The sequence below is a fragment of the Talpa europaea genome, assembly GCF_964194135.1.
Source record: "Talpa europaea genome assembly, chromosome: 16".
NCBI classification, from domain to species: Eukaryota; Metazoa; Chordata; class Mammalia; order Eulipotyphla; family Talpidae; genus Talpa; species Talpa europaea.
Window position 1 is genome coordinate 37,499,196 of NC_140084.1, and position 67,963 is coordinate 37,567,158.

At 43.3% G+C, this 67,963-nt stretch overlaps 2 protein-coding genes across 2 annotated transcripts; one reads left to right on the forward strand and one right to left on the reverse strand.

Annotated features, from left to right (window-relative positions):
- Positions 1 to 15,386: 15,386 nt before the first annotated feature.
- On the forward strand, positions 15,387 to 28,571 carry PRSS54 (serine protease 54; the record flags this gene model as incomplete). The annotated part of the gene is made up of 7 exons (XM_084256861.1): positions 15,387 to 15,444; positions 16,950 to 17,125; positions 23,405 to 23,659; positions 24,258 to 24,389; positions 27,669 to 27,932; positions 28,074 to 28,197; positions 28,510 to 28,571. The coding sequence occupies 7 exons, from the start codon at positions 15,387 to 15,389 to the stop codon at positions 28,569 to 28,571; spliced, it is 1,071 nt and encodes a 356-aa protein (XP_084112987.1).
- A 33-nt stretch (positions 28,572 to 28,604) lies between these two features.
- CFAP263 (cilia and flagella associated protein 263) lies at positions 28,605 to 45,121 on the reverse strand (the record flags this gene model as incomplete). The annotated part of the gene is made up of 9 exons (XM_084256593.1): positions 44,949 to 45,121; positions 42,825 to 42,951; positions 41,548 to 41,703; positions 39,030 to 39,185; positions 38,194 to 38,274; positions 37,506 to 37,661; positions 36,762 to 36,869; positions 29,653 to 29,808; positions 28,605 to 28,733 (listed from the first exon to the last, which is right to left on the reverse strand). Exons 1-9 carry the CDS (start codon positions 45,035 to 45,037, stop codon positions 28,605 to 28,607), a joined length of 1,158 nt encoding a protein of 385 aa, XP_084112719.1. The 5' UTR covers positions 45,038 to 45,121.
- Positions 45,122 to 67,963: the final 22,842 nt, after the last annotated feature.

Below are 67,963 nucleotides of genomic sequence, written 5' to 3' on the forward strand. Positions count from 1 at the left end.
TGTTGTTACTTTCTGCACTGTAACGAGCATAGAATATCTCATCTCATTGTAGTTTTGATTTGCTTTCCCTAATGATTAGTGATGTTCATCTTTTCCTATGCTTGGAGGCTATTTGTATAGCATCTTTGGAGAGATGGCAACACAGCTCATTGCCCCTTTTTAAATTAGGTTATTACTTGATTTTTTTGTTGAGTTGCAGGAGTTCTTTATATATTCTGGATAGTAACCCCTTATCAGATACATGACTTGCTAACATTTTCTCCTATTGCCTTTCACTGCATTGTGTTAATTTCTTTTTTGAAAGGAAAGATATCCTTTGTGCTTTCATATTAAATATTTTATAATTAAAAAGGACAGGAGAAGGTTTGAGGGTCAGAAAGATGTGGGTTAAAGTCTTAGCTCAGGTTATTTATCTTCTGAGTCTGTCTTATAAAATAGAAATAATAAAACCTACTCAGCAGGATAAAAGAATGAATTTAATTGTAAGAATTAAAATAATATAGAGAGCACAGTACACTGCTCCTCTGTCCAATAAACAGTGATTACGATTTCAGTGATGATTCAGGAAGGATAAAGCTTTTTTGAATCACTCTGTATGCCCCTGTAAGCCTGAGGCATCCACTGCATATTCTTCTGCATATTCTTCTTCTTTCCCTCTCTTATTTCTTTCTGCTTCAGGCTCTGCTCTTAGATTATTCTTTCCTCATTCCCTTTATTTCAGGGCTCTCCACACAACCTACCATAATGTGGCAGACTGGAGAAAGACAGTAGGGAGTGGTGGGGCCTGTGGCAGTCTGAGAGCATGACTTGTGTGGCGGGGGCAGCCAACCCTGTGCTCCAACTTGCCATGCTGGAATGTGGGCCCAATATTACCATATATTCTGGTTTGGTTTTTTGTTTGTTTTGAGAGAAATTACAAATCTATATTTTTATAGGAAATCTTTGCATTTTTTTATTGTTGGAAATGATTCCATTTTTATTTATCGTTATAGGATCCAAATGAATCTCCAGTAGGCTAGATCTGCCCTAAAGAGTGCCAGTCAGTAATCTCTAATTGATGAAGAAGTTGCGTATGTGGTGGTGGGGAAGGGGAATAGGAAGGAGAACTCCTCTGGGTCTCTTTATCTTGTATACCATGTGTCTGTATCTGTGCCTGCATGTGTGTGTAGATGTGTGAGCCTGGATGTACAGAGGCACACGTGCATGGAACATATAGATGTGCATGTGTGTCTTTGTCGCTGCCCCTGCAGGTGGATGTGCAATGTATGCAGGTGTGTAGATGTGTATTTTACTGTCACCTCCAGTCCTGAACAATGAGAGGCTAGTTGGTCATCTTGGAACATTTGACTTCTTCCTTCCATTTCTTGGAGGTTGCTGGGGCACTGGCTATATGGGCCACATTTGTGCACGGGGTCACCACACCTGCTGTGGAGACCCAAAGCTGCATCAGAGACTACCCTGGTCTAGGAGGTCTCCAGAGCAAACATTTTAGGGAATTAGGATTATGTCCCTAGTTTCCTCCTGCCCTCTGAATCTTTAAAACCTGATACACACAAACTCATTACTGCTTTGGGCCTTTCTTTCCTTCTGAGCTGTGGGCAAGATTTTCTTTCTCACACAAGCTGCAAACTGGTGGTCACCGACAGGATCTGGCCATGGCTGCTCCCTTTAAACAGGGTCCAGCTTTCCAGTCATGCCAGTTCCCACTGCTCCTGATTTATCTCTGCAATACTGACAATGGAAAATGGTGCCTACCTTTAATTTTTTAATTTTTTTAAAGATTTATTTATTTATTTATTTATTTATACAAGAACCAGGGTACAGGCCAGATGCGCGGGAGGGTGAGAGAGGATTCACCAGAGACAGAGCAGGGAACAGAACAGGCAGACTGACGAAATACACTGCTGAGAGGAGCAGCGGGCAAGACAGGAGAGGTCTGCCTCGCCATGTGGGACCCTCGCGGGCCGGCCAGGATTGAACCAGCGCTGCAGAGGCCGTGGGCAGCTTCACAGCACTGCGCTCAACTGGCTGCCAGCAAGGCCCGGGTGCTTCCCTTTTATATGGAGGTGTCTCTGTTACAATGTGAATGACCAAATATATACATATTTACTATAAATCACAATATGGCAGTCCCACAAAACCCAAAATATTGACTATCTGGCCCTTTACAGTAAGATTTGCTGCATTGTAAACTATTTCCTTGCCTTCCTTCCAGCTAACTTCTTTGTCTTTCCCTTTCTTTCCTTCTGTGACTTTTTTCATTTCTCCCTCCTCCCTGGGTTTCCGTACAACTCCTCCCCTCCTCCAAGACACAAATATTTACTTTTTGCACTGTAGGAGTAGGGCTAGAAACTGCCTATAAGGCCAATGGCTACAGATAAAATGTTTTGAAACTCCAACATGGCCTCCCACCTGCCCATCCCTCCTTTAACTGAAGGCTTCACCCTTTTAACTGCGATCCATCCCATCATCTCATTTTTGGGGTAGTGGTGGTGGGAGGGGGTTATCCACAGTGAGGTAGTTTCCACCTCCTTACAATCTCTGGGGAGAACTCACACAAGGAAATGGGTGCACATCCCCCAACCCCTGTGTGTAACTCTTTAACCATCTCTTCCTTAAAACCAAAGACTGTTTTGTTTTGTTTTCACTGATAAGTATGCATTGTTCAGACTGCAGGAAGTTCACATTAGAAGATACTTTCATATTGTCTCAGGAAATCTAAAGATTTCAATCTAATGAATATTAAGTACAAAATGAAAAAGTACCCTTTGTTCAAGTGTCATTTTACTGTGCTACTTTGATGAAGCCACAAGTGATAACCTTACAAATTTTCCTCTTAAATAATCTAAAAATGTTTACTTTTGAAATTAATATTTGATTTTGTAGAACTTGCCATTGGTATGAGATGACCTTGTTTTATAGGATGAAGATTACTGGATAGAAATGTTTTTTCTCTGGAAGGGAAAATGAGTCTGCTGATTTTACTTCTGTGCCCCAGGGATGACAAATAGGGTTTTTGTTGCGGAACAACTATGATTGATTGGTAGTGACTGCCTGTTCTGAGAAGTGGTCTAAAGAAGAAATTGAGGATTAGGGGAACTCAGAGTGCAAAGTTAAATTAGTGATGCCTGCCATGGTCATGGAATATTGGATAATTGGATAATTGCAGTATAGGTACCAATTATTTACAATCCTAGTCAATCTCTTTACTTGCTTTTATCAAATGCCATGGAGAGTTTAAGAGGGATGATGAACAGTGATTCATTATTTCCAAATAATACAAAGAGGATCTCTTTAATTTGGATAATGACCAAGGAGGACTGAATGACTACATCTCCTTCAAACGTCTTTTGGACTTTTTTGAAGAACAATTTGATTTTGACAAAGTTTGTGTTTTTAACTAGTAAATCCCTATGTGCCTTTCATGTTCTGGTAGAAATTGCACTTGACATTGTAAATATAATTGTAGGTAAAAAATGATGAAGTCATGTGATGAGTTTACAAAATTGTATTTTTAATTCTCTTCATGCCATTTATAAAGCATCTGGTGAGTGAACAATATACCTTAGATCCTCTAACTGCTTTTAAGTTGGAAAAGGCAGCTTTCAGCTCTGAACAGCTGAAGTTCTATAGATGACACCAGGGATGTCTTGATCTGTGGAAGATAAATGACAATTAGGAACCTTGCATTAGGGGGTGAAAATCTTTAAGATCCTCAGAAATAATTATCAACTGGGGAACACCGATAAACCTGTAGAAATGTTACGATTCTAAACTTTTTTCTCTTGCCAAAAACCTCCTTATCTTTATTTTGAGCCTTTTTGTATTTTCTCAGGCAGATTGTAAGGACAGAAATAATTCATTTTCAAAACTCTCTTTGAAAAGGAGCAGTAGTAAAGAGAACATGTACATTTGCATTTTTTAAAGATTTATTTATTTATGCATACATGAGCTGGGGTACAGGCCAGAGATGTGGGGGGTGAGAGGATTCACCAGAGACAGATTGGGGAGCAGAAAGGCAGAATGACCGAAGTACACTGCTGAGGAGAGCAGCGGGCGAGTCAGGAGAGGTCTGCTGCGCCATGTGGGATGCTCCCTGGCTGGCCAGGAATCGAACTCGTGCTGCAGAGTCTGCAGATTGCTTCATAGTGCAGTGATTAACCCCTTGCGCCACCACTGTTTTTAAAAATTCTGATTATGAGATTGAGGTAATAGGGTAGTTGAAATGCTATTGAAACAGATGATGTATAAAGTGAAAGTTTCTCATAATCCCAGGCCTTTATTCCACCTCTCGAAAGCCAGTGTTAATCCTTTGGTATTATGTGTCCAACTTCCTCTAGTAACATCTAATCAATTGATTTTATAAATGTGCAATCATATATATATAATACTTCACCCCCAACATCTTTCAGCTCTATCTGAGTTATGTCATTCTGGCTAGCATCTGTGTGGTGTTTTATAGTACTGTCATTTATCTTGTCAATGCCCTATTGATGAATTTTGGATTACTCCCAACTTGTCACAAACGTAAACAGCACGGTGATGACATGACTGCTTGCCTTAAAGGGGCTCCTGTCACTTTGCAACACTACCAGTGTGTTGTCTGAACACCCCTCTCAGGTGTGGAGAGGCAGACAGTGGCCCAAGCTCTGGCCCAGGTTGGGGTCCAAGAGTGAGTGAATTGGCCTATCGCTTCATTTTATAACCTGGGTTAAATGAAACATTTGTACAGGAATGCTCATGCCAGGGACTTTAACATTTATTAATAATAATTTTATTTTGTTCAGGCTAAGTTGTAATAAAGCATGTTGATATATGTGACGGGATTAAGAAAAATCTATGGGGTTACCTTGCTGGGAAGGAAGAGGAATGTTAGGGGAAACAGCAAACAAATGGCTTCGATCCTCTCCTGTTCTACTCTAGTTCATGATCTGGGATTGTGGAAAGCCGAGAATGTTGTTCTATTTGTGGTTGTGATCTAACTATGTATACTTTAAATGGGATCCTTTTGCATGTGCAAAATATTTCACAATGCATTTTTTTTAAAGATTTATTTATTTATACAAGAACTGGGGTATAGGCCAGAGGCGCGGGAGGGTGAGAGAATTCACCAGAGACAGAGCGGGGAGCAGAACAGGCAGATGGATGGAAAGCACTGCTGAGGGGAGCAGTGGGCGAGACAGGAGAGGTCTGCCCTGCCATGTGGGCCTCTCCCTGGCCTGCTGGGAATGGAACCTGCGCTGCAGAGGCTGCAGACAGCTTCACAGCGCTGCGCTCAACCTGCTGTGCCACAAGGGAGGCCCTTCACAATGCATTTTTTTAAAAAATTACTCTGCAGACATTGGGACATTGACCAAAATGAAACTCAAGTCCATGCCACTGGGTTACTGTTTTTCAGTCACTGTCATGTTCTTAAATTGTTGAAGAGGCCCTGTTAGACAATAATCATGTGTCAGACATTGAATAAAAGTCCTTAGGCATAATAGATACTCCAAACACTAAACCAACAGGTCATTCTAGTTTTCTTTGGTCAGAAGCAATGGAAACTACCTCTGAGTCTTATGCAGAAAAGCAGCTTACTGGTGGGATCTGAGCTAGTTCACAGAAGAGCCAGGTCTTGGGGAGATGGGGTTGGGAGGGACCCTCATTTGAAGGCAGGGCCGTTCTTGGCCTGTCTCAGCAGCTCCAGCTGTTTTGATTCAAGCCCCTTGGTTCAAGACTCAGATTCCAGGGATGGGAGTAGCTGATGGGCCTGGCTAGGGTCATAACTCTACCCCTGGGCCTATGGGAATAGCAGGCCCTTGTGATGTTCCAGCCCAAACTCAGAAAAATGAGGGCCTGGCTAAAAGAAGTTCGGGGCAGTATAAAAATTGTAATGAGAAGTAGAAGTGTAAATATTGAAACTCAAGAATAGAGTGGCTCGTACTCAAGTGGTATTCACTTGTCTGGGATAAATGTAAGTTGCCAACAATCTATGTGAATAAATCTCAACACAGCAACCAAAAAATCCCAAAGTGAAATGTGAAACACCAGGATGACTACCTGGAAATTACATCTTGCTCTACAGGGAATCAGTTAGTGTAGCTTCTAAAGCCTCTCAAAGCCAAACAGTGCGGAGGACACACCCCCTGAGTTCTCTTTGCTCTCACAAACTTTAGGGGAGGCTTCTAAGGAAAGCAAGCTGAGGTCAGAGCTGTTAACAGCAGGAGAGGATGGGTTGCCTTAGGGCAGGTGCTTTCAGCAGCACAGCTGTTAAAACACAGTCTTCAATTAAGGGGGGGTGGGAATTGTATGGGAACTATAACCAAAATGAAAATGCATACATTGTGCAAAAATGAAAAATGATGTAAAAAATATGTAAAATTAGCAAAAATAAATTGAAGAAAAGGAAAAAAAAATACAGTCCTCAACTGGTGCAGGCAGGAAGCCAAGCCAAAGTCCCTGGTAGTGGTGCCCTCTGGTGATCAGAGGCAGAATCCAACTCTTGGGAAGAAAGTATCCTGTTTAGATCCACAGGATAGATAATCACAGATTAAGAACTAACTCAGAATCATTAGTGGTGGGAAGGCAAGCCACCATGTGTAAGAGTTAGGTGATAAAACAAAAACAAGTTTAGAGTTCCTCCACCCTCAAATAGCAAACCTTGGAATTGTCACAGTATGGATGGATGGACAGACTGATAGACAGTATGGATAAAGGACTCAGTGACAAAGATGAAGACCAACAGGGTACAGTCAGAACCAAAAAGGGGGACTTAGGGCCTCCCTGGTGGCGCAGCGGGTTGAGCACAGTGCTGTGAAGCTGTCCACAGCTCCTGCAGCGCAGGTTGGATTCCCTGCCGGCCAGGGAGATTCCCACATGGCACAGCAGACCTCTCCTGTCACGCCCACTGCTCCCCTCAGCAGTGCTTTTGGTCTGTCTGCCTGTTCTGCTCTCACTCTGTCTCTGGTGAATCCTCTCTTCCTCCATCACCTCTGGCCTATACCCCAGCTGTTGTATGAATAAAAATTAAATCTTTAAGAAAAAGAAAAAAGGGGGACTTAAAAAAAGGTGGGTCTTGTAGAAATAAGTATTTTTTTGTTGTCTTGGAAAAAACCTCCAGAGGGTGGTTGAATAGAAAATTAGAGAGAGATGAAGAAAGAATTAGTAAACAGGAAGGTATGTACACATTAATCACCCAGAATGCAGCACAGTGACAAAATAATAAAAATATGAAAGTGATAGTAAGCAATATAAAAGTTAGAGTGAGAAATTCTAACACAGGTCTGTTTGGAGTCCTAAAAATAAAGAATGGAGAGATGGAAAAGGTGGCAATATATGAAAAGATAGCTGAGATAGTGCCAGAATCTATAAGAAAATATAAGTGCACAAAGTCAAGAAGCCTAACATGTCCTACACAGAATGAATAAAGAGAAATCCATGCTTCAACTCACCTTAATGAAAGCATAGCATACCAAAGACAAGAGGCTCTTAAAAAGGGCCAGAAGGGATAGATAAAACCACAGCAACTAGGTTGCAGGTTATGAAAGGAATAGAATTCAGAAGACAGGGAAAGATCATCTTCAGAGAACTGAGAGAAAATAACACTAAACCTAGAATTGTGTGCTATCAAACCCATTTTTTCAAGAAATGAGTATAAAGAGAGACCTAGGCTAGTAAAATTGAAAACATTTACCATCGGGAAAAAGTTCTAAAGAGAATTCTAAAGCATGTTCTTCAGGGAAGAGATATATAGATATAAGATAGAAAAGGGAATGATGAGTGATTAACATAGTTCGTATTATTCAAATTCAAATGATTATTGTCTGAGTAAAATAATGTGAGTTAGTAAAATAACTGCAATATAAAACAAGAATAGCATGTAAATCATGGTGTGTGGGGGAAAAAGCAGTTAAAGCATTTTGTTTTTTTTTTTTTAAGATTTATCCATCTATACATACACGGGGATCGAACTCGTGCTGCAGAGGCTGTGGACTGCTTCATAGTGCGGTGCTCAACCCCTTGCGCCACCAGGGAGGACCAAGAAGTTAAAGCATTTTAAAGTTGCAGTATCATCCCAGGGTAGTTAGGATAATAGTTAATGTTAGAGGTGACTGTGCATTGTAAAATTTCAATGCTGTCCCCCATAAGAGTAAAAATAAGTTCAAATTCACCATCATAACAAGAGGTACCTTTCTTAAGTATTAATAGGCCAGCTAGACAAAAAACTTGGGAAATATTAAGAAGACTTGAACAGAATAATCAGCAAGATCAAGGTTAATTGGTGAGTCTTGACAATACATTTTCCTCAAGCGAACATGAAGAGTTAAACAATTTCTTGTCATATACTAGGTCACAAAGCAAGTCTCAGAGATGTTGAAGATTCAGTATCACATAGATCATAGTCTCCAGCCCATTGGGTTAGAAATGGGTATCAAAAGTTAAGTAAAAGAAGTTATATTTAGAAAATTAAAAAGCACGCCTCTAAAGTAGGTTCAAGAGCAAAAAATAATCATGATGGGGCCTCCCTGGTGGCGCAGGCAGTTGAGCGCAGCACTGTGGAGCTGTCCGCAGCCTCTGCAGTGCCGGTTCGATCCCCGCCAGCCTCGGAGCAACCCACATAGTGAGCAGACTTCTGTCGTGGCCGCTGCCCCCTCAGCAGTGTATTTTGTCAGTCTGCCTGTTCTGTTCCCCGCTCTGTCTCTAGTGAATCCTCTCACCCTCTCCAGCATCTGTCCTTTACTCCGATTCTTATGTGAGTAAAAGAAATCTTTAAAAAATAATAATAATGATGGAAATTTTAAAATATCTAGAATAAGGAAAATGCAATATATCAAAATTTAAGAGGTGCCAAGAAAGTGGAAATTAAAAGAAATGCATATTCCTAATGCTTATTTTAAAGAAAGAGGGCAAAAAATAATAGACTAAATGTCTGGGCCTAAGATTTAGAAAGAAGGCATAAGTTAAACCCAAAGAAGGTGGGAGACAACAGATAATAAATACATAAAAAAGCAGAAAATAATTAACAGGAAGACAAAGATATAAAGTAATAAACCAATACTGGAACTAGTAATAACAAAGATGCTAGTATTACTAGAAAACAAAGATTAAAATAAATTACCAAAAAACAAAAAGAAGATCACGAAGGACAAAAGTTTATCCTGAAAAGACAGATAAAATGAAACTCTGGAGAAAGAGAAAAACAGATGGAGGCATGAGTAAACAGTATTAGGAGTGAAAAGGGAATTGACCTTTACAATAGAGATTTTGAGAGAGTGAGCCCTATGGTCCTTATGTTCAATAAATTCGAAAATGAATATAAAAGGTAAAATTTCCTAGAAAACCATAATCTACCAATGCTGCCTCAAATGAGTCTCAAATTACAGGCTAATTTGAGGAGCATTAAAAAAAATTACCAGCTGTTAGTGTAAAAAAATAATAACAGTACAATACACAACAAAGCAAAAATGGACAATTATAAATCAGAGACATACGGCAAGGAAGGAGGAGGGAGAGGGATCAGAGGGAGGGAGGGAGGAGCACAGGGGACTGAGGTGATGGTGCACGGGTGCATTGGTGAAGGAAACTCTATGGGGACTACACCTGGGGGTGGAGGAAAGCAGACATTGTTTAAAAATGAACAATTGTGTAAAAATAAAAAAATTAATATAGGGCCTCCCTGGTGGCGCAGCGATTGAGTGCTGGGTTGCGAAGCTGCCCGCGGCCTCTGCGGCACCGGTTTGATCCCCAGCTGCTCCCCGGCCACTGGAGGAGGGTCCCGCATGGCGCGCAGACCTCTCCCGCCGCCCGCTGCTCCCCTCAGCAGTGTGCTTTGGTCCTTCTGCCTGCTCTGCTCCCCGCTCTGGCTCTGGTGAATTCTCTCACCCTCCCACGCTTCTGACTGTACCCAGTGCCTGTATGTATGTATCAATCAATCAATCAATCAATCAATAAATCTTAAAAAAATTAATATATAAAAAAGAAAATAAAAACTAGATAACTAAGTTATCCAACCCTATGTGAGCAAAAAATTACCAGCTGTTAGAAACCTCCTCATAAATAAACACCAGGCCTAGATAGTTTTCAAATGAGTTCTGTACATTTTCAGAGAACAGATCATTTCCAGCTCCTCAACCAATTCCACAAGCCATAAAACTGACCAGGACAGAACAAGAAAGGAAAATTAGAGGCTAGCCAAATTCACAAAAATAGACATCAAAAATCTTATACAAAACATTGGTGAATAGTAGTGTATAAAAAGATAAACTCCTGGCGCCTCCCTGGTGGCACAAGGGGTTAAGCGGCAGCATTATGAAGCAATCCACAGCCACCGCAGCACAAGTTCAATTCCCTGCCAGGGAGATGGCCCACATGGCAAAGAAGACCTTTCCTATCTCACCTGCTACTCCCCTCAGCAGTGTATTTCAGTGGATCTGCCTGTTCTGCTCCCCACTGTCTCTGGTGAATCCTCTCTCACCACCCCCCCCCCCCGCACTTCTGGCCTGCACGCCAGCTCTTGTATGCATAAATAAATAAATCTTAAAAAAAAAAAACATTAATCCCTAAAATTCAAGAGGGCTATGATTTGAGAAAATCTATAAGCTTCATTAGTCATATCAATAAAATGAAAGAAAAAACATAATTGAGGCCAAAACTTACTTGACAAAATGCAATCCTAGACTTTTATTAAAACAAAACCTAGAAATAAAAAGTGGTTAAACTAATTAAGTAAATATATTTAGCAATTTCTGTTGTACGTTATTCTACATGAAGAAGTGTTAGAAACCTTCCTTTTGACTAACAGAATGATGCCCACTATTACCTGTTTGATTCAACTTTGTACTGGAGGAATTAGCCAGGGACATGAGACAAGGAAAAAAAAAGTAAAATCTAACAGAACAACAGAAAAAGATGAAACTAAATTGTCATGATATGCAAATGTTACACAATTCTTTACATGGAAATGTCAAAAGAATCTTCAGATAAACTATTAGAATTAAGATGTTTTGTAAGAGATGGTTAAAAAAGCATAAGAGAAAATATCATTTAATTTCAACCAAAAAGTGTAACACACCTAGAAATAAATTTTATCAAGAGATGTACAAGACATTTTTTTAATTGAAAAATCTTAAGAGACCTAATCAAATTGAGAGATATTGTATGCTGCTAGAGAAGATTCAATAGTGTAAACATGTTAATTTTTCTACAACTTGATGTGGTGATACAATGCACTTCATTTTTTTTAAGATTTACTTATTTATGCATACAAGAACTGGGGTGTAGGCCAGAGGTGCAGGAGGTAGGGTGTGAGAAGATTCACCAGAGACAGGATGGGGAACAGAACAGGCAGATCTACTGAAATACACTGCTGAGGGGAGCAGCAAGTGTGACAGGAGAGGTCTGCTGCAGCATGTGGGTAGCTCCTTGGCTGGACAGGGATCAAACTCATTCTGCAGTGGCTGCGGATATCTTCATAGGTTGCATCTTAAAACCCCTTGCGCCCCCAGGGAGTCCCTATAATGCACTCTAATTCAAATTTTATTTGTGTGAGTGTGATTATGTATGATTGTGTGTGTGTATTCCAAGTTGATTCTAAAACATATGAACAGTGAAGACATTAATAAAGGAAAAGAATCAGGTGGGAATACCTGCCTTCCTAGATGTTAAGTCTTACACAAAGAAATAATACGTATGATTTCATAAGGAAATAGCACTGGATCGACAAAGTGACCAGTGTAACAGAAGCAAGATCTCAAACAGCCCTAAGCACATTTGAAACTTCTCTGTGTCTCAGATCACACTGGAGACCCATGGAGAAGTGTTGCTGCTACAACTGGATACCCGGATGTGCATCTACACCACACACAAAGACGATTCCAGACAGACTGCAGAACAAAACTTTAAAGTTTGAAAAACTGAGAAGCTGACTAGATCTCTGATGCCGAGCTTGGGAAGGGGTTCTTACACAAGACAAACAGCCCTACGTGTGTAAGGATAATACATTTGATTTTATTCAAATGAAGGCCTCTGCTTATTCCAAAACACCATAAAGAAATTGAAGACAGGGGCCCCGCTGGTGGCACAAGAGGTTAAGACACAGGACTGTGAAGCTATCTGCAGCCACTGCAACATTAGTTCGATCCCTGGCCAGGGAACAACCCACATGGTGCAGCAGACCTCTCCTGTCTCACCCACTACTCCCCTCAGCAGCGTATTTCAGGTAATCCACCTGTTCTGTTCCCAATCTGACTCTGGTGAATACTTTCACCCCCCACATCTCTGGCCTGCACCCCAGCTCTTGTGTGCATAAATAAATCTTTAAAAAAAAAAAGAAATAAAATTTAAAAAATGTTTCTTTTACATTGAATAGCTTCAAATCCAACATTTTCATTAGAGAAATTTATATTAATGGACACAGCTTTACGTGGTGCACCTGTTCATTCTCAGCCAATCTTCAAGATTGTTGATTGGGTAATGTAACTCTCAGTGAGTGGTGTTTAATGAGATGCATTTCATTTTGATAAAAATTGAAAACCTCTTGCCCACAATTTCTTTTTTTGGGAGTTAAGAATGTGGTAAATATGATAGTGTTTTAAGCCTTTTTTAGGAGGATGAAAACAGTCCATGTTTCTACATGAAAAACTTGCAAATCCACATAGATATCTGAAAATAAAATTGGCAAGGCATTTTTGTCATTTTCGAAGCAAGCTCAGTGGCCTCTTTGGTAAATAAATTATAGATTCCCTCCTAGAATGAGAGTATTAGAATGTTTTCTTGAATTTAAAATTCTTGATCATTTTTTCTAAAGTGAAGATATTTAAATGACAAAAACATGATTCAAAGTTATGCTCCTCATTGTACCCATCCTACCATAGTTAGGAGGCTTTCAATGAGCATTGACATTAATGAAGAGAAGAAGCATAAGCTAACGACAAAATTCCTATTCAAAATTATCTGTAGGATGTTGCAAATATCAAAGACCTACCGTGCAGGTGAGTAATAACAGTGACTTACTTGAGCTAGTAGACATTTTGCTTAACAATCCAGCAAACCAATGATGATGACGAGGAAGGAAACAACACTTGGAAAGTACTTGATTATTTTGTTATTGCTCTAATCTGACAAGACTTTTTGAAACAGAGTAGAGCTCTACCTTGACAGGTTTAAAAACCATATTCCAAAACTGCAATGAAACAGATAGGTTTTCGAGAGAGAAAAGCAACCAAGTAGACTAGAAATCCAATTCTGTCTCCCAGAAGAAATCTTCACCTTCCAGGTTTTGAGCACCAGCAAGCAGGCACCAGGGAGAATGCTTGACCCCTGCCAGGCTCTGAGTCATTCTTACTGAACTTCTGCTAGATCATTCCTGTGAGAACAGTTTCCGTTGGCCTACATGTGGCTTCTTTGCATGGAGGAATGTAAACAGGGATCTAGAGAAAGTGGGGGACTATGCACTGACCTCATCACCCCCACTCACTGACAGCAGCCCCTGACTTTGTCCAGTCGTCATTTCAGCCAATGTCCCCTAAACAGGCAGTATGTGGTCCAGGTTGAGATGCTCAGACTTGAAGGTGGTCATCACCCTGGAGTTGGAAGGAACTGGGTAAGAGTCCTCCCTGCAAATCTGTAGGTGTGTGGCTTCCCCACTCTGAACCACCAGGTCCTCATCTGGAAGGCTCGGGTAATCCCTTCATCTGAATTGTGAACAAGAAAATATCTGCAAAAGTTGGTTTGAGGCCAGCGATGCGGAACAGATTGCCAGATCTGCTCCATACCTCCCTCTGCCGAAGTCTTGCCCATTCTCTCCTCCCGGTAGAAGACAACCCCCTGCTCAGGGTTAAGGTGATGGACACACAGAGGGTAGGGGGCATTGCAAGGGGGAGAAGATAGCCAGGCTTCACTTTCTACCCATCCACCCTCCCCTTCATTTGTCATTCACTGATTCGTCCAATAAGTATCTCTCCTGCAGCCCGAGAAACCGCTGGTTCTGCAGTTATATTTTACCACAAAGCTGTCAATACTTTCCTCGAGTCTGGTATTTTTGCTGAAACCAAAGTTGCTTGCAGTGGCCAGAGCACAGATCCCATCTGGCCCAATGATTTAGCCGACTCACTTTCTTTGCTTGGACCTGTGAGCCCTGGGGCTAGAGAAAACTGGGCTGGGCCTCCAGGAAACCACACTGGGAGTGTAAGAATGCTGACAGGGTGGGAAAAACCCCACCCTGGCCGTGGGCTTCCTCCATGTAGTCTGACACCAGCGGGTGCTGGGGAGGTAGCCACCCAGCCTCACGGGGCAGGACTTCGTGGTCGTGTGAAAGGATGTCTTCTCAGCCAGACCCAGGCACAGCCAGGCTTCTAGAACAGCCCTGCCAAGATTAGAAAATAGGCAGTCTTTTCATCCTGGCTCCTCCTGAGTCCCCATGTCTAGACGTTTGCTTGGTGACACCATGGTAACCGTGATGCCACAATGGAACATTCTCCCGAAGGTGGTAGAAGATATCCCTCTTTTGAGCTCTGCTGTGTAAGGTCAGAGTGAGTTCATTTCTCCTTTTCCAGGAGCAGTTCATGGAACTCTAGAGAACCATCCTGACGATGAGAAGCACCCGGTATCAGGAGGGGAATGTGGTGACTGAGCACAGCACACGGGCTTCCTGAGGCGGCTGTGTACGGTCTGAGGCCAGGGTAGGTCTGCAGGGGCACAATTCACATAGACTGTGATCAGGCAGAATGAGCTGGAATTCCCACTGCCCGGTAGGCAGCTTCATGACCTTGGCAGGCTTCTCCATGTCTCTTAAGTGTCAGTTTCTAAATCTGTAAAATGGGGCTAATGACAGTGTCTACCTCATAGGGTTCGTGGACAGATGAAGTGAAGTGCCAGGGCCATTCCTAGGTGAAGAAACCATTCCCAGCTAAGAGAAACCCCTCATTTACTCAGCTGAGTTTAGAGGGGCTCAACCAGCTGCCCTTGCACTAACACCCCCCCACCACCCCCTACTTTTCTTTCAGCAGCATTTTATGGCTACTGAATTCAGGCAAGGGTTGAATTCCACAAGTCAAAAACCAACCCCTTTCTGAGAGCCAGCTCGCTGGGCAGCCCGGGGACCCTGGCTGGACGGAGGAGGACACTGACAAGCCTGGGCAGCCTCTGCTTCTCGGAACCTCTTCCCCATCACGAACTGACCACCAGTGCTCGCGGCTGGTCCTGGCCTCCTTCCTGCTCAGAACCCACAATAGGGACGTGATAAGTCTGTACCCCACGTCTTTGTTAGTGGAAACGAGAGAGGCCAGGCCTCTACGCGGGGGTGGCGGTGGGATGGAACCACCCCTTCGGGAGGAGAGGAAAGAGCCGTGGTTTGGATGCTCTGTTTCCACAGCTGCCCATGGTGTCTGCTGCGGTTCTCTCTGGGGATGGTAGAGATGAGAGGGATGCTCTTAGTGCTGCTCTGCGTCTCCCACTCTTCTGCCAGTGAGTGTGCCGCTTTCTTCCCCGATGACGTTAGCCCAGCTGGGACAGGGCAGGGGTATTGTCGCAGAAAAGCAAAGAGTCTTTAATGTCCAGCGAGGCACTCAGGGAGAGGACTCACGGTGCTTGGCTCTGGGCAATGAGAGTGGGCGGTGGGAACGGGCAAAGTGGCATGTGGTGTAGGGAACTGGGTTGTAGGGAACTGCGGCCCCAGCAGCCCAATGCCGGGCTGGTCCTGCAGTGAATACGATTAGAAAGTAAGACTTGGGCCCTCGGGCGGGGATCAGCAGGAGAGCGCCCTATGCGGTTGCGGGAAGCAGGTGGCACATGTCACCCAGCTGGGGGCTGGGAGTTTCAAGGCCCTTCCTACTCTGCTGTCATTGTAACACTCTCCATGAACCTATGAATAGGGAACTTTTTTTTAAAGATTTATTTATTTATGCATACAAGAACTGGGGTACAGGCCAGAGGTGTGGAGGGTGAGAGGACTCACCAGATACAGAGAGGGGAACAAAACAGGTGGATTGACTGAAATACACTGCTGAGGGGAGCAGCGGGCAAGACAGGAAAGGTCTGCTGCGTCATGTGGGTAGCTCCCTGGCTGCGGATAACTTCATAGGTTGCATCTTAACCCCTTGCACCACCAGGGAGGCCTTGAATAGGAAACTTTTTAAATAGCAGGGCACTAAAATCATCTTCGGCCAACTCAGGGCTTGCAGGGGGAAAGTTTTACTTAAAACTTTACTCAACATTTAACAGCCATTTGAAACAAAATCCACACTGCCCAAGACTGTCCAGTTAGAGGTGACCCACTCGAGGGTTCAGGAAGGCAAAAGGCCACGCAGGCCTGGGTAGAGCCAGAGACAGCCTCTGCCTGGCAAGTTCATTGAAACCTTTGAGAAGATGTCAGGGAGTGCTTGGTTGGCATAATGCAGTAATTACTGAGGGGGCTCAAAGGGGTTTTGCTTGTGGAGCTATGTCTTTCCACATTTACCATATTAGAGATGATTTGAAACACAGGGATATGCCTGCTCATATATGCTATTAGCCAACAGAGTGAGGACATCAGGTAGCTTCTGGAAAATTCCACTGTACACTCATGAGGGTGAAAAGCAAATACTGTCTTAGTATTTCTATGAAAATAGTGTGAACCTTGCAGACCCCGGAGGGGCCTTGAGGACTCTCAGACCACATTTTGAAAACCACAGGTATCTACCAAAAGTTTCAGGTACCGCCTACAGTGAACACTAGTGCCCAGCAGATGAGAGCGATGATCTGTATTTAGTATTTTTAGATTCAAAGATGCCACCAAGCGTCTTTTATGGGGAAGAAGACCCATTGGGATAAGAAAGAGACAGGGGTGGTAGAGCAAGTGATGAACCAGGACAGAGAGAGAGTTGGAAGGAATGGGGAGCCAGCAAGAGGAGGGGGAGCTGAGGTTGGGTGCGGTGGTGGTGGTAGCAGACCACCAAATCCTTTGCAGTAAGACCCCCACATCCCCTCTTCAGGCTGTGGCATCCAGCACATCGAAACTTTAGCAACTTCCGAGGAGGGCATGGTCCACGGCAAGGAGTTCCCATGGGTGGTGTCGCTGCAGGATTCCCTGTACACCCACCTGGCTTTTGGCAGCATCCTCAGTGAGTTCTGGATCCTCAGCATCGCATCCATCTTTAAGAACAGGCCAGTACCCCTGCCTTTGGGGCCCACACAGCCCCCTGGGATGGCGCAAGGGGCGGGGGCTCTGTTTGCAACTCATCTTGGGGAGGCCTGGAAGGTGGTTTCCTGGTGACAGGGCTTCAGGGCTTTTTACCTGCTGTGTATTTGCTCCTCAGTCAAAAAGTGGGGGTGGTGGGGGTCCTAAGATCACCAGTTGCAAGGTTGGTGCATCGGGTGTCCCCCTGCACAATGAGGACTCCTCACTGCACAACAGCAAAGTGGAATGATTGCCTCCTCTATCTACAGGCAGGATCTTTGTCCCCATTTTACTAGGATCACAAAGGCTCTGGCCCTTAACACTAGACATCCTTACTCATCTTGCTCAGTGAATGACAGGAGTCCTCACCTTAAAACTCTTACCTCAGGCCTTAACAATGCATCTGCCACAAGTACATGTATGAAGAGAAGATGCCAAGGAAATACAAAAACACTTTGTCTCTGGGTGCTTGGAATTCACAGGATTTCTGTTTGCTTTCTTTGTCCTCTGTAGTATCCAAATTCTATACAATCAAGATGCATTTTTTCGAATAAAAGAAAAAACCCCAAGTGTTATAGGAAATTTCTTTTAAAAAAAAATCCCACTTTTTGACCCAATAATTTCACTTTTGGGGATCAGTATTAAGGGAATAACTTTAACCACTGGGGAAGTTTTATGTCCAAGTTGTTGATAGGATGGCTAATTATACAAAAAATAGTAGAAAGGTAATATCCAATTATGGTGGATAAATTATAGTATAGTTACTTTTTTACATATGTACTATATAATATATATGAAGTATAATATAGGTAGCTTATGTATTATATACTCACAAAGTAGGGGGGCAAGAACCTATTACTATAATTGGCTAGATTATAGCAAAACCTTTGGAATATTGTGCAGCTGCTAAATTTTTAACATATGATCTAAATTTCTAATAGAAAACGCATGTATTTAAATGAAGATGTGTGCCTTCAGTCCCTCCTTTGAGCCATATCACATCACCAGTTTTCTGGGTACCCTCTTTAAATACTCAGTATATTTATGTATAGCTGTAGACCTACAGACCTACTTGTATTGATCCTTTTCTTTTTTAATATTTATTTATGCATACAAGAACTGGGATGTAAGCTAGAGGTACAGGGGGTGAGAAGATTCACCAGAGACAGTGGGGAGCAGAACAGGCAGCTGTACTGAAATATGGAGCAGCAGGTGAGACAGGAGAGGTCTGCTGCGCCATGTGGGTAGCTCCCTGGCCAACCAGGGATCGAACTCCTGCTGCATGGCTGGTAATAGCTTGATATCGCTGTCTTTAACTCTTGTGCCACGAGAGAGGCCCCTATATTGATTCTTAAATCTACTGACAGAGAGCCCTCTCTCCTTCCTCCCTTGGTGACCTGCTAGGGCTGGCATAACAAAATACCATTTCTCACCATTCTGGAGGCCGGAAGTCCAAGATCAAAGTGTTGGTAGGCTCGGCCTCTCCTGAGGACCCTCTCCTCAGCTTGCAGACACCACTTTCTCACTGCATCCTTGCCTGGCCTTTCCTCTGTGATGCAAACTCCTGGTGTCTCTTCCTCCTCTTGTAAAGACATAGTCCTACTGGATTAGAGTCCCACACGTCTGGCCTCATTAAATCTTAATTACCATGTCTTCTTGATTCGGTCATCTATTTTTGGGCATTTCAGTTGTTTCTATAGCTTAGCTATTGTAAATAGTGCTGCTATAAATGCATACATTGTGCAAAAATGAAGAATGATGTAAGAATTATATAAAATAAAATACATTATAAAAAAATAAAGAATGCAGAGCAAAAAAAAAAAAAATCTTCATTACCTCCTTAACAGCCCCATTTCCTTCCAAACCCAGTCACATTAATGTGACCCAGTCACATTAGGTCTTCACTTAAATATTTGGGGGGACACAGTTCAGTCTATAAAACCCTCTCTCCCAATAGCTGTGGCCTATCACACACAGTATTCCACTCTTAACTTTCTTCACTCTGTTGTGAGTGCTGGGGAGGGGGGTGTCTTTTCTTTTCTTTTTTTTTTAAGATTTATTTATTTATTTATACAAGCACTGGGTACAGTCAGAAGCGCGGGAGGGTGAGAGAATTCACCAGAGCCAGAGCAGGGAGCAGAACAGGTAGACGACCAAAGTACACTGCTGAGGGGAACAGCAGGCATGGCAGGAGAGGTCTTTGCGCCATGTGGGACCCTCGCCCAGCAGCCGGGGATTGAACTGGCGCTGCAGAGGCTGTGGGCAGCTTCGCAACCCAGCGCTCAACCGCTGTGCCACCAGGGAGGCCCTGGGGGTGTCTTTTCTTATGGTATGAATACACATTCTTTCCATCAGCTACACAGTTATCCTATGATGGATATACCATAGTTACACAGGCCACAAATGATGGACATTTGTGTCGTTTCCAACCTTTTCCTGGTAAAAAAATCTACTTGCACAAACATTCCTTCACATACATGTACACATATATAGCATGAACAACCTAGGTGTGGAACGACTGGGCGAAACTTCAAATGCTATTGCTGACTAACCCTCCAGAGAGCTTCTGAGTTCTGGTTGTGTTCTCATTATTGCTATTTTCTATTTAGTCTGCTGTTTTGGTTTTGACTTTCTCTCTGACTCACGGTTTTATGAAACAGTGCTTTTAAATATCCAAATGGTAGGGGATTTTCTGGTTTGGTTTTTTTCCCCTAACTTTTTAATTTTGATTTCTAAAACAAAGCAGACGTGTTCAGGCATTTGTTGAAGTTGTCCTGGTGGGATTTGTGGAAGTGACTAATATGTGGACATTGAGAATCTAAAAGGTAAATTTAAAAGTTCATTCTCTGTCCCTGGTGTACAGTATGTAAAATCACAGAGGGAGGCTATTTGATCTGTTCATGATTAAGAGATGAATTAAAATCCCCTGTCATGAACACACTCCTGGCATTTTTTCCCTCTGATTGTCTGGAGTTTTTGCTTTGTAAACTTTATGTCACTTAGTGCAGGGAGTAATAACCATGAGGTCTTCGCTGTAGACTGAACTCTTAATCACCATGAAGTGACTTTCTTTGCCTTATTTAATGCTCCTCTGTTCAGAATGAAACTCCTGTTCTTATTTTTGGCTTAGGTTATGGTTTCTATTTTTATTGCTTCTTGTTTCTCTTTTCATGATAGCGCCTCTGTATGTCTCTTCTGACAAATCTGGAAAGTTTGAATTTTGGTTCAGGTGTCCATCTCAGAGTTGTAATTCTATGGATGACACCTAAATCCTTCATGTCTTTCTAGACAGGCCTCTCTAGACTCAACTGTGACCAATGTCAGGATCTCAATCTTTTTATTTCTTTCCTCCTCCTTCTCCACCACCCAACTTATTAGACTGTTTTTGCTTTAATGTTTACCTTGATTCATATACACATTTGCACACTCCATGTTATCCATAAGGGATATGTTTAGACATCCTCAAAAGGTGAGAAAAATCAATGTACACACCTCTCTCTTCAAATTTAGTTATACCATTTGCTTATTGCCAGGATTAACATTTTTATTCTAATCCCTAATCTTAAAACCTTTTCCTTTAGTTTTATTTTAGTTCAATAGTATAATTCAACATTAGTCCTTTTGCTGGGTTTTCATTCAGTAGAACTGGCCAAAATGTGTCTTCAAATTTTTCAAGGGCTCCCAAGAACTCTATTTCCTTGGCTTTTGCATTTTTAGAAATATGTTGCTGCCCTTTAGCTCAAGTGGCCACCTCTAATGTAGAATGCATAGATCACACATTCTTTCCTTTTAAGGACTTAATAAGACTTGCCCTCTGCCTTTTGGTATTAAATCTTTTTTTTAAAAGATTTATTTATTTATGCATACAAGAGCTGGGGTGCAGGCCAGAGGTGTGGGGGGTAAGAAGATTCACCAGAGACAGAGTGGGGAACAGAACAGGCAGACTGCCTGAAATACATTGCTGAGGGGAGCAGCGGGTGAGACAGGAGAGTCTGCTGCGCCATGTGGGTAGCTCCCTGTCCAGGGATCGAACTCATGCTGCAGATAGCATCATAGTGCTGTGTCTTAACCCCTTGCACCACCAGGGAGGCCCTGGTATTAAATCTTGCTGTGAAGATTTTGGAATCCATTTTGACTTTTACCTTTCTATGTGGTTAATACATCCAGGGATGCTTAAATCTATTATCCTAGTATCCCATTGCACTGTCGCAGATTCCCTGGGTCAGACAATAGATTATCTGGCTAAGCTCAAAAGGACTTCATATGTTATCTGGATGCCTAAGGACTCCTTCTTCATCACTGAAGTCCAGCAATTTTACCAGCTGGGATGGATCTACCCCATTTACCCATGGTGATCCCTTTTCTTTTCCACTCTGCTTGCCTTGGGAGGCTGGCCTGCATGGGGTACACCATTAAGCTCTCTTATCTTTCAGGTTCCAGTTGGGTTTAGCCAAGGGGTGCACTGGCAAGAGATCAGAAGGAGGGAGGAGAGTAGATCAGGATGCCTGTTCCCAACAGGTACTGCAGATGGCTGTTCCTCCAGCCAAGTTACCCACTGCCCACAGCTCTCTCTGACCACTGCCTGCTCTCACGGGAGCAGCCTCAGCACCGGTTGCTATGTCATCAGGAAGTGGTACATACCCAGCCCACAGCACCGTTCCTTGTGATTTCCCTACACCCTGCCTTTGTAAAGAGTCTGTATTAGGCTTCCCTCAGTTTACCATATCTGAGTGTGACTTCTTTTTCCTCCTGCTGGGAGATGACAAGGAAATGTCTTCATGTTGATCACTCTATCTCATTTCCTCCCCTAGGATATGGAGTATCCTTCTAAACTGTAGGTTCAAGTTTTGCTCCAGAAAAAATTTTCTTTAATTATATTTTGAAGTATTTTTTCTGTTTAGTTGTTTTGGTCTGCTGCCAGGATTGTCATTTTCCTCTCTAGCCTTTAAGAATCTTTAATAATCTTTAATGTTCATTTCATTTGGTTATTTTTCTATCCTTCCTTCTGTATCCTTTATTATGTTTTCTGTGGTCTCTCTTCTTCTTCATGCTGTTTCCAGTTTGGGCTTCCTTTTAGTGATGGTTTTATTTCCACTTCTGTGCTGAGAAATGTGTTTGACCAGCTTTTACTCACCCTCTGGCAGGAGGTGACATCTACCATCCTTCACTGCTTTCATCCAACTTCCCTGATTCTGAGTGTTTCTTAGTTTTATGATGTTTGCATTTGTTTCTCATTCTTACAGTTCTCTGGGTGACTCCCAAAAGGAAAATACCTCACTGAACTCCATCATTATTAAATTGGAATTTCTCTGGAGTGTTTCCAGAGTATATAATATGGAGCAATGGAATGATGGTTGAATTAAAATGTTAAAGGCTAATCAAGAGTCATGATTAGTCTTTTGCTATCACTACAACTATGTTTTAAAATATTATGCATAGAAAAAATGATCAGCAATCACATATTAACAGATTCTCTTTGGGTGGTGGGATAAGGCATAAAGATAGAAAAATCCTGATCCCTTATTTGGGTCTTCTAAATTTCCTGCTATAAGTGAGACCATCCAGTATTTTTCTTTTTCTTTTTGGTTTATTTCACTGAGCATGATCTCTTCCCGCTCCATCCATGTTGTTGCAAATGCCATGAGTTTATCTTTTTTGATTGCTGAGTAATATTCCATTGTATATATGTACCACATCTTCTTGATCCAGTCATCTATCTTTGGGCATTTGGGTTATTTCCATAGCTTACCTATTGTAAATAGTGCTACAATAAACATAGGGGTGCAGGTGTCCTTTTGATTTAATGTTTTTGTGTCCTTTGGGTAGATACCCAAACAAGGTATCAGGAAAAAGACTAATTATAACAAAGTAAAAATCAAAATCAGCAGGCCGCTATAAACCAGAGACACATTAAAGGGGGTGGGGGGGAGTAGGATCAAAACAAGGGTGGTGGGAATTTTACGGGGACCATAACCAAGATGAAAATGCATACATTGTACAAAAATGAAAAATGATGTAAAAAATATATAAAATTAAAAAAAGATAGAAAAATCCCCAAGATTCTGTGGGCCTCCAAAGGAGGCACAAGCCTAAGGATTCAGAAAAGATATTCTGAGGACTGGATCCAATGGTTTGAGCAAAGTTTATCCCAGAGAAGATGAACTGGATGAGTGTTTTAGGCCAAAAAATCAGTAAATATGAAAACGGGGAAGTGTGAAGTTTCCTCAGTGCCTTGGTTTCTCAAGATTCCCTTGCTCTCTTTCCAGGAAGGATGCTATTGCTATAGTTGGTATAGCTAAGATGGATGCCAAAGTGATTTTTCACAAAGAGTATCCAATCAATACTATCATCATCCACGAGGACTTTGATAATGACACAATGGCCGATAACATAGCCCTCCTGAAGACAGACACGGCGATACAGTTCAACGACCTGGTCAAGCCCATTTGCTTCCTCGGCAGAAAGCTGCATATACCACCAACCTTGCAGAACTGCTGGGTGGCAGGATGGAATCCCACATCTGCAGTTAATGGCTTCCTTCTCCTAGAGAAGGCTGTGTGTGTGCTAGCAATGGGGTGACTTGGAGGAACCGTTCTAGGGCTTATATTAATTCAGGTTGCTTGAGGGCTTAGAGTTGGGCTCACCCAGTCAGTCTTAACATATCAGTCGGGATTCCCAGTGCTCACCCTTTCTGTGGCTGTTGTTACATTTGGTCCTTTTACTCCTAGTCCTCTATCAAAATTGGAAATATACAGGCAGCAGACAGCCTGAAATGAATGCAAGGTTGTGGAGGGAGTAGGGGGCATTGTTTCCTGAATTAGAGCTGACTGTTCTCTTCTCTAAGCCACCCTCGTTTTCCTTTTACCCTGGGAAATAAACAAGGAGATGTAGTCTCTACAGATATAGAGGAAGGGGGAATAGGTTCTCTGCCTATTTTCACATTCAAGTTCAAAGCAAAGGCAGTTTTCAGTAAAAACTCAGACAGAAGTTCTGATTTCTATGAGGAAAAGGGGTTTATCAGATTATTTTCTACTCATTCCCATCGGGATGTGAGTTTCAGTTGAGCTGACTTAGGGAATGTCTTCTTGTTAATAATTCTTGGGCTCTCTGTTGCATGGTCCAGACAGGACATCACATGACGATGAGTATCCTGAGGAAAATCTCCGTGAAAGACATGAACCTGTGTCCCTTAAGCAAAATCCAGAAATCAGGATGTGGCAATCATGCAGAGAATGAAATTAATTCTGTCTGCTTGGTAAGAATATGATGGGGTAGAAGCTAAATGCTGAGAGCAACTAACAGTCATTTCAAGGGGAGCTTCAGGCCTCCCCCTGGCTGATTGGTGAACACTGTGAGGGCAGCAGCTGTGACTTGGGATTCATGGCTGTTTCAAGAGCATTTGGCTATATTGCTCAATAAAAATCTGCGCACTGGACTAGCCAGTCGCCATTTTCAGTGTGACATGATTAAGAAGGGCTACATTACAGATGTTTCTCACTAATTACAAATTTTAAAGTGTAAGTCCAAACCAGACATGCAGATATATTTTAAGTCTGTCTCCAGTGTAGGATCCTAACATTCAACTTCTATTGAACCTAGACTCTGCTGCTATTGTGTATCTATTATTGGGTTGTTTCTTTTTTCTGTAGGAAGTCCTGTCCTCCACCCAGATGAAGCTATCCTTCTACCTAAGGAAACTGTAGATTTCACACACACCCAATCCGGGTCCCCTCATAGCCCGCCACAGGGAAAGTATGACTCACAGGTCACACAATGAATGAACATTAAATGTTAAATCTGGAGATCTACCAGATTTCCAAGCATAGTTTCCCTGCTCTAAAATTGCCTTTCTAGGATGCTGATCACTCACTCACCCTCTAAGTAACATTCAGGATTCCCCCTAATGGGGATTTTTCCCCCTGCCTCGGATGACCTGGGGAAAGTTTTTTTTTTATAAAAAATACATGTATGCATGCATTTCTTTCTAAAAGTCATTTTCTTATAAAATCATGAAGGACTGCCTTTCATGAAGCAGTAAGTTTGCCCTTCCAAAGGTGATTCAATATTTGGGTGACTACTTTGTACTGGGCTCTCTGCCAGATGGACAACCTTAATGGCTTTTTAAGTTAGATAATGTGTTAAAACATAATAGAAGGCATAGCTATTTAATAAATCCTGCCATCTGCCATTCCAACAACCTAGTACCATACTTCATCAAATCGAAGGTGCTATCAATTGTAGAATGCACCCTTATTTGATGTAATACCAAGAGAGAAAAAAGTACTGCCAGTTAAACCCTGATATTAATCGGAAAAAAGATACCCCATTTCAGAGATGTTAATTTTTTAAGTGCATCTTAGATATAAAGGAATAGGCAAAGGTAAGATAAGCTGTTTCCACTCTAAATGATGATCACTTATTTAAATCTACTTGCAAATCAGATCGTTGTTAACTGCAGCACATTTGTAGACAATCCCTTTGCTGAACAGAATCGTGTATGCAAATCATCTCAGACAAATAAACCATGATTTGTCTACCTAGGAGCCTTTCCTCTCTCAGAAATGTGTCCTAGCCTCCAGAGGTCCTCAGAGTCATTCTTCTCACATGGAGAATAGACGGCCCAGGTTCAGCACCTGCCTAACTGGTCCTCAGAAGCTCAACAAGAGCAGAATCACTCTGAACTCACTCTCAACTAGAGTTGCGATGGTTTTTTTCACAACTGTCAGGACCTTTGCTGAATGTCAGGATTAGGCAGGACCCATGAAAGAGCGCTCCTCGCTGGGGCTTCACCCCAGGGAGGAGGGGTAGGACTGCTCCAGAATAGTGCCTGGTACTTTTTGTCTACACTGCTTGTGCAGTGTAGATTAGGTTGCAGCCCCAGATTAGGAGGAAGAGAAAAAAATCAGCATATTCTGTCCTGCGAGGTATGCAGCAATAGTTGGGGTGTCTACCACCATACAGTCGTTCATCAAACTGTCCTAAATTGCATTCTTTTTCTTCCTCAACCCAGTTAAATGGGAATGAGGCTGGTGAAAGGAGGGGAGAGATCATGCCCTCTTGGCCAGGCAGCGGATAAGGGCCTGCCCTCCAGTCCTAAGATAACAATCCAGAACGCTGGGATGAACGCTCCACCCCCTCTGTCATGTGGCAGCACAGGGTGAAAACAGTAGAGTGTGAAAAATCAAGCCCTCTGCACCAGGCACTCCCTTTGAGAAGCACAGAGTGAAGTCCAGAATGCCATCCCCATGTATCTGCCCTGAGGCAGCCAGGAAACATGGTGGCCTTGCAGAGCAGGACACTCTTGCTGCCCTGGCAGAGTCACTCCTGTCTTTTTCCATTCACCTGTGTTTCTGCTCTAGTGTGGCTTCCTCAGGACAAGGGAGGTTTAGTGAAAGAGGATGCACGCGTTATAGAAACCCCCAAATGACTGAACCACCCAGGCCTGGGGATGGGCAGGGTGTGGGGCACCCACTGTCTGCCCCTCTCCTCCATGCTGTTGAGTCTGCCTGGATTGTTTCCTGTTGTCATCTGCAACCCCCTCCATGCCCAAGTCCAAAAAGTGAGAATAGTATGTGACTGTTCCTCTTTCCCAGGCAGGTAGGCCCCCAGGTCAAAGGTGACCAGTCACACTATGGATGACACTTCCTCTTGGGGGAACCACGATGGCAGACCGCAGGGCAGGGTGGGTTAGGGGTGTAGGTATTCCTCCAGAAAGGCAGCTTGGGGTGACAGGGCAGGTAAGGTCAATTACACTTAGTGGTTTCCTCATTGCTTTCCCCATATATCTCAACTTTTCACATAAAGATGATGGCTTTTTCTTGATACCGGGTAATATGGCTAGTTTTTTAGTGCATGCACACAGCCTGACGGGCATTGTGCTAGGTGTGCTGCATGGGTTCTGGGCAACTGTACCCAAACTTTAGTTGAGAGAGAATTTAAGTGTGCCGAGCTTCTGTCCCCCTCACCCGAAGTGAGGGAAGGCCTCTGTGTGGCACAGTTCCCGCCCCCAGAGAGCCGCTAGCAGGACGCAGGGGAGGCCGTGAGTATGCAGGGCCGGGGAGCAGATGTGCAGACAGGTGGGTGGAGGAGCAGCGGGCCTCCCTGGTGTGTGCTCTGGGGAAGTCTGACTCTGACCCCGGGGGAATCTGGGCAAGCAGCTTAAACAAAAGATGGAAGCAAAATAGGGAAAACGTGAGCATTCCGGGCCAGAAAGGAAAGGAATGTTAACATTTGCGGAAGGAAAAACCAAAAGAGAGGGAGGATTTAGTCCGAGTATGGGAAGGAGGCAAGAAAATGAAATGTGAACCAGGAAGCTACAGGCAAACTGCAAGGCAACAACCTCCGTGTATAGTAAGAGGAAAAGCCGTCTTGCTGGAATCTGTGGTAGTGGCTGCCTAGTTTGGAAATAGTATCCTATAATTTACCCCATTTCCAGTTGAGAACCAGTCTAAAACATTCCTAGTACAAATTGCACGAGGAAGTATTTTTTTTAGGAGTTTTTCTAAGACCTGAAGACCTCTGTCCTTTGCCACAGGGCGACCCAGGAAACCCAATGATGTGCCAGCTCCAGCATCTGAATGTGTGGGTGCTGAGAGGAATCCTGGCCCATGGTGGTGAGGAGTGCCCCGGCCTCTTTCTGTACATCAAGGTGGAAGACTACAGTGACTGGATCACAGCCAAGACTAAGAGGACCAGCCCGCCCCTGTCTTCCTTCCACCACTGGAACAATCCAATTCCCTTCTTCAACCAGTTGGCCCACACCACCGTGACAGAGAAAAAATACACTGGGCTGTCCCAGGTTGGATTGTCCCAACCATTCTTCCAAGGACAGAAAGGGGTGACCATACAATCATGGCCAGCGAACGGCTCCAGAGAGAAAGCAGACTTTAGGGGAAGGGGTGCCATGTTGTTGAGCACGTCTCCTGACATGGCCGTACAGCCCATGTACTATGACTATTACGGTGGGGAGGCTGGGGAGAATGGGGCTGTGTCAGGTCAGAACTGGTTACATCAGCCCCAAGAAATTATCTTGTTTTTCTTTGTGCTCGTTTTCTTTTGCAGTGGTATCGAATCTAGGAACTAACGCTCTAAAATGAAGAGTAAGCTCAGAATGCTGAGTGCCAGGCATTCACCGTGCTATTTTTGGTGCGTGTTTTGGATAGTTGCACACCGGGGCTGCCACGGACAGACCCACAGCACGTAGAGGGACGGCTCTTCCTTCTCTGCCCCACTCCCACATTCGGGAAGGTCACTTTCATTTGTGCTTGTGAACTAAATGTGGGCTAACAAGTGTCAAACCATTCATTAGAGTGCCCTGTGGTTCTTTCAGTGTTAACCGTTCCAGGGGCCAGCCTGTGAAAACTCTCCACGGGCAGATGTGGCCTGGGAGGTGACCATATCAGCCTGGCTGGAGATCTTGGGCACCAGCCAGCAGTGAGAGGATCCCATGAGAAGGAAGGAACGGATTACTTTAATGGATCACTTTTTGGTCTCCAAGTGTGCCCCTCCTCTGGCTGTTTCCTAGGGGGGTAACTTCCTGCAACTGTTCGTTGGCTGTTTTCATTTTATTCCAAGCCTTGCGGTAGCCTTTTAAAGACATCTGTCAAAAGGAAATGGGAGAGGGGGAGAAGAGAACGTCATTTGGGAAAAACTGATTGTGACTATTCAGAATGCAACCCGCATCCAGTCCTATGACGGTGCGGGTCCTAAAGTGTTTGTTTCTGTTCAGTGAAGTGAGAAGTTGCAAGTTCCTGATGTTCCTCTGCTGCTTTTCGGCTCCAGAGCTGACGGACCCAAGTCTGGATCCTAATTAAGGCCCTGTCGCAAGTCCCGTGGGAAGTGCGGCTGGGGTCTCGATGTGGAAACACCAAATCAGCCAAGTGACCTGACTGGATGTTTAAGCTACTCCAGGGCTGTCTAAAGTGCCCTCAGCATGCAACTCTGTGGCCTGTGGCATCTCTGGGTTTCCTTTTTTTCTGATGCCAGCACAGCGTTTGCACATTCCCCAGGCCTCTTCGCAGCTCACCGGGGGTCAGGGGGCTACTGTGCACACTGTATCTTATGAAAAGGCTGTGGGCAGAGTCAAAACATGAAAAGACCTATGTGTAAATGCAACTGTGTAAATGCATGGAATCAGGTTCTGAGTGACATTAAAAATCCATTATTACCTCATTTTTTAGAACACTGGCTTCTCCATGTATAAAGTAGCAATCACTAACTCATCAATGGTGGGGGGAGGTGTTCAGTAATTTCCAGAATTCATCAAAAAAACATGCAACTACAAATATGCTATGACTAGAGTCTTTTCCTGATAAACGAGGAAAAGTTTGTCTTAAGGATGAAAAGGAAGCTTTAAGGAGAAAAAGCCATCCTTCATTTTGGTATAAGTTGAAGCAACTGCTGAGACATCTTGCTGATACTCTAGAGTCCAAAGAGCAGTGTTCTTAGCTCAAAACCAAATCCTAACCAAGAATGCAAAGGGCATGAAAGACTACCCACCCAGGGTTCTCTGGACTGACCTCTGCAATCTCCACTTTCCTCTCCCACATCTTAATGGTCTTCTCCAGCTCTCCGTTCAAGATCTTCTCGTGGACATACATCATCACTGGCGGGGCTCGGAACTCTGCCAGTTGCTTCCGGAGTTTCTTGTTTGAAGCCTCGGCTTTGGCCCGGTCCTGGTGGGGCAGGAACAGTTAAATCCCGGGACCCCTGGCAGTTCCCGCTTGCTGGGCCTAATTGGCCCCAGCATCTCTTCCCAGTTTTAATGCGTACTTCTAAAAAACAGTGTTGACATTTTCAAAGGAGTGGGGGTAAGTCACAAAATTCTGATTCTTTATAGATCATGAGGTTTCTACCCAGTTCAGAAACACTAAGCTCAATCTAAAACAGTCATCTCTTCCAGCATTAAGAAATGTTTTATTTATCTTGATTTCTTAGGTTAGCTTTTTTTAGAAAAATTAGTATTTCAGTACACTTTGATTGGGTCAGTCTCAATTCACATTCCTGTCTGGTTATTTTTTTTTTTTTATAAAATATACATAACAAAATTTGCCATTTTAACCATTTTCTTTTTTTAAGATTTATTTATTTATTTATTTATTTATTTATTTATTTATTTATTTATTTATACAAGCACTGGGTACAGTTAGAAGTGCAGGAGGGTGAGAGAATTCACCAGAGCCAGAGCAGGGAGCAGAACAGGCAGACTGACGGTGTACACTGCTGAGGGGAGCAGTGGGCGGCAGGAGAGGTCTGCACGCCATGTGGGACCCTCACTGGCAGCCGGGGATCGAACCAGCGCTGCAGAGGCTGCGCGCAGCTTTGCAACCCAGCGCTCAACCGCTGTGCCACTGGGGAGGCCCCATTTTAACCATTTTCATGTTTTCAGTTCTGTGGCATTAAGTACATTGTTGTGCAACTGTCACCACCACCCAGCTCCCCAGCTGAACATCTGTACCACTGAAACACTAACTCCACATAACCCTCCCCTCCAGCCCTGAAAACCACCTTTCTACTTCCTACTTCTAGGAATTTTTTTTAATCACCTTTTTTTTTTTTTTAAGATTTATGCATAAAAGAGCTGAGGCACAGGCCAGAGATGTGGCGGGTGAGAGGATCCACCAGAGACAGTGGGGAACAGAACAGGTGGACTGACTGAAATACACTGCTGAGGGGAGCAGCAGGCGAGACAGGGGAGGTCTGCTGCTCCATGTGGGTAGCTCCCTGGCCGGGGATTGAACTCATGTTGCAGTGGTTGCTGATATCTTCATAGTGCTGAAACTTAACCCCCCTGCATCGCCAGCCCTGATAATTCCCTTTTTTGACCCAAACAGTAGCATATTCAGTTTTAATCAGCCAGCTTTTTTTTAATCTCAATAAATCTTGAAGGTTCTTCCTTAACAGCACATAAAAATTTTACTCATCCTTTTTAATGGTATAATTTTGCATAATTTCACAAGGCCCCAGAACATTCACTTAGTTTTTCCAATCTCTGGCTATTACAGCAAACAGTGCTGTGATTACTAATCTTCTGGGTCTAAATGATGTTGTAAATATGTAAATGTATCAGTAGGATAAACTATTAAAAGTGAACTTGCTGGTTCTCAAGCTTTGGTTCTCAACCTGGGGTCATTCCGCACCCAGGAGATATTGACTGGAGACCTTTTTTTTTTTTAAAAAAAGATTTATTTATGCATACAAGAACTGTAGTACAGGCCACAGGTGTAGGGGGTGAGAGGATTCACCAGAGACAGAGTGGGGAACAGAACAGGCAAACAGACTGAAATACACTGCTGAGGGGAGCAGCAGGCAAGACAGAGAGGTCTGCTGCGCCATGTGGGTAGCTCCCTGGCTGGTGGGGGATCGAACTCCTGCTGCAGTAGCTGCGGATAGCTTCACAGTGCTGTGCTTAACCCCTTGCACCATCAGAGAGGCCTGTGACTGGAGACATTTTTGTCACAAATGGGGACTGCTACTAGCTTCTCTTAGGTGGAGACCAGGAGTGCTATTCATCACCAGACATTGCACAGGACAGCACCCACAATGAAGAATAATCTGACCCAAAATGTCAATAAAGCCTCTCTGAGAAACCCTGCCCTAAGTTATGTGCATGCTGGGTAAAAAGTGCCAAATCGTCATCTGTACCATGCAAGCCAGTTACATTATGGCAGCAATATCTGCAACTGCATGTTTTTACCCATTCTCTCAACAGCCTTACCAGCTTTTTGATCTTTGTCAAGATGATGGGAATATCTCGTAATAGTTTTATTTTGTGTTCCTTACATTATGAATGAAGTAGAATATTTTCACATATTTTTGAGGCTTTTTCTGCAAAGTGTTTGAATATTTGAATATTTTGCCCTTTTTTTTCTATTTTCAGATTTTTCTTAATTTATAAAAGTTACTTATGTTTTAAGAACATTAGCTCTTTGTGATACTCGATACACTACTTTTCAGTTTATCTTTTGGCTTCACTTATGATGGTTTTTGTCACATAGAAAACTTTTCATTTTGTAAAACTAGCTTCACTGATGACTTGGTTTCTGGGTTTTATAATTTAAAAGAGCCTGACTTTAATTAGATCAGAAGGTGGAGCAATTAAGTTGTTGCTGAAAGCAACAGAGTAATCAATGAGCAATTAATGGAGGCTAAGAGCTGGATATGATACCAAAAAGGCAGACCAGCCCAAAACCTTTGCTGGAAGATTAAGAGTCAAAAAGAACTCATCCCTAATTACTAGGAAGATTATATCCATGTTCAAGGTTGTATTCTGAGAAGCAACATCAGAGGCTACTAACAGCAGGAGAGAGAGATTTTACTGAGTTGGTCCAGATGAATCAGTAAACAAGCAAAAAATAACAAGTCCAAGAAAGAGATGGGGAGATTGTTATCTACATTTACCATAATATATTATCTAAAATGTCCAGTTTTCAACAAAAATTATAAGCAAAAACAAAGCATGAAACAGGAAAGTATGACATCCACAGGGGAAAAAAAATGGGCAACATAACTGCCTTTGAGGGCATCCAGATGGTGGACTCAGCAAAATCCTCAAAGAAGCTATTATAAATATGTTCAAAGAACCAAAAGAAACTATGTTCAAAGAATTAAAGGCATATATTATAATAATGTCTCACCAGAGAACATCCATAAAGAGAAATTCTTTTTTAAAAAATAACCAAATGGTGGAAAATCCAGAATTTTTCAACATAACAATTGAAATGAAAAATTCACTAGAGGGGATAAATGTAGAGTCAAGCCAGCAGAAGAATCGGTGAACTTGAAAATAGTTTGATAAAGATTGTGTAGGATGAGGAACAGAGAAAAAAAACAAAAATGATTCCCAGAGGAATTTGAGACACCACTAAATACACCAACATATGTATTATGTATATACATATATATGTGTATATATATATATATATACATATATAATGGGAATAAGGAGAGGAGAAAGAGAAGACAGCAAAAAAAATTTAAGGAAATAATGGCTGAAAACTTCCCCAATTTTTTTTCTTACATCGTTGCTCATTTTTGTACATTATTTGATTTTGCCCCTCAGGTATAATCCTCATAGTTCTCCCACCACCATATCACGGGTGAACCATCACCATAGTCCCTTGTGCTCTTCCCTCCCCTGTTTTGACCCTCCCTCCCCTTCTCTTGCTGTATGCCTCTGATGTATGGTCAGCTTGCAAAAAACTTCCCAAATTTGATGTAAAACATTAAGCTACATCTCCAAGAAGCTCAAAACTTCAAGTAAGACACATGGCAAAGAAATCCTCACCCAGACACATCATACACAAAATGCTGAATCACAAGACAAAAATAGAATATTGAAAGCACAACAGAAAACAATTTATCACATAAGTTGACCGCTCATCAGAAATAATGGAGGCCAGGAGGAAGTGGATGAATAGTCTAAGTGCTGAAAAAACCGCTAACCAAGAATCTTATATACAGCAAAACTATTTTTCAAAAATGAAATAAAGCAATGAGTACACTCAGATCTTGGTTTCTAATGTTACTCTCAAGAGGAACAAGTACTCTTTGGAGAAATGGCTGATTCTAGGGCATGGGCAGCAAATATACAAGATGAGCCTGGAGCATCTTCTAATGTCGGAAAGCAAAGTGCTCAAAAATCAAAACAAAACAAAACAGGGCCTCCCTGGTGGCACAGTGATTGAGCACTGGGTTGTGAAGCTGCCCGCAGCCTCTGCAGCGCCGGTTCGATCCCCGGCCACTGGGTGAGGGTCCCACATGGCGTGCAGACCTCTCCTGCCGCCCGCTGCTCCCCTCAGCAGTGTACTTCATCAGTCTGCCTGCTCTGCTCTCCGCTCTGACTCTGGTGAATTCTTTAACCCTCCCGCACTTCTGACTGTACCCAGTGCTTGTATAAATAAATATATAAATCTTAAAAAAAAGAACAAACACACAAAAAGCCTCCCTAATGGCACAGGGATTAAAGACAGTGCCATCAAGCTATTGCCAGCCACTGTAGCACTAGTTCAATTCCCGGCCGGCCAGGGAGCAACCCACATGGTGCAGCAGACCTCTAGAAAAGAAGTAGAAGAGAGAATAAAAGACAGATTAGTGGGTTTTGATTTGCATTTCCCTGATTACAAATGATGTTGAACATTTTTTCATACGCCTGTTGGCCATTTGCATTTCCTCTTTGGAGAAGTTTCTTTTTAGCTCTTCTGCCCATTTTTTGACTGGATTATTTACTTTGTTTTTGTTGAGTCTCATCAGCTCTTCATAGATTTTTGTGATCAGTCCTTTATCATTAGTGTTGTGTGCAAAAATTTTCTCACAGTCGGTGGGGTGTCTCTTTGTTTTGATTACTGTCTCTTTTGCTGTACAGAAGCTCTTTAATGGATGTAGTCCCAGCTGTTTATCTTTGCCTTCACTATCACTGCTTTGGGTGATGTGTCTTTAAAGATGTTACTGGTATGTCATGTAGTGTTTCGCCTGTATTTCCTTCTATATATTTTATGGTTTCAGGTCTTATGTCTAGTTCTTTAATCCATTTTGAGTTGGTTTTTGTGCATGATGTGAGGTAGTACTCAATCCACTCCTAGGTATTTACCCAAAGGACACCTGCACCCCTCTGTTTATAGCAGCGCTATTTATAATAGCTAAGCTATGGAAACAACCCAAATGCCCAAAAATAGATGACTGGATCAAGAAGATGTGGTACATATATGCAATGGAATATTACTCAGCAATCAAAAAAGATAAACTCATGCAATTTGCAGCAACATGGAGCTGGAAGGGATCATACTCAGAGAAATAAGCCAGAAAGAAAAAGGAAAATACCAGATGGTCTTACTCATAGCAGGAATTTAGAAAACCTAAATAAGGGACCAGAAAAAGGACTAATTATAATGAAGTAAAAATCAAAATCAACAAGCAACTATAAACCAGAGACACACTACAGGGGGGAGGAGAGGAGGGAGTAAGATCAAAACAAGGGGCGGGTGGGAATTGTATGGGGGTCTATAACCAAAATGAAAATGCATACATTGTGTAAAAATGAAAACTGATGTAAAAAATTTATAAAATTTAAAAAATAAAAATATAAAAATAAAAATAAACAGATTAGATTAATTTAGACTTCATCTAAATTAAAAATGTTTGTTCTACAAACAATACAATGAAGAAAGTGAAAAAAAATCCCACAGAGGATATGTATGCAAAGCATGCATCTGATAAAAGATTTGAATCTAGAATACATAAAGATTCTTACTACTCAGTGATGAAAAGATAAGTAACTCAAATAAAAACTGGGCATAGGAGTTGAATATTCAACATATACTCAATGTCATTAGTTATCAGGGAAATTCAAATCGAAACCACAATGAGATACTACTTTACACCCACTAGGATGGGCACAAAAGAGAAACAAACACACGAAAATTCCCTGAAATAACAAGTGTTAGAAAAGATGTGTGGAAATTAGAACCCTCATGCTTTTTTGGTATGGATGTAAAATTGTGCGGTCAGGCCTCCCTGGTGGCCTAGGGATTAAGTCTCAGCATTATCACCTCTAAGGTCTGAATTCGATCCCCAATCCCCGGCCAGGGAGCTACCCACATGGCGCGGCAGACCTCTCCTGTCATTCCTGCTGCTCTCCTCAGCAGTGTATTTCAGTCAATCCGCCTGTTCTGTTCCCCACTCTGTCTCTGGTGAATCACCCTCCCACACCTCTGGCCTGTACCCCAGTTCTTCTGCACAAAAATAAAATAAAATGGTATAGCTGCTTTGCCAGACAGTTTGGCAGTTTCTCTAAATGTTAACATAGAGGTACCATATGCAACCCACAATTCCACTTTTAGCTGTATGTCCGAGAGAAAAGAAAACATACATTCACACAAAAACGTGCACACCATGTCCATAGCAGCACTATCCATAACAGCCAACAAGTAGAAGTAATGTCCATCCAAATGTCCGTCAACCAATGAGTAGATAAATAAAAGGTCAGGTATATCCAACAAGGAAATATCATTCAACCATAAAGATAAACAAAGCAAGGATGCGTGCTACAACACGAGTCTTGAAAATATTACTAAAACTAAAGAAGCCAGTCACAAAAGACCATGTTTTTATGGTCCCTTTTACATAAAATGTCCAGAACTGGCAATTCAGGGATGTCAAGTAAATTAGGAGTTGCCTAGGGCTGGGGGGTGGGAATTAGGTGAGGCATGGAGAAGGATTGGGGTCGAGGCTATTTCCTGGGTGATGAAAATGTCCCCAAATTATTATACTGATGGTGACACAATTCTGTGATTCTGCTATAAATCAAGATGTACACTTTAAATGAGTGAGTTATATGGTGTATGAATTTTATCCCAATAGAGCTGCTAAAAAATTAACAAGAGGCGCAGGAGACCTCTACTGTCGCACCCGCTGCTCCCCTCAGCAGTGTATTTCGTCAGTCTGCCTGTTCTGTTCCCCACTCTGTCCCTGGTGAATCCTCTCATCCTCCCATGAATCTGGCCTGTACCCCAGTTCTTGTATAAATAAATAAATCTTTAGAAAAATTAACAAGAAAAATACAACACGCGAGGCAGTGAATGCCAGGCTTTTACAACTTCTGTCTGATTCTGCACATTTTACCCTCCCGTACCTCCTCTACTTGAATAGTTTCTTTTTCAATTTTTTCAAGTAAGTCATTTCTCAGCAAGATCTCCTTCTCCAGACTGACAGTCATTTCCATTGCATGGTGCAGTTTGCTCTGAAATAAAACAACAGGTTAAGGCTTGAGCAAAGGTGACTGCTCAGAACTATAGGAAGGAGAGATGGCTCTTTATTAAGCAGGAGAAAAGCAGTGCTGTCCAGGAAGCTGGGCCTGCCCGTCTCATGGCAGCCCAGATTTTCAGTCTGTGTGGTATGGGAGAAGATGCTCTGGGGAGCCCTGTCCTCACCTACAGAGTGATCATGCACACCAGGCTCCAAAGCCCACCATACCACTTACTAAAGAGAAACTTTCAGTTCCAGAGTTTCTCTAAACAGAGCACGAAATGTAGTTAGTTATCAAAAGTCAGTGCATACATATGATGCAGGGAATTTAAACCAAAAAAAAAAAATGCATGGCCTTCACCCCCTTGTTCATTTAGGGGGTCTAGAGCATCGTATAGCTTTCAAAAAGGAAAAGGAAAAATTACCTCTTATGATTCTAATGTGCTTCCAGGCATGTGGAGCCATTTAGAGAAGTTCAGGAGACATAGCTTTGCTGAGAGAAAGTAGTGAGCAGTGGGAGAGTGAAGGACACCTAACCTTTTGCATGAAACTGCAGGGTACACAGGGACTCAACATGGCCAGAAAGGTGGATGGGGAAGCCTTAGGGACCTGGACATGGGGCAGGTCTTACTTTGTATGCATTGAGGACCTGCAGGGTGTTTCCAGATGCCAATTTTAGCTGGATCAGTTCTTGATTCTTTGCTTCAATCGCCTCTAAAAACTGAGCATTCTCGATCTTCAGTTGCTGAAAATCAACATCATGGAGGGCCTCGCCCACCTCTTCCTTCTACAGCTCAGGAGGGAAAAAAATGATGTGAGGTGTGGTTTCTGAAGAGCTGGCTCACATCTTGCAAAAATTGGCTCATCTCTTGCATATTGGCTCACATCTTGCAACTCTGGGTGAGATTTGGAAATTTAACATTATTCAGTCATTCAACAAACATGAATTGGGTATTAGCCTGGTGCCAGGGCTGGTGCTAGAGATAGGGATTTGAGTGCATATGATACTCCCTGACCTCAGGCAGACTCAACGAGAGTTTACAAACAGGTGACTCTGACGCTCATCCTCCTGCCTTCCCCTTACAGGTTCCTTTTGATTACACTGGACCCACTGCAGTAAACCAAGATGATAGCCTCATTTCAAGAGCCTTGACTTAGTCACATTGGCAAAATCCTCTTGCTATGTGAGATAACATACAGATTTGAGGGATTAGGAGATGGAGGGAGGAAGAAGAACAGGAGGAGTAAGGGGGTGGTGCTAAGGAAGGAAGGGCAGGAGGAAAGAAGACTAAAAGAGCGAAAGCAAGCAAGCCGCATACCTGCCTCAATTGTAAAAGCACTTTTTTCCTCTGGACTTTGAGAGAAACATTCTTCAAACGTAATTTATCCTTTATGTTATCCTAAAAAATAAAAGCATAATTTAACCCCTTTCTCTTCTTCTTCCCTGTTGGCTTGAAAAAATTAGTAGGTCTGGAGTAAAAAACCAAACCCTGAACCCCAAGAATCAGTCACTTATTTTCCAGTCATTCTGCATCCCCAAGCTGGTGTTGCCATGACGTTTCACTCTCCAAGAAGCAGAGGAAACCGGGTCAGCTCCATGCAAATTTTCCATTGTTTTAAATTCAAGAGAATTTAGGTATATAATTTGGGTCTAGGGCCCTTTCCTGACAAAATGATGTGATGATTCTTTGTTTTTTTAATTCTCTTGGCAGTTGACATAATTTTTACTACTTAAGCTTAGTTTCCCTACCTATCTTCAGCATCCAAAGCTCGATGGCTATAAAATCTTTGGAATTGAAGAAGCATTTTGTTCCTCATTTTTACAATGGAACTCAGAGAGCTTGAGATTTACCTGTCCCATTCCATGTAGTCACGTGACTAGTAGGATCCCACCCTTCTCAGAAATTCGTCAGATCTTGAAACAAATCGCAATAAAAGAAGCTGATCTGAGAGACTATGACTATCCATTCCACTTGGTTGATTTTAACTTTCACAGACCTGAATTGTGAAACACACACACGCTTCTGGGGATGCAAAATGTGCCTCTGAAGGTGATATTTACAGCAAACCCAACAAAGCAGGGCTACCTCATGTGGGTCATTTTCATGTTATATGAATCCACTCTCCCCTTCTAAGCACTAATCTGCTAACTCACCCTCCGGTGGTTCACGTCTTCGATGTACTTCAACATTTTCTGAGTGGCCAAAATACTCCCTTTCTTCCTGGGTATGTTTCTTAGAATATCTTTTTCAAATTCATACATTGCTCTCTGAATTTCATTCCATCGGATATCAGCCTCCTGGATGATAGCCTGGGGGAGTCAGCCCAATGAGAGAAGAGTATCTCCAAAAATATCCTCTAAAGAAACCTAAATTCTCAGGCCTCTTGGTGTCCCAATACATTAGGTTTCTTCTTAGTATTAAAATGATGGTCTTGGGCCTCCCTGATGGCACCAGGGTTAAGTGTCATTGCTAACAAGCTACTGCCAGCCACTTCAGCACAACTGAAATACACTGCTGAGGGGAGCAGCGGGCAAGTCAGCAGCGGTCTGCCGCACCATGTGGGTCACCTCCCTGGCCAGGGATCGAACTTGTGCTGCAGTGGCTGCCGATAGCTTCACAGTGCTGCATCTTAACCTCTTGTGCCACCAGGGAGGCCCAATGTATATTTTTATAAAGAAATTCATACATGCATAGAAAATAAACTCTAAAAGGAGACAAATGCAAGGTCAGCTACAATTTCCTTTAGGTGGTAAGATGGTGGGTCTTTCCAAAAGTTCTTCTTTTTGCTTACCTATTTGTTTAAATTTTGTGGCAACACAGATTGCCTTTAAATAAGGAAACACACACATTATTTTAAAGAATGAAATGAGAAGGTATCTGTAGCTGCAGAGCAAATCATCCTAGTTCATGTTTTTTTCACTGAGCTTTATGCTAGAATTCAACAATGCATGTTTGGCAGGAGAGAGGAGGAGATGGGGGTGCGGAGGGAGCAGATTGGGAAGGAGAGAGAGATTTATACAGCACATGTGGTTCTGTTAATGGTCACCAACAAGCAAAACTGTCTTCCTTCACTGGCAGGCCTTTTTCCTCCAATCATCTTCATATGTCAAAACATCAGTCCACCTCAGAGCTCTGTCCACACATCTCTCCTGAACACTGACCTGCACTGGGGGTTTTCTAAGCTATCCAAGATAGACTCCTCTGCCTGCTTTTCAAAGTCTCACAGGCCTATTCAATCTGTTTCCTAGTACAATTCCCCAATCACCCTTTTCTCTAATCACACTGGTCCCCACAATGTCATGAACTTTTCATGTTTATTCCTACGTTCATGTCATTCACCTGACCTAGGGGACGCTTCTTTTCATATTCCTTTTTTTTTTAAGATTTTTATTTTTGCATAGAAGAACTGGGGTACAGGCCAGAGGTGCGGGGGTGGTGGTGAGAGGATTCACCAGAGCCAGAGTGGGGAGCAGAACAGGCAAATTGACTGAAATACACTGCTGAGGGGAGCAGCGGGCGAGCCAGGAGAGGTCTGCTGCACCATGTGGGTAGCTCCCTGGCCAGTGCTCAAACTCAGGCTATCACGGTAGGCTTTCATTGTGGTAGTGCTAAGACTTAACCCCTAGGCCAGCAGGGAGGCCCCTTTTCCTATACCTTAAGGAAGTGCTATCATTCTTCAAGGTCGTGCCAAGTTCTATGTCCAGCCCCAATTCTTCAACGAAGTCTTCTTTGGCCATTCTAGACCACACCATGACATTGAATTCACACAACCTGGCATATCAGGATAATGCTACATTATCCTGAGCTCCATGAGCTTGCTAGAATTCAACAACGCATGTTTGGAAGGAGAGAGAAAGAGACGGTAGAGCAGGAGGGAGGTACAGCGAGAAGGAGGGATCTATTTATGCAGCACACATGGTTCTGTTAGTGGAGACGTTAGTCCACTAATGTGTCCCTTTTGAGGCAATGAGTGTGATGCAGTGTGTGTCCACATGGAGAAACAGAAAAATTGAGAAATAGAGCAGAAGCATCAATTTTTCATACAATAGGGCTCTCAAATGCAAGCCAACAACTTCATCCCAGGAACAGCTGAACTAATGATGATATTTCTTCTCTGGAGAAAAAGAGATTGCTGATTTCCAACATGGAGCATGGCTATGTGCCGCATATAAAGGATAATGAGGGATTTTTTGCCCAATTCACTGACTTAAACCTCAAACCTCTTGTATTATTTAGAAATTATTATAAATGTTAGGTTCTATTTTTTTAAAAAAATCCATATCTTAGACACACATACCAAAATACTTGCAGATACACAATGTGTCCAGGATTCACTTCATAATAGCTCTGAGGTCTATGATGAGTAGGTGGTAGGATATGCAGGAAATAAGAGTGGCCATATGGTAATGACTGCTGCATGTGGGTGTTGAGTGCATAGGGGTTCACTGGGCGAGCCTCCCTATGTTAGTGTAGTTTTGAAATTTTCCATTTAAAAAAGTTTAGAATGTGTTGTCTCCCCAAGCAGGTGGTAAGTTCCTTCAAGGTAGGCCCTCAACTTGTCCAATCCTACTTGTGTTTAAGAACCAAACAAAGATGAACATGCTATAGGTACTTCTTGATAAAGGACAACTGGGGAGCCCAGAGGGGTGGCCTCCAGAGAGAAAGGTGTACCTCGTGGTGCTGCAGGTCCCGTTCAGCATTTGCCCTCATGTGCCTTATTTCATCTTTTGTGTCTTCCAGCTCCTTTTGCACAAGCTCGAGTTTTTGATCAACACTGAGACCTATCAAACGGTCTGTGTGGGATCTGGATCTGTATCTGCCTCGAAACTGTCGTGCAAGAGAAACAAAACCATTGTTAAATAGGAACTCACAATGAAGCAGCGTAAGGCCCTGTACTAAATGCTTCAAAGTCTTATGCTTGACAATGAACTGAAAATAAAAAAAGAAAAGTGTTTTGAGGGGAAAAGACTGTGAACCTATTAAAGACTAGTATTCAACTCAGTGTCAGGGAAAGCCTGGAGTTCAGAGCTTCCCAAACTGAATACAGAAAAGAGGTTAAATATGGGAGCACGGTGTTCAGCAAAAAAAAAAAAAAAAAAAAAAAAAAAAAAAAAGATAAAAATTTTGTACTTCCTATGTGTTTAAGCTACAGGTCACACATAGGCAGGTGGCCCCAGGAATATGGTCCATCAGAAGATAGAACCGTTTTATTTTTTTTAATTTAATTACCCCTATTAAAAATCAGGACATCCCACCCAAATAATCCAGATTTCCAGCTTCCCTTAAAAAAATTTACTGTGCTGGGGACCTCCCCGGTGGCGCAGCGGTTGAGTGCTGGGTTGTAAAGCTGCCCGCGGCCTCTGCAGTGCCGGTTCGATCCCCGGCCGCAGCAAGGGTCCCACAAGGCGCGCAGACCTCTCCTGCTGCCCGCTGCTTCCCTCAGCAGTGTACTTCGTCCGTCTGCCTGTTCTGCTCCCTGCTCTGGCTCTGGTGAGTTCTCTCACCCTACTATGCTTCTGACTGTACCCAGTGCTTGTATAAATAAATAAATAAATAAATCTTTAAAAAAAAAAATTTACTGTGTTGGTAATACCAGGTCTCCTGTCTGGCCCTTCTAAGTGAGGGAGGAACGCTCCAGTGCCAGATGGGGTCCATTTCACTCCATGTGGTTGACTGGGCTTTGTAAACAGTTGAGCGGCCCAATTTTAGAGAATCATTTCAAACACACTAAGATATTCTGAGTAAGTCAATTCATTCTAAGTTAAAGCTGATTCCTTTTACACTCACTTGAAAGAGAAACCTTGTAGGGGAAAGAAGAATCAAAAGTAAAATAGGAAGAAAGTCATATGCCAGTTGGCCAAGGAGAGAACATTAAAGGCAGATAATCAAATAGCACTTACATCTAAAAGGACACAGAATGAAAGAATTCTTAGATCTTCATTGCCTACCTGTGCAAATTCTGGTCCTGTTATTTTAATTTCTGGTAATCGAGAATATTGAGGCTCTCTGGGCTCCAATTTATTGTAATATTTCTCAAACATTTCTGTCTCAGTTTTGAGAGCAGAATTTCCATAGCTGCAAGACAGAGGTACCTGAATAAGTTCTAGTAGTAATTGAAACCACAAATAACTAGTATTTAACATATACTAGCCATGTGTCACCTTCTGCAAGATACTTTGGTGCCTCAGTTTCCATATCCGTAAAATGGGAATAATAATACCTATTTTTAGGGTTGTAACAAAGAATGCAAAACTTGGGGCCCCCCTGGTGGCTCAGGGGTTAAAGACACAGCGCTATCAAGCTATCGCCAGCCACTATCAAGCTATCGCCAGCCACTGCAGCAAGAGTTGGATCCCCGCTGGTTAGGGGGAGCTAACACACATGGCGCAGCAGACCTCTCCTGCCTCCCCTGCTGCTCCTGTCAGCAGCGTATTTCAGTAGATCTGCCTATTCTGCTCCCCACTCTCTCTGGTGAATCCGCTCACCCACTGCACTTCCGGTCTACACCCCAGTTCTTGTATGCATAAATAATTTTTTTAAAAAAAAGAATGCAAAGCTTTTAGTGCTTTTTAAGCAGTCGATACTTAAAAAAGTAAAGTGCTATTTAAGTATTCGATATTTAAAAAAAAATACCTAGTGAGTCATAAAATTCTGAGTACTGGAGTTATATCGAAGACTGTTGCTGAGCTGAAGCTACATATTTCTTCTTCTTCAAGTATTTCTAACCCATTTGTGAAATTCCTCGTGAATGACTATATTCTTGGAGTTACACATATGCACAAATTTCAGATGTTTCCTTTGGTTTGTGTTTTTCAGTTTTTTTTATTTCCAGCACCCAATAAAATAGCCACTGGAAGTTTATTATAAATGGTGGGAAAGCTTTGAATAGATGTTTTTTTAAACAACTTGAGATAAACCTAATTTATTCTGTATGTGCCAAGATTATCACCTAACTCCTTAACTTCACAGAAATATAATATACATGCTACATATGTGTGTGATACACACATGTATATGTATATATAAGAGAAAGAATAGCCTTGATATTTTCCTATATATTTCCTATATATTTTCCTATATATTCCTGCTTGGGTGAATTTTAAGATAATTGGAAAAGTCTCAATGGAATGCCCGACAAATCAATGAGTTTTTCTTTTTCAACATATGTCATTTTCCCAGAGTAAGTATCATCCTGACTAGCTATGTGATCTTAGGAAAGTGACTTAACTTCTGCATCTTCTGTTTTCTCATTCACCAACTAGGATTACTGTGCCTTATAGAAGATCATATATGTAAAAGAGTTGGCACATAATAAGCACGATATTTATTAGTAATAATATCCCAACTCTGACCTAAACTATTTATAGACATACAGAAAGTAAACCACTTGAGATGACAAAACCTAATTTATCTTGTATATGCCAAGCTACCAGCGCCAGGATATTCAGTGTGAGACCAGTACGTTGTACAAATAACCTCAAGTGCATCATGAAATCTTGACATCCAATTTATTTGCTATGGTAGCTATAAAACTGCTAAAAAAAAAAAAATACAAAGGATAGGGCCATTCTTTGCTGTTCCTTTCCATGCTTCTACTCTGCATCAGTCATAAATTGCCTCACACTAAAAATATCTCAATCGCTTCCTATCTTGCTGCCACGTCATTTTGTTAAAGAATCTTTGCATAGGAAAGGGGCTTAGACGTCACCTGGTCCAACCTGCCCCGCAGAGCCCAGGAGCAGGTGGGCACTTGCTTTGGCACCAGATCGGCCCCAGCACGCAGAAGCTGGGGTTTCACCAACGCCCCTCCCCTCTGGCCACCCCCACCCTTCGCGTCTCCACCCAATTCCGGCTCCATTAACGGTTTGTTAGCTCAGTGGCGGTGGAGATAAAGAGATAAAGAGCAGAGGCGAGTTGCTCCCCCACTTTGGTGGTGGTGGTGGTTGGGGGGGTGATGCTGGTGTGAGTTTCCTCCATGTTCAATGCGGATTCGGAAGTCTCCGGGCTGCAGCACCCAGGTCCCGGCCCGCACGGTGGGAAGGGGCGGTCCCCAGAAGCCGGCGGGCTGGTACCTGAGCTCTTCCACCAGCCCAACCAGCTGGATAACAGGCAGCTCGTTGTCCCAGTCTGCGGCATTGGCCTCAGAGTCTACGTCACTCATCACCGCCGAAGTGGCCCTTGCTAAAAGCCAAGCGAGGCCGAGAGCGACGGGTGCAGGCTGCCGCGCGTCACTCCGCCTGCGACCCTCCGAGCGTTGCCGGGGCGACCCGACGACAACCAAGACGCACGAGGGGAGGGGCGGGGCTTCCGCAGTCCCCGCCCACCGCTCCCATAGGCGAGTGTATGTGAAAGGCTGACTCAGCTTACAGTCTTCCCATAATAACCATGATAATTACTGTTGTTATTTCTTAATACAATTATTGCCAATTGGGTAATATTATTGCTTAATAAAAGCACTTGTAGCAATGATTGTTGCAGTTACTATTTATTGAGGGCGCTCTGTGTGCGGGACACTGAACCAAGCACGTTCTGCATTGCATCAGCATGGTGGGGCTGGGAGATGCAGGTTACTGCTTAACTCCCATTTTACTCAGGAGGAGTCTGAGGTTCGGAGAAGTTAAGCAACTTTCCCAAGATCACGCTGCTGTTCTGGGATGGGGCGGAAATCCAAACCTAGGGTCTTCCTGTTCTGCTCTGTCCTCTCATTATATCTGCAGTTATTTGAGGGGGAGGTGGGGGAAGGGAGCTATTTTGCTCTCCCCATCAAGGGGATATAGGGCCATGTCTGGAAACATTCTGTTTGTTGGAATGGAGGGGGGCACTATTCTACCCTTCAAATGAGAAGCAGAGGCGGTGCTTGTTTAAGCTCCTCAGGGCTGCCAAAACAAATTGCCACAAATGGGGTGACTTAAAACAACAGAAATGTATTGTCTCACAATTCTGGAGGGTAGAAGTCCAAAATCAAGGAGTTGGCACACTCTCTCTGAAGGTTCTGGGGAAGACTCTTTCCTTGCTTTTTCCTAGCTTCTGGCAAATGGGCATTCCCAGCAATCCTTGGCATTCTTTGGCCTGTGACTCTATGGTTCCAATCTCTGCTTCCATCTTCATCTGGCCTCTTCTTTGTGTCTTTGCATCCTCTCCTCTTCTTATATAAAGATCCCAGTCATGATATTTGGGGCCAATCTTGAGTCCAGGATGATTTCATCTTAAGATCCTTAATGTCTGCGGGAGGGGAAGGATTGGGGTCAGAATGGGGCATTTGCAATTGTATGGGGGAATATAAAAATAAAATTTATTATTTAAAAAAAAAAGATCCTTAATGTCTGTAAAGAATCTTTCCACATAAGACCATGTCCTGGGGTTCCACATGGGCATGAATTTGGGTGGGCACTTATTCAATCCATGACACTGCAAAACACCCTGCAATGCACATGGCAGTTCCCCACAACAAAGAACTATCTGGCCCCCAAATATCAATAGTGCCAAGGCAGAGAAACTGTTTTGGAGAAAGGCATTTTCTCAGGGTAGCAATTCAGGTAGCTAATTCAGATAGCTGCAGACAGAAAGGGTCTTAGAGTGTCTTCAAGTCCAAAGACCATGCTCCCCCCTCCCCTTTTCTGGAACCACTTGTTCTGACAGCCTCTGAATCTTCTTGTACCCCCTCCTGGCATTTTTGTAGCATTTTGCATTTTGGCTTAAGAATGATACTATCAGGTTCACTCAAAACTTCACCATAAATAAGAAATGCCTGGTCTTTTCCTACCCAAGAGGAAAGTTGTTAAAAAACAGAAATCAGGTAAAGGAACTTGGGCTCAAGTGACTGATGATTTGCATGATATGGGAAGGGGACCAGCCCTACGAGGTGGACCATCACCAGATGGTTCCCAGAGCATTTTCCTCATTCTTTTAACGAATATTTATTGAGCATCTACTATGTGCTTGGTCCTGGAGATGCAGTGGAGAGCAGTGTGGCTGGTGTGCCTGTTCCCAGGGAGTTTCCAATCTAGTGTAAACAGTTATAATCCCAAGCGGTAAAAGCTCTCAAAGGGAATAAAAGATGTCCAGACTTCCTGGAGCAAGTGACCTCTAAGCTGAGATTTGAAATCCCAGCAGGATACAGATCCAGGAGAATCAGACATGTAGTCCAAACTCCAGCACAACCTGAGCTCCCAAGCAAAGACCAAGGGAAGAGAAGTGTTGAGGAGAGGGCTTGTGCAAAGGCCCTGAGGGGAGAGTGAGCCAGTTTGGGGCACCAAAGGAAATGTTTATGCCTCATGCCTTTATTTTTTATTTTATTTTTTAAAGGTTTATTTATTTATGCATACAAGAACTGGGGTACAAGCCAGAGATGCCAGGGGGTGGGTAGTGAGAGGATTCACCAGAGACAGAGTGGGGAACAGAACAGGCAGATTGACTGAAATACACTGCTGAGGGGAGCAGCAGGTGAGTCAGGAGAGGTCTGCTGTGCCATGTGGGTTGCTCCCTGGCTGGGGATCGAACTCTTGCTGCAGGGGCTGCCGTTAGCTTCATAGGTTGCATCTTAACCCCTTGCACCACCAGGGAGGCCCCTATGCCTCATGCCTTTAGAAGGAGAAAGCAGAGACAGTAGTCGCTAATATCACCTTCCTCCGGGGGAGCCTCCAGGGGTTCCCTTTGACCTCCCACTTCTTGGTGTGTCATTGGATGCTTTCTCTTGGTGGTCCACGTTGTCCTCAATTACCTTTTCTTAATTTCAGGAACCCACATCTAGGTTTGAGTCTCAGAGGCTTTTAGCTTTATCTAAAAGCACAGCAGGACATCAAGCATGACCAGAAATCCTTAGTGTCTCATCAAATGTCTCAAAATTGCTTTGTCCCAGCCAGGAGGAGGCAGAGGCAGAAAACCTGGTACACGGATAGGTGGCCAACCCCACCCCCTTTGAAAGTCAAAATAGGAGGCATGTGGTTAAGGACGAGGAGCCACAACCATCCTCACTTGGGTCTCCTGTTCTTGCTAGATCAGAGAGGAGCAGAGAGGGTAAGAGTCTGCAGTCTGGAACCAAAGACCATAATTCAAATCCTGCTCTGCCTCTTCCTAGCTCTGTGACCTGGAGCAAGTCACCTTGCCTTACCCAGCCTCCTTTCTCATAACCACTCCCACAGGAGCCCAACACAGGGCCTGGCACCCCAAAAAGACCCAGGTCTTTGGCTGTGTTTCTTTCTCATCTTTGATTGTGAATCCAGACCCAGTCTCCTTCTTCCAGTTTCCAGGGTTGCTATCTGGGCTGAGATGCGGGAGACAAAAGTGGGAAGATAAAACAATTCCTCCATTAAGGTATTTACTTTTGCGTAAGTAAACTTTGCACTGACGATGAATGTACAGAGAATGTACACACCACAAAAATGTAGTTTGACAAAAGTTCAAAACTGAAAACACTTGTGTAACCAGCACATGCCTGAAGAAACAGAATGTTGTTTTTTTTTAAATAGTTGATTTTTTTAAAGATTTATTTATTTATGCTTACAAGAACTGGGTACAGGCCAGAGGTGTGGCAGGTGAGAGGATCCACCAGAGACAGAGCAGGGAACAGAACAGGTAGATAGACCGAAGTACACTGCTGAGGGGAGCAGCGGGCAAGACAGGAGAGGTCTGCCGCGCCATGTGGGTATCTCCCTGGCTGGCCAGGAGTTGAACTGACGCTGCAGAGGCTGCAGAGGCTTCACAGCGCTGTGCTAAACCTCCTGTGCCACCAGAGAGGCCCAAGAAACAGAATGTTACCAGCATCCTAGAAGCACCCCCGATGCTTCTTTGCTGTCATGCTGCCCCCCAAAAAAAAATAACCACTGCCTTCTAAAGTAGATATTAGTGTTACCTCTTTTTCTGTTTATGTAAATGGAATCACTTAGCTCACCCTTTTCTGTGTCTGGCTTCTTTCACTCACCGTGATGTTGACAAGAGTCGTCCACGTTGATGAAGGTAATAACAGATGGCTCACTCTCCTGGCTGTAGAATATTATACTGTGTTTATCCGTCCCTCTGCTATTGAGCTTTGTGGGAGTTTCCAGTCTGAGGCTATTCTATTCTAATAAGCGTTGCCATGAACAATCTGGTGAGCATAACGTACACACTGAGGAGGTAATTGCTGGGTTGTGGATACTGCCAAACAGTTTTCCAGTGATTCTACCAGGGTTTACTTTCTCAAACAATCAGTGACATGGGACACTGTGCCCACCTTTCTCAAGGGTCAGTCTTTTGTTCATGCACATTTCTGAAACCTGGGGCTGGGCCAGGCCCTGGATGAATTGCTGGAATGCTAAGGTGGAGAGAGTCTAGTACTGATCACGTTCCCTTCCCCTTCTCTGTGTGTGGGGGGTGGAGGGGTGTGGAGGACATGGTGAGCCTTTTAGGCTGCATTTTCCAGGCTCTTGGGCTAGCTGGAGGGCACTGGATAGAGTCCAGGGGGCAAAAGAAAGGAAGAAGCTTGGCTGGGGCAGGGGGTTTCCTCTGCCTTGGGCAACACCTCTGGTGTGGCTGCTACTATCCATGGCTCCAGCTCCCCAAGAACAGACCTGTTGTGGTTCCAGCTTCTGCAAGTGACCCTGGTCCCTGGGCTCTAGTGACACCACCTGCAGACTTGCCCCTCCAATTCTGGGGTGGCAGTGGCTTCCTACTCTTCCTCCCTCTTTTGATGCTTTAGACTGTTTCTCTCGGGGCCTCTCTGGTGGCACAAGGGGTTAAGACACAGCACTATGAAGCTATCTGCAGCCACTGCAGCATAATTTCGATCCCTAGCAGGTGAACCACATGGTGCAGCAGACCTCTGCTGACTCGCCCATTGCTCCCCTCAGCAGTGTATTTCAGTAAATCTGCCTGTTCTGTTCCCCGCTCTGTCTCTGGTGAATCCTTTCACCCCCTACACCTTTGGCCTGTACCCCAGCTCTTGTATACATAAATAAATAAATTTTTTTTAAAGAGACAATGGCTGCTTTTCTTTTTCTTTCTTTCTTTCTTTCTTTCTTTCTTTCTTTCTTTCTTTCTTTCTTTCTTTCTTTCTTTCTTTCTTTCTTCCTTTCTTTCCTTCTTTCTTTCTTTCTTTCGATTTTATTTATTTATTTATACAAGCATTGGGTACAGTCAGAAGCGCAGGAAAGTGAGAGAATTCACCAGAGCCAGAGCGGGGAGCAGAACAGGCAGACTGATGAAGTACATTGCTGAGGGGAGCAGCGGGCACAGCAAGAGAGGTCTGCATGCCATGTGGGACCCTCTCTCAGTGGCTGGGGATCAAACTGGTGCTGCAGAGGCTGCGGGCATCTTCGCAGCCCAGCGCTCAACCGTTGCGCCACTGGGGAGGCCCAATAAATAAAATTTTTTAAATGAATAAATAATGGGTGAACATCAATGGTACTAGAGCTTATGAAATTTAAGGGTATATAAAAATAAATCTAAATCTATAAGATATATAGTGTCAGATTGTACTTTGCTGCAGGTATGCTACACTTCAATTTTTTTCATATATGTATTTGTTTACTTGTGATTAGTAATGACCTGAAAACAAATTATCACCTTCAAATTTAACAAACTAACAATGAACTTAACTGATAAAATAATATATGTAACGAATTTGCTTATTTAGGCCAGACCCTAGCCTCTCATATCAGGAGTTACTCCTTTTGGATCACATTAATATCCCAGTGTAGGAGATATATTGTTAATATTGCACTATTTTTAACTTTGAAATACTTTCAGTTGCAATATTTAATGAAGAATCACCATGTACCCCTTACCTGGATCTTCCAAATACCCCAAACATTAACATTTAACTACATTTGTTTCATCATTAACTCTCTCTCCATATATACAATATATGTAACTAGATATTGTTCTGTATTGCCTTTATTTACTTATCTGTATTTTCCTTGTTTATTTTTTGCAAACACTTGAGAATGATTGTACTCTTTCTATGTCCCTTTACTCCTAAATATTTCAATGATTATTTCCTAGAATCAAGGACATTTTCTCACGAGAACACAATTCTTACAGTCAGCCCATTAACATTGATTTAATATTGTTATCTAATGTAGAGATCTTGCTTAAATTTTGTCTTTTGTAGTAAAATGAAATCATGGATTTTTCTGGTCTAATTGTATTCAGTATTCATGTGTCTTTAGTTTCCTTTGATCTGGAATAATTCCTTAGTCTTTGTCTTTTGGGACCTTGACATTTGTGAAGGGTAAAAGCCAGTTGTTGTTTTTTAAAGATTTATTTATTTATGCATACAAGAAATGGGGTACAGGCGAGAGGTGCGGGAGCAGAGGGTGGTAAGGGGACTCACCCCAGAGACAGAGTGGGAAACAGAACAGGCAGATTGACTGAAATACTCTGCTGAGGGGAGCAGCAAACGAGACAGGAGAAGTCTGCTATGCCATGTGGGTCAGCTCCCTGGCCAAGAATCGAACTCATGCTGCAGTGGCTGGCAATAACTTGATAGCCCTGAAACTTTAACCCCTGTACCACCAGGGAGGCCCAGCCAGTTGTTTTTGAATGGTGCCTCTCCACTGGGGCTTGTGTGATGCTTCTTCCCAAGGAGACTCAGGTCTGCATCTTGAGCAGAAATATCACAGCCAGCATGTGTCATTCTCAGGACAACAAATCAGGAGGCTTTTGCTAATCCTGGATCTTTCACTTTGATCATTTAGTTCAGGTGGTGTTTTGCTATGAAGTTACTGTTTTCTCTTTGTCATTTATGAGTAGCTTGGGGGAAGATACATTAAGTTGATATAAATAACCTATTTCTCATCAAACTCTCACCCACCAGTTTTAGAATTATTGGCTATTGCTGAATAGTTACTGTGACAGCTGCCAAGTGGTGAATTTTCTAATTCCATCATTCCTTTTACATTAACTAGTCAGAATTCCACTTTATTTATATCAATATGAATTCATGGATTCTTATTTTATTCTGTGGGTTATAATCCCTTGCTATCAGTATTTAATTTGATGCTCAAATTATCCCAAATTTGACTAGTGGCAGCACCTTGAAGCTGATTCCTTTGTCCTTTTGACATGTCCCCACTATTTAAAAATTGTGTGTGTGTAGAAGAACTGGGATACAGGCCAGAGGTGCAGAGGGTAAGATGATTCAGAGACAGAGTGGGGAGCAGAACAGAGCAGAGTTATTGAAATACACCAATAAGGGGAGCAGTGGGCAAGACAGGCGGGGTCTGCTGTGCCATGTCAGTTAGCTCTGTGGTTGGGGATTGAACTCCTGTGTAGCAGTGATAGTGCTGAGACTTAACCCTTAGGCTACCATGGAGGTTCTTCCATCATTTTTTGATGTACTTTCTTACTTTCTGACAAACTAAATGTTCATCTATATGTCCCTCCCCAAATATGGAATCAATATATCTTCAAATAGCCTTGTTTCTTTTCGTGGAGAATTTATACTTCAACATTTTATTTTTTTATTTTTATTTTTTTAATAATTTTATTTTTATATTCCCCACACAATTGCAACCCCCCATTTTGACCCCAATCCCTCCCCTCCCGCCACCCACCCCCCCAAAAGTGTCTCTGGTTCATAGATTTTTGTTGATTTTGATTTTCACTTTCTTATAGTTATTCATTTTCCTGGTCCCTTATTTAAGTTTTCTAGATTCCTGCTATGAGTGAGACCATCCGGTATTTTTCTTTTTCTTTCTGGCTTATTTCGCTGAGCATGATCCCTTCCAGCTCCATCCATGTTGCTGCAAATTGCATGTGTTTATCTTTTTTGACTGCTGAGTAATATTCCATGGTGTATATGTACCACATCTTCTTGATCCAGTCATCTATTTTTGGGCATTTGGGCTGTTTCCAAAGCTTAGCTATTGTAAATAGTGCTACTATAAACATAGGGGTGCAGGTGTTTTTTGGAATTGATGTTTCTGTGTCCTTTGGGTAAATACCTAGGAGTGGAATTGCTGGATCATATGGAAGCTCTATGTTTAGTAGGTCCAGAAATCTCCACACAGCTCTCCATAGTGGCTGGACCAGTTTGCACTCCCACCAACAGTGCAGGAGAGTTCCTTTTTCTCCACACCCTCGCCAACATTTGTTGTTGCTAGTTCTTTTAATATGTGCCATTCTCACTGGTGTAAGATGGTATCTCATGGAAGTTTTGATTTGCATTTCCCTGATTACAAGTGATGTTACTTCAACATTTAAAAAGGGAGGAAGAAGGAAAAGAAGGAGAAATTCTCCCAAAAAGGGGGTGGGGTGGGGAGCTTACAAATATAATGTGTGTTTGAAGTGTTTCCATTTACTTATTGTTTTCCTTGAAGTAAAATTGTTCTATAACTATGTAAGTTTGGGGTGTGAACTATATAATGTATAGTTCAATGTCTCTATATACTACATTAAATTCACTAAAAATTCAATGGCAGTGTTTACATTTAACAAATGAATGGTTTTTAAGCAAGAAATATAGGAAGCAACTATGCTTCTGCTCCTCAAGAGACAGTTAAATGCACAGTTCTCATCTGTGGTTCTTCCTGAATGCGGGTGCAAGTGACTTCTCTGCCCCCCACTCTCCAAAGGAGCCCCTAAATTGGTTGTGCTCAAATGTGAGGGTGGGTTGGGAATCCACAGAGTGGTGATTCATCTCAGAGAGCTCAGTTTTGGGTTCTCTGAACCCTGACTTTGAACCCCACCCCCACAATGGCTTTGCTAATACCTTCTTTGTATTTTGATAGTATATTGGGGTTTCACTCAGTTTTATTTGGGGAAGCTCTAGGGCAGTGAGGTGGGAATGGTGTTTATGAAGAGTCCGACTACTTGATTTCAAATCCTGGCTCTGGCCATGACTTAAAATCTCTATGCCTCAGTTTCCTCCATTGTAAAACGGGGATGTAGAACTGCCAGAGGATTTTGGAGAAAGTGAATCTATTTGATGCATGTCAAGTGCAATTAGGGAGAGGAGAGTAGCTGCAGTGGGCAGTTGAAGGTTTTATATTTGATGTTGGTTCCTGTCATGACAGTACTTAGTGGCTGCTGCCTTTAGAAACATCTTTGTATCTTGGAAGCTGTGAAGATCAAGCATGATGACATCAGGGGCCTCCCTTGTGGCCTAGAAGTTAAGTCTCATCTCTATCACCGTTACGGCCTGAGTTCGATGCCTGCCCCGCCAGGGAGCTGACCCACATGATGCAGCAGACCTCTCCTGTCTCACCCGCTGCTCCCCTCAACAGTGTATTTCAGTAGATCTGCCTATTCTGCTCCCCACTCTGTCTCTGGTAAACCCTCTCACCTCCCCACACCTCTGGCCTAGACTCCAGTTCTTCTATGAAAAAAAAAAAAAAGGTGATGACATCAGCAGGTAACCACAAGCACCTTGAAGGCAGGGACACCTCTGCCCAAGTTGAATCCCTGTGTCTTCGAGAGACCAGCACAGACCAAGTGTTCAGTAAGTACCTGTTGAATGAACAGAGCCAAACAAAAATCAAAGAAAGACCAACTGTTGTGATTCTTACTGCTGCTGTTGTTTTACTCCTATGCGTTAGATAAACAAATGAGAGACAGAAGAAAGAGTCACAAAAATTGCCCATACGGCCAGCCTGGATTAGATAGTGTCGCTTACATTATAGCCTTGTGCTGAGACTGGCATTAGGTCACGTCCAGACTCTGCCAATGTTGGGTGATTCATGAGCAATGTCCACTCAGAGACCAGCATGGGGCTGAGGATCCCTCTGCTGTGGCCAGTTGGACTCCATCTGCCCAGATCCCAAAGAGGGAGACCATTGCCCTGGTTGCAGTGGTGTCTCCTGTCTCCTTTGCAAAGAGGGACCTGTGGTGACAAAGCAGTGAGGACACTGTGCTCAACAATGAGCAGTCTGCTCTTTCCAGGCCTCAGTCTCCTCATCTGAAAAATGGGGCTATTTACACCATTTTCATCTACCTCATAGCTGATCCTGAGTGCCAAATAAAAGAATAACTATACTTAAAAACACATAAATAAAAGGTTACCAATGAAGCTCAAGGGGTGATGAAAACCTTTCATGATCCTCCCCAACAGTCTCAAGTGTTCCCAAATCCCCTTTTCAAGACTCTAACCCTGTCCCCTCCATCCCTTCCTCTGCATCCTTTGCTCTACTCCATAAACCTTGCACAACACCCTACCCGGCCCATCCCCACTTCCCCTAATTGGCTCCCAGAGAGCTTTGTGCAAAGGCCCAGATTGAAATGGAGCCTTGTTTCTACTGACCTGGCAGACTCCTCCTTCAGGATTGCTGAAACAGGGTGCTGTGGGCCCCAGCCCCATAGGCAGCTCGCATGGAGGGAGAGCAGGGAGTCATCGCCACCCCTCCTGGAAAGTGAGTCACCCAGTCAACATGCCCTTTTGATGTCACAGCTGGTTCTACCAGATGCCCCTGGAGCTGGGCCCCGCCCTTGTCTAACCGGAACCCTGACCCTCCTCCCTTATCAAAAACAAGAGATGCGTGCCAGCCAGAACTATGGGGACCAACAGAACCCCATCTATTCCAACGTCTTTCAGAAGATCACAGACTGTGAAAAACAATTAAAACTGAATGATATAGAGTAAAAAGAGAAACTTTTCTCTCCCTCCCTGCCCTCAATCTCAAGCCCCAAAGGAAACCATTATTAACAACTTGGTGTGGAACATTCCAGATTCTGTTTAATGCATATTTAATTTCTTTGTTAAGACTTCATTTATTTATTTTTGGAGCAGTTTCAGGTTCACAGAAAAATGAAGAGAAGATACAGAGATTTCTCAATACTGACTGCCCCCCAACATGTACAGCCCCCGCCCCCTGCCCCAATTATCAACAGCCCCCACCAGAGTGGTAAACTTGCCACAACTGATGAACCTACATTGACACATCGTAACCACGCAAATGCCATCATTTAATTAGGGTTCACTCTTGTTATTGTACATTCTATGGGCTTGGACAAGTAATGACACGTATCCGTCATGATGGTGTCACACAAAGCATATTCCCTGCCCTAAAATTCCTCTGTGCCCTGCCTGTTCATCCCTCTCTCCACCCGAACCCCCTGGCAACCACTGATCCTTTTATTGCCTTCAAAGTTTTGTCTTCTTCAAAATGTCATATAGTTGGAATCATACAATGTGTAGTTTTTCAGACTGGCCTCTCTCACTTAGTCAAATGCATTTAAAGTTCCATCACATTTTTTCTTTTTTTAAAGATTTATTTATTTATGCATACAAGAACTGGGGTGTAAGCCAGAGGTGCAGGGGGATGAGAGGATTCACCAGAGACAGAGTGGGGGAACAGAACAGGCAGACTGACTGAAATACACTGCTGAGGGGAGCAGCAGGTGAGACAGGAGAGGTCTGCAGCGCCATGTGGGTAGCTCCCTGGCTGGGGATTGAACTCGTGCTGCAGAGACTGTGGATAGCTTCATAGTGCTGAGACTTAACCCTTTGTGCCTCCAGGGAGGCCCCTCCATCACATCTTTTCATGACTTCATAGCTCTTTCCTTTTTAGTACAGAATAATATTCCATTGCATGGATATTCCACAGGTTGTTTATTCATTTACAGCTGAAGAACATCTGGTTGCTGGGCAATTATAAAGTTGCTACAAACATCCATGTGTAGGCTTTGGTGTGGACATAAGTTGTTAACTCCTTTGAGTAAAATACCAAGGAATGGGGTCACTAAATCATGCAGTAGGAGTATGCTGAGTTTGGGACGAAACTGTTAAACTCTCTTCTACAGTGAAGGTATCATTTTGCACTCCCAACAGCAATTGTGAGAGTTCCTGTACCTCCATGTCCTCATCAACACTTGATGCTGTCCATGTTCCAGATGTGGGCTATTCTCATAGGTGTGTGGTGGTATCTCATTATGGTATTGATTTGCATTTCCCTGATAACACATTGTGGACCATCATTTCATATATTTATTTGTCATCTGTGTATCTTCTTTGGCGAGGTGTCTGTTACAGTCTTTGGCCCAGTTTTTAATTGGATCATTTTCTTTTGGTTTAGTTGTAAGAGTTCTTTATATATATTTACTTTGGGACATTTTATTGGCATTTAAGTTTTTGGAAATTTTTTTTAAAGATTTATTTATTTATGCATACAAGATCTGGGGTACAGGCCAGAGATGTGGGGGGTGAAAGGATTCATCAGAGACAGAGTGGGGAACAGGACAGACAGACTGACTGAAATACACTGCTGAGGGGAGCAGCAGGAGAGTCAGGAGAGGTCTGCTGTGTCATGTGGGTATCTCCCTGGCTGGGGATCGAACTCATGCTGCAGTGGTTGCAAATAGCTTCATAGGTTGTGTCTTAACCCCTTGCACCACCAGGAAGGTCCCTTCTTTGTATATTTTAGATAACCACCATTTATCAGATGGATCAGTCCTTTTGCAGATATATTCTCCCAGGCTGTGGCTTGTCTTTTTGTCCTTTTCATGCATATTTAATTAATAAAATTTAATTTAATTTTATAAGACTAAGTTTACTTTCTTTGGGAATAAAATGAAACAGAACCAAATCTTTTGACTTTAACCCACCATCAGTGTCCATTCTCACCGCAGCCTTTGGGTTATGCCTGTTATCTCTCCCGGATGTATTCTTCCCCATCTTTTCTCTGCATGTTTTTATTTGCACTATTTCTATTTTCATGGAAAAAATGGAACTATTTTGTATGCATGTGTTTCATGTCAATGCTAGCATGCCACACCTATTATTTGCCGGTTCCAGTCAGACTGAATCTTGAAACCTCTTCATGGTGGGACTGATGCAGCTACCTTGTTCTCTGCACAGCCTTGATTCAATTAAACAACTCCATCACAATTTATTTAGCTTTTTCTTAAGGGTAGGAATACTTAAGCTGCTTCTGATTTTTCTTTTGTGCCTTCATAAAAATTATTTTTCTTTATTTTCTATCAAATTTATGCATGCTCATGATAGTTAAAAAAATCAAATAATATTACAAAAATTAGAAATGTCTAACCCGTCCCCCTATATACATCCTGCCTGAGCCTTGCTCCTCTGAGAAAATGACATTACTCTTTCAGCAATTTCTTCTGGCATATACTTCCATTTTTCTGAATAAAATGCTTATATGCTATTTCTTGATTTATCAACCTGAGGCAGGTATTCCTTTGTAGCAGATGCAGATTTAAGGCTCTGTAGTCGCCACCCCAACTCCCTCGTCTCCTCTCTCTTCATTCTTCCCATATAGTTAGACGATAATTTTCTGGTTAAATCAGTAATCTCTGTTTACATGACTGTGCTCTGGACGTTTTTTTGTTGGTTTTTTTTTTCCTTCCAAGCACTGGTTCTCAACTTTAACTGCACCCAGGGAGCTTTCAAATCACCCAAGGAGCTGAAAACAATCCAGGAGCCCAGCCTGCATCCCAGACCAATTAAATCAAGCTACCTGCAACTTTTCCTTCTCAACTGTCTATCAAATGTTTGATTTCCAGGCTCACATTTTTAATTGACAAGAATGCTCTCTTGTTTTCTGAGTGCTTCTTGTAACAGATAGTGTGGCTGGCTTTAGCCTTTGGCATTCATCCCCATGCTGCCTGAGGCTGTTTACTGCAAATATCTATGACAATCTGCCCAAGGGCTGTTTTTTTCCAAGTGACATCCTCTGTCCCAGTGCAGGACAAGCTGAAAGTAATAAAGGGCACTGCCCTTGAAAGCATTGGGTGGCTGCTGGAGCATCGGCTGAGATTCTGCTGAGGCAAGCTCTGCACCTCCAGACTTCCCCAGCAAGATCAAGCCCCAGGTGCCCACAGAAGTAACTGGCTAGAATAACACATCTCTGACTGACTTGCTTCCCAACTCCTCAAGCAGTTTTTTCCAGAATTGCTTGCCCAAAATCTCTTGTGCTGGAATCCTTGTCTCAGAGTCAGCTTTTAGGGAAACCCAAAGCAAGGCCCTCATCTCCTCCCCTTTCAAAAAAAAGAATTTTATTATTGTTTTGTGGCTGCAATACCTTATTATCTCTCTAAGGATATCAATTAGAGTGAGATCTAACATCCATTTAAAAACCCCTCTTCCTGTTACTTGGAGACTTAGCTTGACCCATAAATCTACAGGTTAAATTTCTGGGGTTCCTTTAGAGAAAATTCTCCAGTCTCCCACAGTGAAGAGGCTACGTGACCCTGGTAGCATGCTTAGAGCCAAATGGCAATCAGACTTTCACAAAACATCCCTGTTTTTAGTATAACGTGTCTCCCTGCCTTCTGCTGTGCCTACTTCTAATTTTCTATGCAACATACTTCTGCCACGGTCTGGAAAAGGTATTTCCCTGTCTGCACCAGATCTGAAAGGTCCCTGAGTGGTTATTCCAGTTATAATTGCTAAATGAAAGATCACCCAAAATGAATCAAAACAACAACATTCATTTAATTATCTCTTCTAGTTTCTGTGGCTGAAGAACTTGGGAAAGGCTAGGCTGGGTGCTTCTGACTTAGGGTTGCTCATGAGGATGCAACCAGAAGGTGACTGAAACTGAAATAACAGGAGGCCAGGCACCCCATCTCTCTCTCTCTCTCTCTCTCTCTCTCTCTCTCTCTCTCTCTCTCTCTCTCTCTCTTTCTCTCTCTCATACACACACACACACACAATCCCCAAGGCCCTCCTTGGACTTTTTCCATGTGCGTACTTTGAGCTTCCTCACAACATGGTGGTCTCTGGGTAGTTACATGGAGGCAAAGGATTCCAGCACAAGACTCGCACCTCGACAGTGACCAACATCGCTTCCAATATATTCTGTTGTTACCAGCATGTCACAAGCCTGCCCCAGTTCAGGGGGACAGTCACAGTCATGTAGTGGACTGGCATGTAGGAAAGCAGATACTGCTGTGGCCTTCCTTGGAAATGCAATCTGCCACGATGGCCTCACCACTTCTCATACAGCGTTCCCAGACAAGCTTCTGTTGGTGATCCCTCTCTCCCTCTGACATGTCATTCTGACTCAATTCCTGGCATTTTGGAGTTTTAGGCCATGAATCTTCGAGCTTCTTGTGGGGCCTTCCAGGTGCAGTCTTGCAAGCCGGGCAGGATACAGTGGAACCACAACTAATGGGTGCCACTCACCTTGTAAACATTGTCACCTTGTTTATTATGATCGTTTCCCAGCAGATGGCAGTAAAGGGGGTGGAGGGGGAAATAGCATACACTGTCAATTTCACACCAGGTGGAAGTAAAGTAACTACCTGCAGGGAAGCCATTTTCCTCTTTGTACAAAGTTGCCTAAGCCTACCTGGTGGTCTGATTGCTGGAGGTACCCTCTTCCGAGCACTTCCAGCTCTGCTCACTCACCAGCACACCACCTCTCCCGAATCTGTGAACACCTCTCCTCTGCTCTTGTCATCTCTCCTGGGTTTTTTGGTGGTGGTCTTTTGTGGGTTTAAACCTTTTTTTAGTTCCTTTACTCTTATTTTTAGTAGGGCTTTGGGAGGGGGCAGAGAGAAATACATGTCCTCAATCTATTATTTTATTTTTTTTTTTATAGAGGCATGCTTTATTTATTTATTTATTTGTTTGTTTGTTTTGTTTATACATGCACTGGGTACAGTCAGAAGCACGGGAGGGTGAGAGAATTCACTAGAGCCAGAGCGGGGAGCAGAGCAGGCAGAAGGACCGAAGTACACTGCTGAGGGGAGCAGCGGGCGGCAGGAGAGGTCTGCGCGCCATGTGGGACCCTCCTGTGGTGGCCGGGGAGCAGCCGGGGATCGAACCGGCGCTGCAGAGGCCACGGGCAGCTTCGCAACCCAGCGCTCAACCGCTGCGCCACCGGGGAGGCCCAACTCAATCTATTATTTTAACTGTAAGCTCCATGCTTCCTTTTTATCCCCTAATATAAATTGCTGCAGGGCCTCCCTGGTGGCACAAGGGGTTAAGATGCAACCTATGAAGCTATTCACAGCCACTGCAGCATCAGTTCGATCCCAGCCAGGGAGATGCCCACATGGCTCAGCAGACCTCTCTTGTCTCGCCCACAGCTCCCCTCAGCAGTGTATTTCAGTCAATCTGCCTGTTCTATTCCCCACTCTGTCTCTGGTGAGTCCTCTCACCACCCCCCATACACACCTCTGGCCTGTACCCCAATTCTTTTTTTTTTTTTAATGATTGTCTTTATTTATTTATACAAGCACTGGGTACAGTCAGAAGCGTGGGAGGGTGAGAGAATTCACCAGAGCCAGAACGGGGAACAGAACAGGCAGAAGGACCAAAGTACACTGCTGAGCGGAGCAGCGGGCGGCAGGAGAAGTCTGCGCGCCATGTGGGACCCTCGCCTGGCAGCCGGGGATCGAACTGTCGCTGCAGAGGCTGCAGGCAGCTTCGCAACCCAGTGCTCAACCGCTGCGCCACCGGGGAGGCCCTGTACCCCAATTCTTGTATGCATAAATAAATAAATCTTTAAACTATATATATTGCTGCAGTAATGCCTCATTATGCACATAAGTAAGAGTTAATATCTCTTTGTATAAATTACTTTTACAAAAATAAATTATGCTATACATATTGTTGGGCAATTTTCTTTTTTTTTTTTCCCTGCTTAATATATTCTGGCTATTTTTCAAGGTCAGTATATATAGATCCACCTCATTCTGTCTGATGGCCACGTATGTAACATAATATGTAATAGGGACAAGAATCCTATTCCATATGATAGAAAAGGGAAGGAAAGTACCTGTTTGCTGTTCTTCTCCTCTGCAAGTCATCACCCCACAGGGGGGCAGGGTTTGGTGGATGGGAATGGGCACATATAACTTTGACCATTTCCTTGAATCTGTGTACATAATTATAATCATCATGTGATTCTGCTTTTTCCCCTGGGCTTGATTGCATGAAACCAGGATCCTTAAACTTAGGCATAGTTGACAATTTTAGGCCAGGTAATCTTCGCTGTGGGGCTGTCCTGTGCATTGTAGGATGTTTCATAGCATCCCTGGTCTCTATCCACTAAGTGTCAGAGGCACCTCCTACCCCTTCCCACAGTATGACAACCAGATTTTGCCTAATGACCTCTTGGGCACAATCACAATCACCCTGTTGAAAACCACTGCTACAAACTGATCTGAAATCCTCTTAGTACCCTGTAACCCAGTTAGCTGCTTTTACTATCAGTTATTTATGATTTTTAAAAAGAGGGGTATGTTGCCAGCTGGCCATTCCCTTGTGTGCCCAGAGAGAGCATTAATTTCTCTTCACTTACTCCCAGATTTTTTCCCCATCTATTTTATTTGCTAGCTTTCTTTTTAAGAAATTTGAAAAACCATCAAAGAACACATTAATTGTTGAAAATTGGAAAATGCAGAAAAGTCCAAGAACAAAATGAGAATTTCTCTTTACATTCCCTCCAGATAACCACTGATAACATGATTTTGATACTCCCAGAGCCTTCTAGCCTTTATCCTCTCTCTCCCTCTGCATAAAATGTAAGTATGTATATATACACAAGCATTAAAGATTTAAACAAAAGCCCTCTTTTTCATATGGCAACATTGCAATATCTCTTCTTGCTTTAAGCAATTGCTCCTATTCTCACATCAGAGGGCTTGGGTCTTAATGTTCTGTTGGTCTATAATGATGAAGGCAATTGCTTGTAGGTACCATTTTAAACACAGCAAATGACCTCTGTTCTCCATCAAAGTAAAACTTTAAACATCTTACATGACTCCCCTACAAATGGGCATGTACTCAAGATATATTTAAACTGCTGTCGAGGGAACCAACAGGATGGTGAAAGATGGTACCAAGGAGAACTAGAGGACAGAGGTTATGCAGCCTATTGTGAAAGACGTTAACAATGATCCATTTGCTGAGTTAGAGACAAAACTGATTCATATCCTACAGAGCAATACGACTATGATGTTTAGGGTTATATTTTCTTTCTTTCTTTTTTTTTTTTAAAGGGAAGGCACACTTTTATTTATTTATTTATTCAAGATTTATTTTATTTTATTTATTTATACAAGCACTGGGTACAGTCAGAAGCGCAGGAGGGTGAGAGAATTCACCAGAGCCAGAGCGGGGAGCAGAGCAGGCAGAAGGACCGAGGTACACTGCTGAGGGGAGCAGCGGGCGGCAGGAGAGGTCTTCGCGCCATGTGGGACCCTCCTCTGTGGCTTGGGAGGAGCCGGGGATCAAACCGGCGCTGCAGAGGCTGCGGGCAGCTTCGCAACCCAGCGCTCAACCGCTGCGCCACCGGGGAGGCCCTAGGGTTATATTTTCTACCAGACAAAAAATCATGTGCATGTCTCCCAAACAAAACTCAAGAGTGCAAACAGCTTTAAAGAATCTGGACAGCAGGCAGCAGAAAAATTCAATTCAAACAAAAGCACATCCCCTAGATAGTGAAATCTTCCAGGAATGGTTTGTCAGGTAACACTCTAGCGTGACCTGAGCAGACATGGAGTCCTCTTTTTGCCAAAAGTTTGGAATAATTGTTCTTAATATCTTCATTCTTTCCCCTGGTCCCTCGAGCAAATTCTGCACAGTATTTCCCTGAGGAAAAGTAGTCTTGCTTTCTGTGGTTCCCTTGACACCTCTCATTTTCTTCCCTTCTATCCACACATCCATACTCTAGGAAGGGAAGACCAGTCCCAGGGTCCTGGGTTCTTCCAATTAATCAGTGTTACTGGCCAGCTTTCCATGGTTTTTGGCATATTCACAGAGTCGTATGATCAGTTTTACAACAGCTTCATCTCCCCATAAAGAAATCCTATATGGGCCTCCCCAGTGGCGCAAAGGTTGAGCGCCGAGTTGCGAGGCTGCCCGCAGCCTCTGCAGCTCCAGTTCAATCCCTGGCTGCCGGACGAGGATCCCACATGGCATGCAGACCTCTCCTGCCACCCACTGCTCCCCTCAGCAGTGTACTTTGTCACTCTGCCTGTCTACTCTCTGCTCTGGCTCTGGTGAATTCTCTCACCCTCCCATGCTTCTGACTGTACCCAGTGCTTGTATAAATAAATAAATAAATAAATAAATAAATAAATAAATAAATAAATAAATGAAAAATATAAATAAAAAAACTTAAAATAAAATTAAAAAAAGAAAGAAATCCTATAACCATGAGCAGTCAACTCCCCCACTTCCTCTTAGGCCCAGGCAACCATTAATCTACATTCTGTCTCTACTTATTTATCTATTCTGGACATTTTCTATAAGCAGAGTCATATAATATGTGTCTCCTGTGTCTGGTTTCTTTCAGTTAGGATAATATTTTCAAGGTCCATCCATGTTCTCCCATGTATTAGTATTTCTTTTTTATTGTCTAATAATATTCCTTTGAATAGATAAACCACATTTTAACCAGTTATGAACAGCTGACTTGTTTCTACTTTGGTACTATTATGAAAAATGCTGCTAAATATATTAGTTGTTGTGTAGACATATGTTTTCATTTTCATTTTCATTCTAAGCTATGTGGGTATAGCTTAGAATTTCTGGTCATATGATAACTTTCTAGCTAATCTTTAAGAGCTACCCAGGGTCTCCCTGGTGGTGCAGGGGATTAAGTCTCAGCACCATGAAGCAATCTGCAGCCACTGCAGCACGAGTTTGATCCCCGGCCAGATAGCTGACCCACATGGTGCAGCAGACCTCTCCTGTCTCACCTGCTGCTCCCCTCAACAGTGTATTTCAGTCACTCTGCCTGTTCTGCTCCCTGCTCTATCTCTGGTGAATCCTCTCATCCCCCACACCTCTGGCCTGCACCCCAATTCTTGTATTCATAAATAAATAAATATTTGGGGGGAAAAAGAGCTGCCCGGGGCCTACCTGGTGGTGCAGGCTGTTGAGCGCCTCACTGTGCAGCTGTCTGCAGCCTCTGCAGTGTGGGTTTGACCCCGGCCAGCCAGTGAGAATCCCACATGGCGCGGCAGACCTCTCATGTCTCACCTGTTGCTCCCCTCAGCCGTGTATTTCGTCAGTCTACCTGTTCTGTTCCTCCACTCTGTCTCTGGTAAATTCTCTCACCATCCCGCGCATCTGGCCTGTACCCCAGTTCCTGTATAAATAAATAAATCTTAAAAAAAAAAGAACTGCCCAAATGTTTCCAAAGCAACTGCACCACTTTCTACTCCCATCAGCAGTGTAGAAAGTTTCTGATTTCTCCACCTCCTCACCATTACTTGCTGTTATCTGCCTTTTTGATTCCAGCCATCCTAGTGGGTGTGAAGTGAAATCATGTACTATTGTGGCCTTGCTGCTTAAATCAATTTTGCCCACAATGGAGGCACTCAGCACAGTAGCCTCAAGTTCATGTCTCTTAATGATGACGGTTCAGCGGGGCCGTCCCACAAATGGGGCTACCGAGGAGCCTGGTGGTTACACCAAACCCTGCTCGCCTTATGGAAAGCATCTAAAATGTGCGATCTCCCGGCCAATAGAGATGGTATTCTGGTGGTAAATAGTGGGGGTAAATGCCCAGGATTGTTGTGTGGGGCAGAGTCGAGGAGAAAGGCAGTCTGGCCTGGGTCTGGGTCCCTTAAGGAGGTCCCAGATCCCTGAAAGGTGTTATTTGGGTTCTTCCCCGAACAAAATGACCTCCTTTTCCAGCCTCCATACTGTCAGAGATTCCATCAGTTCCCAGAGCTGAGTAAGTAAGTTGCAGCCTTTTTAAAAATGTGAATCAGGAGGGGTTTGCATGAAGTCAATACCTGATTTGGAATTAGCTTATCAGATGAAGACTCACGCCCTACAGAGCCAGGGCTCAGAGGAAGTGGGAGGTTTTGACACATTGGGAAGGGTGAGGGAGCGACCAGTGGGTTCTCTGGTTGAACGAGATGGCTCTACTTAAGGGGTAGCCTTCCAGGATGCCAGGATGGGGCCAGAATTAGATGGCCAGGGATAAGAAACCTGCTGGGGGAGTTTTCATCTCCACTGATCAACTGGCAAACGGGGGTGATGATTAGTTCAGTAAATGCCACACATTGTACTAAGTGCTTTGCACACGAATTTTCTATTTTATTTGTTTATTCATGGACTGACCAAAAGCTTTTGGAGCACTTGGGCCACCACCTACCTCCCCCACTCGACATGCCAAATCGAATTTATCACAGCAGTTTGTCCCAGTGTAAAACATGGTTCCCGAAGCAGGCCATCTCCCTCCACCTTCAGCCACGCTCCTCTTTAGGCTTTAAGGCAGGTCTTCCCACTGATCTCTGGCTTCCATGTGTGTGGCCAGAGAGAGTCTTTGTGAAACAATGTCTCTCCTGTGTTTGAAATGCTCCAATGGCTTGATCACTGTCAAAACCCAAGTCCTTACAATGGCCTGCAGGTGCTTCCCGAACTAGCCACTCTGCCTTGACGGAATCCATCCATCCCAGTGGGATGCCTGCTGGCCCTCAGACACTCAGCGCACTGGGGCTCTGGGTTGGGGCAGTGGCTGCCGTGGTCTGTCTGGAACACTCTTTCCCCAGACTCTGCATAGCTTCTGCCCTCACTGCCTTCAATTCTCCACCTAAATGTCACTTCAGAGAGGCTTTTTTTAAAAAAGATTTATTTTATTTATTTATATATACAAGAACTGGGGTGTAGAGGTGTGGGGGGGTAAGAGGGTTCACCAGAGACAGAGTAGGAAACAGAATAGGCAGATTGACTGAAATACACTGCTGAGGGGAGCAGCAGGTGAGACAGGAGAGGTCTGCTGCACCATGTGGGTAGCTCCCTGACTGGGGATCGAACTCATATCAAGCCAATAGCTTGATAGTGCTGAGACTTAACCCCTTGCGCCACCGTGGAGGCCCAGAGAGGGCTTTCTTAACACTCCCTCCTCCACCTAAAAGAGCCTACAAGTGCCAGATTGTTCACTGCCCGAAAACAGGGCTACAAATATAGAAAGGGAGAAAACTAGATGAGTCTGTGGCATTAACTGGAATTGGAGATAGGAGAAATTTGTGTTTTCCATGTACAAAGATATATAGAGAGAAATAAATACAGATGGAAATGGTGTGTGTGTGTGTGTGAGTGTGTGTGTGTATGTGCGTGTATACATATATATACTCTAGCTCAGCCCATTGGGAGCAGTAATAATCTGATAACAATGAGCACACTTCATGCCCAGATCTTGGCTTCTAAATACTATTCTCCACCAAAAAGAATCAGAACCTCTTGAAAAAATGGTTGACTCCAGACAAGGGACTGGTAAAGTACAGATGAGCCTGGAACACCTTTTGTGCCCTCCTCCCCCCCCATAAGAAAGTACTCAAAAGATGATAGAACACATAAAAGGATACAGGATATGAAGGGATCCCCCAGCTAACCAATAGTTAGAACATCAAATGTGCTTGTGGTAATTGATTATAAGCCACTGAATATAAGGTATAGGAATCCAGGATCCTATACCAATGTAGATAGATAAATAGATAGATAGATAGATAGATAGATAGATAGATAGATAGATAGATAGATGATTTGGTAAGAATCAGGATAATGATAAAGTATTCAAAATAATTCCCCATAAGATATACATTCCTTAAAATTGGGACCTCCCTGGTGGTGCACGGTGTTAAGACACAACCTATGAAGTGCGGTCACTGCAGCACAAGTTGGATCCCTGACCTGCAAGGGAGCTACCCATATGGTGCAGCAGACCTCCCCTGTCTCGCCTGCTGCTCCCCTCAGCAGTCAGTCTGCCTGTTCTGTTTCTCACTCTGTCTCTGGTGAATCCTCTCACACCCTGCACCTCTGGCTTATACCTCAGTTCTTGTATGTATAAATAATAAATAAATCTTTAAAACAAAATATATATATATATATTCCTTAAAATGGTAAAAAAAAAAAAAAAGTAACTTTATGGTGGGGAAATCTGGCATAGCCAAGTATTTGAAGTTAATTTCTCAAGTAATGGGGCCTCCCCTGGTGGCGCAGCGGTTGAGCGCTGGGCTGCGAAGCTGCCCACAGCCTCTGCAGCGCCAGGTCGATCCCCGGCTGCCGGCAAGGGTCCCACATGGCGCACAGACCTGCCGCCCGCTGCTCCCCTCAGCAGTGTATTTCGTCAGTCTGCCTGTTCTGCTACCCGCTCTGGCTCTGGTAAATCCTCTCACCCTCCCATGCTTCTTACTGTACCCAGTGCTTGTATAAAAAATAAATAAATAAATCTTTTTTAAAAAA